This window comes from Monodon monoceros, unplaced genomic scaffold (genome assembly GCF_005190385.1).
Source record: "Monodon monoceros isolate NGI ecotype Baffin Bay Population unplaced genomic scaffold, NGI_Narwhal_1 Super_Scaffold_14, whole genome shotgun sequence".
NCBI classification, from domain to species: domain Eukaryota; kingdom Metazoa; phylum Chordata; class Mammalia; order Artiodactyla; family Monodontidae; genus Monodon; species Monodon monoceros.
In genome coordinates, this window is record NW_021703770.1 from 19,335,801 (window position 1) to 19,407,889 (window position 72,089).

At 39.0% G+C, this 72,089-nt stretch overlaps 1 protein-coding gene across 1 annotated transcript; it reads right to left on the reverse strand.

Annotated features, from left to right (window-relative positions):
* Positions 1–6,683: 6,683 nt before the first annotated feature.
* On the reverse strand, positions 6,684–28,150 carry MED30 (mediator complex subunit 30). Its single transcript, XM_029223094.1, has 4 exons — positions 27,844–28,150; positions 20,779–20,937; positions 18,741–18,845; positions 6,684–9,537 (listed from the first exon to the last, which is right to left on the reverse strand). Exons 1-4 carry the CDS (start codon positions 28,018–28,020, stop codon positions 9,442–9,444), a joined length of 537 nt encoding a protein of 178 aa, XP_029078927.1. The 5' UTR covers positions 28,021–28,150; the 3' UTR covers positions 6,684–9,441.
* Between the last annotated feature and the right edge of the window lie 43,939 nt (positions 28,151–72,089).

A 72,089-nucleotide genomic window follows, 5' to 3' on the forward strand; every position in this document is an offset into this window, starting at 1 on the left:
TTCCACAATGTTCTTCCTCAGGAAGGGAGTAATTGGAATGGGTAGAAAGATTTCTTTTGCCTAGGGACCAGAATCAAAGGGCAGTTCCCTGCCTGTCTGTGTGACTGAAAATAGGGATCATAAACAAAAGCTGACTCTGAAATCTGCTTTACTAAAGATGCCTGCAGACATGATAAATCGATTGCCTATAGAGGCCACATTGGACTTGGGAGGACCAGGGACATCCACTGTAATGAGGGGTTCTGCCTGATGTTCCTCTTTTATATGTACCACTTTAGGGTTCCTAAACAATCTTTTAAGGATTAGGGCTGGCTCTTGGGGCTAAGAAAACCAAGTTTGATAGTGAGACAATAAATCTCTCTTCCGATTGAACAAGAATAGAGTGTTTTAAGTGTTTATGGGTGTTAAGCATTGTGCTAGTGTTTTGCCTGCTTTTTTTTTTTTCCAAACCCCCCACCAATTATACAGGGAAGATATTACTGTCCTAATTCTCAAGTGAGAAATTGAGGCACAGTGATATGATTCCATGTGCTTGATGTCAAAGGGCAAGTAAGTGGTGGAGCCAGAATTTAAACCCAAATCTGTTTCTGCATTTGCTGTGTATGTTTGTCCTTTTTGCGTTTTATCTGTAAACTTTTGTGAATAAGGATTATGCCTTCTCTCTTTATTTCATCATTGAATACCCAGGTAGGATTGTGTCTGTGTGTGTCTGTTGTTTATATACACAAAAAGTCTATACACAATGCTTTGTTTCTTGGAGCTCTTGGGGACTGATAACTGTGCAAATGAAAATGTTAAATCCACATTATTTATATGCTTATATGTTCACACAGTCAGTGTGTTACAAATAATTCCAAACTATTCAATAATTATTGTATATAATTTTCAATATGCAACTGATAGAATTGGCTAATAATGTACAAGAAAATGTGTATGTGGTATGGTATGAGCACACATACAGACCACTCAAGGAGAAGTTAACAAACCCAATAGCAGGATGGAGCTGGAGAAGCTCTGTACATCGTAGTTCTGTACATCGTAGTGGGCACACGAGAGAAAGACATTTAAAAGCCTGGCAAGGTCAGATCAAGATGATGGAGGAGGAAAATCCTGAGCTCACCTCCTCCTGCAAGACACACCAAAACTACAACTACGTATAGAACAACTGTCTCTGAGAACAACCTGAAGACTAGCAGAGCAGATTTTCTATACCTAAGGATATAAAGAAAAGGCCCCATTGAGATGGGTAGGAGGGGCAGAGATGTGGTCTAATCAGAACCCACACCCCCGGTTTGGCAACCCACAAGCAGGAGGGATATCACAACCACAGAGGCCCCCACTGAGGGGCAAGGGGTCTGAGCTCCACGTCAGGCTCCCCAGCTTGGGAAACCTGCACTGGGAAGATGAACACTCAATATCTGGCTTTGAAAACCAGGGGGGCTTATGTCTGGAAGAGCTGGAGGGATGTGGGAAACTGAGACTCTGTTTTTAAGGGGGTTGCACACAAACTTACTCTCCCTGAGTCCCAGTGCAGAGGCAGCAGCTTGAAAAGCACTTGGCTCATACAAGAAGGAGAGTCATTGACTAATTTTAGGGCATGTGCTAGAGGGACAAGGGTCTATTGGAACTTTCTCTGGGTATGGAGACACTGGCAGGTCACATTTCTTTTTGCTCTCCTTCTACCTAGCTGGCCCAGTGCTGGTGGATATCATTTCTGACTGTGGCCATCTACCTTGCTAGCACCTGTCCTGTTGCTCACCTGGGGACTTGCCCCAGCTGACACTCCTCCAAAGTGTCCCCCTGCCGCATCACACCTGATGGGCAGCCTTAGACAGCACTGGTACCCCTCCAAAGCAGCTCCCACTCAAGGGGGATCAGTGCTGCTCACCAGTGCCGCCCACAGCAGCCATAGCCAGACCTCGTAGACAGCTGGGCCAGGGACCAGCCCCGCCCAGCAGAGTGTCTGCAGCAGTTGTGGCCCAACCACAATGAAAGCATTCATGCAGCCCACACAGGGGATACCCTTAGAGCCCCTGGCTCTGTTGACCAAGGGAGATTGCACTACTGGGCCCCACAGGACACCTTCTACATGAGGCCATTCCTTCAAGACTGGGTGACTTAGCTGAAATAACTGATGCATAGAAACAAACACAGAGAGTTAGGCAAAATGAGGAGACAGGAATACCCTCTAAAGAAAAAGCAAGTCAAAACCTGAGAAAAAGAACTAAACTAAATGGAGATAAGCAATACCAGATAAAGAGCTCAAAGTAATAATCATAAACATGTTCACCAAACTCGGGAGAAGAATGAATGGAACTCAGTGAAAACATCAGCAAAGAGATAGAAAATATTAAAAAAAAATGGAAGAATACAATAACAAATGAAAAATGCACTAGAGGGCATCAGCAGCAGATTAGGGGATGCAGAAGAACGGATCAGTGATCTGGAAGACAGAGTAGTAGAAATTACCCAATTGGGATAGCAAAAAAAAAATTTAAAGAGAATAATTTAAGGGACCTCTAAGACAACATCAGGCATACTAACACTCACATTATAGGGGTTCCAGAATGAGGAGAAAGAGAGAAAAGGACAGAAAGCCTATTTGAAGAAATAATGGCTGAAAACTTCCCTAACCTGGCAAAGAAAACATATCCAAGTCCAGGAAGCATAGATTTCCAAACAAGATGAACCCAAAGAGACCCAAACCAAGGCATATTATAATTAAAATGGAAAAAATTAAAGAGAGAATCTTAAAAGCACCAAGAGGAAAACGAAAATAGGTACATAAAAGGGGACTCCCGTGACTACCAGCTGATTTTTCTGCCAAGTTTGCAGCTAGGAGGCAATGGTATGCTATATTGAAGGTAATGAATGGAAAAAACTTACAGCCAAGGATATCCTACCCAGCAAGGATATCATTCAGAATTGAAGGAGACACAAGGTATTTCCCAGAGAAGCAAAAGCTAAATGAGTTCATCAACGCTAAGTTGGCCTCACAGGAAATCTTAAAAGGATCTTTTTTAAACAGAAAAGGCCGTTACTGGAAACAAGATAATTATGAATGAAAAAAAATCTCACTGGTAAAGGCAAACATATAGTAAAGGTAGTGGATCAACCAGCTATAAAGCTAGTATGAAATTTAAAAGACAAAAGTAATAAAATGATCTATATCTAAAATAATTGATACAAAAAATAAAAATACGTCAAATATGATACCCAAACCATAACACATTGGAGAGGGATTAAAATGTAATGCTTTTAGAATGTGCTTGAGTTGAAGTGACCATCAACTTAAAATAGACTGCTATATATAGGTTCTTATATATGAATCATGGTAACACAAACCAATACCTGTAACAGATGCACAAAATATAAGAAAGGAATACAAACAAAACACTTAAGAAAGTCATCAAATCACAAGGGAAGAGAACAAGAGAAGAAAAGAACAGAGAAGAACCACAAAAACAACCAGAAAACAGTTAACATAATGGCAATACGTACATACCTATCAATTACTTTAAATGTAAATGGATTAAATGTTTCAATGAAGAGATATAGGGTGACCGAGTGGATGCAAGACCCATCTATATACTGTCCACAGGTTACTTCAGATCTAAAGATGCACACAGACTGAAAGTGAAGGAATGGAGAAAGATAGTCCGTGCAAATGGAATCAGAAAGTTGGGGTAGCAATAACATATCAAATAAATAAATAAAAATTTAAAAATAATAATAAAAATAAAAGCCTGGCAAGTGCCTTGACCTAGTGAAAAGTCTGCATCAAGCCAGATGTGAGATGCCCTTCTCAGATCCCCACCCATTCTCAGACCCCAGGAGTGTGGGTTCAACTCTGGCAAGGCCTTCTCAAGCAGAGGTCTGCCTGGCTCCCTACAGACCTCAAACTCAAGGGACACTCGGGAAAGGGAGTCGGATCACGCATGCTCTGGAGAAGGAATCTCAGTTCCACAGCACCATCAGTCTTCTTGGTAGCCTTCCTTTTTTTCCTTTACGAATAGAGCACTGGTATTAAAAGTTGTGGGCTGCTCCCATCTGAGGAAGGGTTTTCCTTCCTTATGCTTCTGCATACTGTGGGATAAACGGTACATGCTTCTTGAAGCTCTATCAACCTCTAATCTTTGTAAGTGTGCAGACACTGTGTATGTTGGCCCAATTATTCTTCTTCTCTGCTTCCTTCCTGGCAAAGCCAGCATCCAATGCCAATGACTAAAATGCTATATACCCACTTGCCCAGTATCCCTTATGGCTACAGGTGGTCATGCCATTCATTCCTGCCAAATTAGATTTAAGGAGAAGTGTGTTAGGGAGTTCAGGGTAAAATTTTCTTCCCTGATGAAAAAGGGTGCTGTAGCCAAAGAAGTCCCTGCTCCCCTCTATCTTGCTTGTGGTCTGGTGGTGTAAACATGTGGTGTCTGGAGCTACAACAGCCATCACACAGCCATGAGACACGAGGCCTAAAGACTGTAAGCCAACATGTCAAAGATGGAGGAGAGGAAGGATGGATAGAGCTAGGGTCCTTGATGTCATTGTTAATTTAATGACCCAACCCTGGGACCCAGACTTCCAGACTCCTTGTTCTGGGGGATAACTTGAAGTGTTTTTGTTTAAGCCATTGCTAGGTATTCTGTTGCTTGCGGTTCAAAGCATCTTAAGTGAGACACAAGTTATGTGATCTCTCTGAACCTAAACTTTCTTATCTAAAAAGTGAGGTCAGTACCACCTAAGAGAATTGGGGGTAATTAAATAATTTGATCTACGTAGGTCACCTGACAAAATGCCATCTCACAATAGATACTCAGCACATTTTAGTTAAATGTAAAGAAAAATTGGAAGTGTGATGCAGTACTTTGGGCTGAATATGAATATTGCTACAGCTATTTTATGAACCTTCTAATGTAGAGTGAATAGTACAATGATTTTTTTTGCTTTACATTGCTTTATATTATTACTTTGTAAATATCATGTATGTGTAAATATGCATACCCACACTTACATGTTTCTTTTTTCTCCTAACATCTTTTTCACTGCTTAGTTGGGAAGCGGACTATTTCTCCCTTCTCTGGGAAGGAAGGGAGATTATCGCAGTAGAGTTCAAAGGCTCAGAAAACAGTCTGAGTACTTAACAATAGCTCTCCATTTAAGAACTCTTTCTACAGCTGGCTAGACTGGTTTAAGCCTCATCATATCAGATTTTCCTGGTAACATTTTCCAAGTTTGTATAAGCTTCAGCAGGCTACAGACTTGACCAGAACCTTGGACAGGATGCTCATCGATCTAGTATGAAAACACTGTGAAACCCATCTTCCTCCCAGATGGAGGAAATGCATTGGTTGGTAAAGCTTCCTCTCTTCTGTTTCTCATCTCTTTGTCATTTCAGAAGTGGCTGTTCTCACAGACTCTTTGGTGGTTGCTGAAATCGGCTTTATTTGTCTGCTTCTTAGAAAGCAATCAACTTGTCTATAAAAATCATCTTACATTGTCAGGCCAACAATGGCTCTTGCAGCCTGCTCTGTGTCTTCAAGTGGAATTCAAAAGGCATTGGTCTCTTCCACTTCCAAAGGGCCAGAAAGCGCCCAAGGCTCGGTTCTTGAACTGCCTGACTAACGTACCCCTGTGTCTTCCTTCCTTCTCAAGGAAGTGTACAAAATGGCCCTTCCTCACTGGAAACTTTCAAGAGTGCTGGAGTGGACAACTTCTTATATGCTCCTCTTATCTACTTTGTTGCAGTACGCTGTACTGCAAGGTGCAGAGACCCATGTCTTTGGTAAAAGTGGCTGCAGGCTCATCTGGCATAGGCTGGTGCTGAATTGGACCAGCTGCCAAGGAAGGCAGCCCTGGTCCCCATACCCACATTTACCTTGCAGGCTGAGGTCATATGGTTGTGACATCTCACCAGATTCAGAACCAAAACATTGCTCAAGATGCCCTTTTCATGAGTAGTGTGAACTGGAGGCAGATGCTCAGTACAGACGGTCCCTGACTTACGACTTTTCGACTTTATGATGGAACGTGATAGGCATTCAGGAGAAACTGTACTTTGAATTTTGATCTCTTCCCCAGGCCAGGGATATGTGGTTCGATACTCTCTTGTGATGCTGGGCAGTGGCAGCAAGCCCCAGCTCCTCGTCAACCACGCAGTCACGAGGTAAACAACTGATACACTTACAACCATTCTGTCACTTTCGGTACAGTATTCAGTAAATCACATGAGATATTCAACACTTTGCTATAAAATAGACTTTGTATTAGATGGTTTTGTCTAACTTTAGGCTAATGGAACGGTTCTGAGCAAGTTTAAGGTAGGCTGAGCTAAGCTATGATGTTCGGAAGGTTAGGTGTATTAAATGCCGTTTTGACTTACAATATTTTCAACTTTTGATGGGCTTATCTGGGACATAACCCCAACAGAAGTTGAGAAAGTTCTGTATTTACATTCCAGAACATTCTGGAACATAATCAAGCAAAGTTGCTCCTTCAAGAGTGGCAATGAAGCATGATTCTTAGGAGCATATGTTGTTTTTTTAAAAAACTAATTTATTTATTTATTTTTGGCTGCATTGGGTCTTCGTTGCTGCACGTAGGCTTTCTCTAGTTGCGGCGAGCGGGGGCTACTCTTCATTGCAGTGCACAGGCTTCTCATTGTGATGGCTTCTCTTGTTGCGGAGCATGGGCTCTAGGCACTCGGGCTTCAGTAGTTGTGGCCCGCGGGCTTAGTTGCTCCGCGGCATGTGGGAATCTTCCCAGACCAGGGCTTGAACCCATGTCCCCTGCATTGGCAGGTGGATTCTTAACCACTGCGCCACCAGGGAAGTCCCAGGAGCATATGTTTCAATCTAAGATTATCTGATTGTCTCCTGGGCAAGCTATATCACCTTAGTTTCCTCATTTGTAAAATGAGGGTTTTAATAAAACCTACCTCATAGTAGTGTCTATAAGGATTAGGTGAGGCAGTGGTTATAAACCACAGGGCACAGAAGTTAATAACTGTTGTGTATTATTTTCATAAATTCTTTATAACCTTATGAGTCATTTATTCAAGAAATATTTATTGGGTGCCTATTATGTGCCAGGAAGATTCCCTTCTTGTTGATCTTCAAAATGATACATTCACCTTGAATGACGCGTGGCCGACAAGCCCCATCACAGGTCAGTTATTCATGTCCTCTGAGATGCTGCTGTTTCTTCAGGAGTTTCCTCCAGAAAGCACTGCCCTGGCTGAAGAAGGCAATCTACTCCTCCCCCCTGGGAAGTAAACCCCCCTCTTGCCCAGCTTTTGTGCTCTGTAACCAACTGTGGCTTGTAAGAGCATTTCAGACTCTGCCAAGAGCCCTTCGAGCACAGGTCTTACTGAATTTTAGCTAACAGGCCTCACAGAGTGGAGTGCTGTGCTCAGCCAAAGTATTGCTGATTTGCTGGATGCATTTGGATTCTCCTTATGGTGAAATGCCTGGTGGCTTCTGAACAAGTATGTAACTAGAGACAAGGAAAATAGATGAAAGAAAGTGCAAAAGATATCTGGGGCAGGAAATAAAAAAGGAAGATGATGTGAACTCTGTTTTTTCAAATATTACTTTCTTTTTCCTTTCCACGACCTGCCTGTTCAAATAGTCCTTTATAACACTGCAGAAGGAGAAAATAAGGTAAAGGGTGCTGCATCTCCTTCTGTGAAAGCAAGCAAGATTCCAGTCTCATGTTCTAGGAAGTCATAGTCTTGAAGTCGTGCTGGTCCTTCCACTGCCCCTGAAGGGAAAACAGTGGTGGCCATGGCAGGAGTGCCTGACATTTACCAAGCGCTTGTATGGACCAGGCCCACGCTAAGGGCTGTACTAATATCATCTCATTTTGTGTGTGTGTGTGTGTGTCTGTGAGGGGTCACCTGATTGCTAAGAGGAGCTCAAGGTCTAGATCTTCCAGGGCCATTCAGATTTGAATACCATGCACATCTGTCTATGTTTTACCCATGTTTTTGAATCTTCTAGTCCGTGTACTGGTTAAGAATGAGGACATTGGAGCCAGACTAAGATTTGAATCCAATTCAGCTACTTTATAGCTGCGTGGCCTGGGGCAAGTGATTTATCCCTGGGCTTCCATTTCCTGATCTGTAAAGTGGGAGAATTAATAGTTACTATTTCACGAAGTTGTGAAGGTTAAATGAGTTATTACGTGTAGAACAGGGCCTGGCACACACAATCTATCATTTTGGTTGATCCTCTATGATTAATTCTCCAAGGAAAATATATTCTTTGCTTTCAGTCCTCACCTCCTTTCTAGCACCTGTAAAAAGGGAAGGATAATATCTTATTCATATGATTGTTTTAATGACTTAGTGACTTAATGTATAGGAAGTATTACCCTCTGTACTGTCTGTTCATAGATGGCACTCCATCTATGATGGAGTTTGAACTCCTCTTGATATTGTAGTATAGAAGCTTATTCTAAGACTTTTGGTTTATCTTTAATCTTATGGGTGCCAATCATTAATAATAATGCATTCATTAATGTATAAATTTAATCATTAATATGGAAATATTTTGACCTCAAAAGTATTGTTTCTTGCATCAAGAATAGTGAAAAGAAAAGAGAAATAACTGCTTAAGGTAATGTACAAAGTAAAAAGATCATTTCCTAATCAGTAGATATTTACGAACTAAAATGAATTTTGATTCTAACAAGTTTGAACACTATTAATTGAATATCTGTGATGGTTATAGCATTGTGCTGGGTGGAGGAAGAGGGAAAATTCATCTGAATCCCAGGGAGCTTTCCGTCTACCTGGGCAGACAAAGCACACACATGAAGCTGGAACATAAGAGCAGAAGGTAGGGTGTGATTGACCCAGGAGTCTGCAGAGTTCAGAGATGGTGGAAATCAGTGTGGAAAGATGTGAGGGCCAGCAGTGGGTTCACAGGAGGCTTGAAGGATTGTTAAGGATTTAACCAGACAGAAGGAAGGGAAGACAGGGCATCCAGGTTGAGGAAGAGGCAAAGCCAGTGCTGGATTTGCCGGAGTGTGACATGGAAAGGCTGGGAGCAGAGCCTTCTGAAGGGCAGCCATCAGCCACCCGGGTCTGTCTCAGGCAGGTTAGAGTTTAGAATAAAACATAGCCGGAGGGTTTCCCTGGTGGCGCAGTGGTTGAGAGTCCGCCTGCCGATGCAGGGGACATGGGTTCGTGCCCCGGTCCGGGAAGATCCCACATGCCGCGGAGCGGCTGGGCCGTGAGCCATGGCCACTGAGCCTGCGCATCCGGAGCCTGTGCTCCACAACGGGAGAGGCCACAACAGTGAAAGGCCCGCGTACCACAAAAAAAAAAAAAGAAACTTTCATTCTAGTGACTAGAATAAAATAATCTTCTTTAAAGGAAAAAAATACTTGAGGGGAAAAAAATGGTATAACATGTGTAATGCTGGAAATTTAAATATCAGTTTAGTTCCTCATTGCTAACATGGCATTTATATCCCAGATGAGATTTCGTAATTGATCCATAATTTGCTTCAGCTGTTGATTCTTCTGTTTGAGTTTCTGTGAAAACAAAAGAATTTATCAGAAACGTTTCATGAAATATATACCATGAAGGTAGAAGACTAAAATGTCGTAAGTTAGAACTCCAATGATCCAGACCCAAATTAAGCTAATTTCCTTAAGGCAGAAGGTCTCAATCCTTTTCTGGCCACAAACATTCGCTGCAAGGCATGAGGAAGTCTAATTCAGCCCCCAGAGGCCTACAGCTCCATCCCCCACCTCCCTTCACTCCTCCACTTCTACCACCAAAGAAAATAAGCTAAATATTTACTTGTTATAAAACCTAAGTACATAGGTTTTCCAAGAGACAGTGTAGTATAATGGTTAAGAACACAATCTCTAGAGCCAAACTCTCTGGGTTTATATTCAGCTCCTTCACTAACTAAATATATGATGTTGGCCAAATTACTTAAGCTCTCTGTCCCTCAGTTTCCGCAACAGAAAAATGGGGATAATAACTGAACCTACCTCATAAGAGTTTTTATGAGGATCAAAAGATTTGATTCATGTCAAGTGTCAGAACTGTGCCTGGCATACAAGTAAGCATTCAGCAAATGTTACTGGTAGCCACAGAACAGAAACCGTCAACATAGAATAGAAAGTATAATAAAAATGCAATGCCTGACGCAATTGGTCTTTCAAACATGTGGCAGAAGTCACTGTTTGCTCTCAGCATGAAGTGCGATCTAATGCTGAAAACTGAAGACAAGATGGCACAGCCCTGATATAAGCTTCTTCGTAACTGAGATTTGCTGGATGCCCTGAATGCACATGGCAGGTGTCCCTGTATCTCTAGATCTGGGTTTCTACTAGACCACAGTTTGTTAACTTCTTTTTAAGCATCCTTTCTTCAAATCCTATGTAGTAAATATCTATGTAGATAAAACAAGATAAACATAGAGAATTTCAAAGTGCTTACTAGTTATTATAATAATCATTACTATTAAGTAACCTCTTGGAAACATTACATTTGGAAGTAATATTATTTAGTTAGATAATTTTAAAGATACTATATTAAAATACCTCCAGATCAAGTAGTACATGTTCATTATAAAGAGACCTAAAAATCTTTATCTTGATTTCATTAAAGAGCAAACTAAGATTAAATAAATTGCTTATATTCTATCTAGAGTTAGAGAGGTAACAGGAGGTAAGAAGGTAAAAGGGAAGAAGAAATTCTTATTGGAAAACAGAAAAGCAATTTAAAGAGACTTCAATATTAATTAAATTTAATTCATATTTGAAAAGAGAATTAACACAACACAGTCAGATTAAAACATATGACCGTAGAGTACACAGGGTAAGCATACAGTATTCACTACCATAAAGCTCACTTTAACATAGTTTTGGGGAAAAAGATACTATTAGTACTTTAGGTATTCAGTCTCCTTGTTCAGTTTCACACGCCCGATCTTCTAAGTTCTGTTGTCATAAGTATGTGGTAGCTGCCTATTAAGTCTTTGTCATCCTAGAGACCAAGAAACTTCTGCCAGCAATCAAGGGTGGCAGCAAAACAGGAATATACGAATAAAGGTGTATATTGGGAGGTCGAAAACCTCAGTTCCAGTTCTGACTTTGCCTCTAACTTGCTATTTGATCTTAGACAAATTCCTTATCCTCAGTTTTCTTCCGCAAGAAATTGGATTATATAATCTATTAGGCCCTTGCCAGTTCTAATTTGTTTATACCCATACATAAGATGAAAATCAGTTACACAGACACATGTAATGAAAACCATTAAGCTTAGTTCAGGGAACTAATTCAAGGCTTCAAAATGATTCAGTCAGCTGCCCTTTTCCACCAAGCCATCATTCCCCTAAGCTGTGAGAGACTTCAGCTACCATGATTCCCTGCTCAATTCTCATTTTTCAGGAGGAAAGTAGGAAGAGCAACTGAATAAGAATAAAAGGAAGAGAAAGAATATGAGTTGGTTTTTAAAAAATTATTTGAATTAGTACCTTCTGACATATGAATATGGTCACTTTAAAAAAATTCAGAACTTCTCTTTGGAATGGAATTCTTAGCCTGTAACACATTTTGTTCCATAAATATTTACTGAGGGTATATTATGTGCTCGGCTCTGGGTTAGGCACTGTAAGGGAAGAAAAATGAGTAAGAAACGGTCCGTTGCCTTGAAGAAACTCCGCATGAAGTAGGAAGAAGATACTGCCCAAACGACTAGACCATAACCTGGTTAAGGCAGGTGGCAGGGGAAAAATATCAGATGCTGTGGAACCCCAACTGGTAGGGTCAGCAAACAAGGAAAATATTTTTGTTTGGGGTCTAGAAAAGTTGGTGGTGAGCAAAGAGTGGAAGGAAGGATAAATTTGGTCTTGTTAGTAGATAATGGGGATCCATTAAAATTCTTGAAGAAGAAGAAATATGATTTAAACTGCAATGAAAAAGGTTAACTGGGCAGATGTGTGCGATGGGTTCTCCTAAATAACTTCAATAGTGACAAATCTGTATCCATGGAAAAGGAGAAAGAGGAGGTATTTAAGTTTTTGAAACAGTTGAAGACCATTCAGAGGCCAAGTCTGGTGAATGAAGCTTAGTGATCACATTTTCAGTATAAATTAAGGAGTAACTAGAAGTAATAAAATTATATTCTTGAGTGGTTAGAAACAGACTTTCAAATCAATATCCAAACAGAGGTTACAGATGGCTCCCACAATGGTTACATCACTGGAATAAATGCTACTTTCAAGAATACTCATTTGGAAATATAAATTCTGATATACTCATTTAAAAAATTTAGCGTCATTAACTCTTAAAGTAAGAGAACTAAAAAATGTGGGATATTTTCAAGGTAATATTCAACTCTAGGGAATAGTAAAACTTTTTTTAAGTATGATATGTCATAAGGCATTTGGACAGTTTGTCTCAAAGAGGCCACAAAGTTTTAACTGAAAAGAATTAGCATACAAGTAAAATACCTAGAGCCAAAACACATCATGAAAATATCAACAGCAAAGCTGACAGTTATGCTTATTAGTGGTTAAACTGTAAATAAATTTTCATGACATGACACAGGATTTAATATATACAATCTTGCCACTGATTGATTTTAACAGAGGTTGACAGCTGCTGTTATCAAAATCCATCATCTGTGCCTGATTTGTTACATTAACAGGTGAATGTGTAAGTAGAGTAGATACTTAAAAAAATATGTTTATGCTAAGTCATACCATGTAATTTACTATTCATACAAAGGCTGTGACAGTTGGTCAAAACTGCTTTAACTTCTAACTGCTTGAACTCAATTATATGTCAACTCTAAAAACTACCCACATATCTCTTTCAGTTTCATTTTACCATTAACAGAATACTTTTAAGCAAAATAGAACTCATTGTGACATCCTTAAAATATAGTCTCAAACAAGTGTTCATCCTTTACTTGGGTATTAAGGCTTATGGACTCAAGCACATATGAAAAGAAAATGAAGTATTTTAAAAAGCCAAAAATTTGACTATTAAAATTAGGCCATTCTTCATCTGATGATTTATATCAAATACTGATTACAAATTTCATGCCCCAAAGTTTCATGCCACTATGGTAGACATCAGTGATATATATGTTGTTAGAAACCAGACTGACCATCAATATGTTCTGTACAATCTCAAGTACACAGTGATACTCAGCTGACCCTTAAACACTGTGGGGGACTGGTTCCAGGACCTGCCGCGGTACCAAAATCTGAGGATGCTCAAGTCCCACCGTCTGCCCTCTGTATCCGTGGTTCTGCTTCTGCAGATTCAGTCAACTGCATATTGTGTAGTACTGGAGTATTTTATTGAAAAAAATCTGCATATGAGTGGATCTGCACAGTTCAAACCTGTGTTGTTCAGGGGTCAACTGTAGTTGAAAAATTAACTCAATTAATTTAAACTACTTTTAATAGCATCTGTGTGATTATGTAATTAGGCCAACATTTTACCATCTGAAGGTGGCTATTTAAAATAAACATATTTTTCACAGAAACACTCAGGTATGTGTGCCATTAAGGCAGAAAAATATATATCAATTGATCATGAGTTTACTCAGTGTTTTAAAATTTTTCAATTATATTTTAATCTTACATTCTAGAAGGGAGGTACAAAGTTGGAAGAAGTGGGGGAAAAGAAAAAATAAAATACCTTAGTACCACTAATTATACATAAGATAACTTGGTTAACAGTCAGAATATGTATTATATTCAATTCACATTTATGATGTTTTATTTAGGGAATGAGTCAAAAATCTCTTTGGGTCAAAAAATCCACTTTGGTTTTCAGCTAACTTTATTCTCTTCTGCCTTTTTTAGGGGAATTTTCAGTTTGAGTTAACCAAATCTTAGTCCTCTCCCTCTTTTTTTTTTTTGGTTTCTGTTTACTGCTTAATTCTCTAGTACTGTCTCAAATTATAGTAACAATTCCCAGGAAGTAAGAGAGAGCCATGAGGCCAATCAAATGAATACTTCCTCTGCCATTCAAGAGAAGATAGTTTCTCTCTAAATTCTCTTAAAAAAAAAAATTCCCATGGAAATATAGGGCTAAGCTTTAAATCTGTTTAATTTAAAACATGTAATGGATTCTTTCCTCTTTGTAATAATCTTCAGTTCAATACTATGTTAACTAAAACAAGTTTTATGCCAAAGTTAGAAGTATGTACAACAGCAAATTCAACAGATTCAAATGGTTTATTCAAAATCAAAACGAGTTCTCAAACGCCTGAAGTATAAATGGGAACACAGAATTTAAAATATGGGCTTTTATTCCATAAATAGATGAACGTTCAGAAATACTACTTTGTGCATTGAAGTAAGCCTGTTGCAGATAAACACTGTGGACTAAACACACGTGTTTATCTTTTCTTTTTTCTCAAACCCTAATAAAATGGCAGGAGAGGAATGAAAAAGCTATAAATCCATGTGGAGAAAAATGATCAGAAAGGAGACAACAGTAGATGTCAGGTGGCACATGTTAAGAATGAAAAGTAGAAGGGGAGCAATAAATGACATGGGAGGAAACTACTGTACAACCCAGATGGATGCAGGAAGGATGCCAGTGAGAACGGGCTGATCCGCCACGGAGACCTGGAGACAGGTGCCATCGCAAAGTCAGCACGTGAGGCCCCGGGGACAGAAACTGGAGGGAAACAGCTACAGGGACGCGTGAGAGCCCAGGTGCTCACTCCCATTCCTCACCAACGGGGGACTGAGTACCCTCTCCCGCGTCCTGTCCCACGTTTCAGGGAGCGAGAGGTTTGTTTCCTGTGAAATTGAACCAGAACAGCTGGGGATTCAGTGCCACCAGCACAGCAGATGGCAAGAAGACATGAGACTACACTCTATTTAGGGCACTGGAAGATTCTCCTCTGAAGAAATGGAATAGCCCTAAAGAAAAAAAGCCTCAGTAAATGATAGTTGGGGCTCCCCTCAAAGAGAAGAGCCAACTTGCTTCCAAATCTCGCTATGATGAAGCCAACTCACAAAGCCTACGATAGGCTTTCCAGTGCTTCCCTCCCAAATATAAATGGCTCATGTTTAAGCATCAGATGCTCACCAGATCTTTTAGAGCCTCCATCTGCAAAGACAACAAAACATAACAGGGGTTGGCCAACTATGGCACCTGACCTGTTTTTGTAAGGCCCATGAGCTAAGGATGGTTTTTACATCAGAACAAGGACCATGGGCTTCCCTGGTGGCCCGGTGGTTAAGAATCCGCTTGCCAACGCAGGGGACACGGGTTCGAGCCCTGGTCCGGGAAGATCCCATGTGCCGCGGAGCAACTAAGCCTGTGCGCCACAACTACTGAGCCTGTGCTCTAGAGCCCATGAGCCACAACTACTGAGCCCGTGCGCCCAGAGCCCATGCTCCGCAACAAGAGAAGCCACCGCAATGAGAAGCCCGTGCACCGCAAGGAAGAGTAGCCCCCGCTAGCCGCAACTAGAGAAAACCCATGTGCAGCAATGAAGACCCAACGCAGCCAAAAATAAATACATAAAATAATTTTTAAGAAAAAGAACAAGGACCACATGTCTCACAAAGCCTAAAATATTTACTATCTGGTCCTTTAAAGTTTGCCAAACCCTGTATGAGAAGATTATGGAAGAATACCTTCTAATTTCTGAGGGAACTTGATTTACAACATAGAATTTTATATCTAGCCAAACGATCAACTGGACAGATACGTGAAGGCTAAAGTTCCTGCATTCCTCCTAAAGAAGCCACTGACGTATGTACCTTACCGAGGGAGAAATAAACCAAGAAAGAGAAAGATAGGAGATTGAGGAAATAGTGAAACCGACAGAAGAGGTGAAGGAAAGCCCCAGGGCAATAGATGAACAGCAGGCCTAGGGAGCATTCAACCAAGACCTGAAGAGATGGGAGGACTTGGGGTGGGGGTGCGGGGGAAACCTGTAAGTCGTCTGATAATTTGATTCTAACCAAAATTTTTCAAAATTACAGAACTATTAACTTTAGGAAAACAAAATAATTATTCAAGGAAATGTAATTCTAGTTTACTATGTGGCTTAGCAATAAGCAGTATTTATGTGCCATAATAATATGAACACAGAATATTTATTGAACCCCAATTATGACAACCGCATTGAAAGGACTGGGGGAAGGAAAGTATGTAGGTGGGTCCAGGACAGAGAGAGACTCTACAGAGAGCTACATCCTCGTGTGGAGAAAGAAATACTCTTATACATCACAGTCTTGGTATCAATTACATCCTTTACTTAAAATTCACAAAATTCTACGTCAATAGCTAGTGAGAGTTTTTTGATTACACACTGTCAAAGTATTACTATAGTCTGATTATATGATAGGTCTTTAAAAAAATCAAGAATAGGTTATGACTAAACCATCATATTAGGAAAAAAAGAGGAACTTAGAGAAATGGAAAGTAAAATGAAACTTACCTTTAGAAAAATTACATCTTTCTGAAGTTACACAAGCTTACCCCCGCCCTCCCCCTGACCCCCCCCACCCTGCAAGTATCATAATATCTTCTATGGTAGAGAACAAACTATATGTATGTCACATGGGGTACTCTGAAATCAAAGTTACCATCACAGTTGTGTTTTATTTATATATACATTTCATTGTATTTTATAAATAATATCCTTACTATAGAGAAAAATAATAGAACACATCCATTGTGAATTAATACATAGATTATCAACAGAAACATGTAACACTTAATAAATGAATGTCTTATATCTCTGTACTACCAAACACCACTTATTCTTCAAGACCTAAATTAAAAGTTCCCAATCCCCTTGTAATTTCCTACTGTAAATTGTTTATGCTTATTACTGTCAAATTTGCTGGAACTATTCTTCTTAATTTATATTTCACCTCTTAAAAATTGTTTTAAATGTTATTTTAGAAAAATCTATCCATCTTTTTCTTTTTTCCTGAGTTTTGATATACATTTTTCTTTTAATTTTCCAATACTTTGTTTTGCAAGTGTTATTTTCAACTCTGAAATTCATTTTGACACATGGTGTAATGTAAAAGCTAGCTTAATTTTCCCCCAAAGTGTCTCTTTTGAAAGACTAATTTTCCACACAATCCCTCTTACATCATATTAAATTCTCATATACAATAGGAAGACTTTTTCTGGCTATTATTTTACTAATCTATTCTTGTGCCGGTATTTCACACTGAATTATTGTTTTTACAATATACTTGATACGTTTTAGTTTTTGAAGCAAAGAGTTCTTTATTTTATTACTCTTATAGGAATTGTTTTATATATGTATTTTAGCATGCTCTCAAGAAAATCCAATTTGCATTTTATTTGGATTTGTTTTTTGATTGGTATTGCGGTAAAATCTTACTAGTTTTGTGCAGTTTCAAGAGAATTCATATTTGGATTTGGACTGTTACTGTTTAGAATAGTTATTGCCCATATAAGAACTTAATGTGTTCTTTCAACTATTCAATCTTTTATGTATCTTAGTAAGTTTAGTTACATATATCATGGAAATAATTCCTAACTACTTAATATTTGTTGCTGCAATTGTGAATAGGATCTCATATTCTAATTTCTTTATGGCATTATAGAAAAATGGTATCAATCTTGTATTAAGCTCTTCTTTCAAACACTTATTGACTCTCATCAATGAGCTTCTTTGAGCTTAAGCTTGAGTTAAAATGTTATGTACAAGCTTAAGGAACTTAACAGATTTGTACATATTATAACCCGTTTCCTAAAGTTTATTTCAGCTTCACTGGCTATAACTTCTAAAATAGTATTAAACACAGTGGTGTTAGGCATCCTATTTTATGCCTATATTTCATCTCAATGAAAAATGTTGGCTACTTATCTGAAATAAAAAGTTTTTTTTTAAAAAAGACTATCTTGTTAATAGTTTTAAGCATTCTTTTTTTCAATTTAATCTACTGATATTATATGTAAACTGAGTCATCCTCCTCTACCTCAGAAAACCCTCTGTGGCTGTGGTGGATTAATTAATACCCTGATGAATTCTATTAACTAGCATTAAGAATTTCAGGAGTGGGGTAGGAGGTGGGAGCATGTATTTGTAAGTGAAGGAGCGAGATTGGTAGTTTTATTTACTGTGCTATTTGTTAGGTTTTGGTAACCATGTTTCCACCACAGAATGAACTGACAACATTCCTTATTTTTCTATGTTTCTAGAGAACTATCTGAACATTATCTTCTGAACTTCTAAAAGTACTCAGCAATAAATTCAAGTTAGGAACTTTTGTGGGGTGGAGGGTGGGATGGGGTAGTGCTTTGATAACTCAATTTCTTATTCAGCTGTTGAGACATTCACCTCTCCTACTTGTAAATTTTTATCATTTGCTCCTCCAAATACGCTCTAAGCTAGAGAGCTACAATTCTGCCTAGAAAAGAAGAAAGTAAATGGGTTGTGACTGAGTGCCTATGAGGCTTTTCTAAGAGCTTTACTGCCTGAATTCTGTGGTCTCTCTTCTGACTATTCAGATGGCATTTCTGCTTACCTTTTAGTCCTGGGTTGTACTCTAAGTAGGTTAAATTTGTCACAGAAACAACTTCAGGTAATTCTATAATTCAAATTATGTTGTTGAGTTACACAGACTCCCCTGTAATTTGTATCAATAATTCGGAAACTATAATTCAAATTATGTTGTTGAGTTACACAGACTCCCCTGTAATTTGTATCAATAATTCGGAAATATAAAACATACAGACTAGCAACTCACTTTATTGACTTCAGCAATTTCTCGCCTCTCTTCACTAGCAAAACGAGGTGGGCCGGCCCGGTCATCATTCTTTGAGCCATCGTCTTCCACGTATGGAATAAGTTGCTGGGAGTGACAGACAAAAGTTAAAGAAGTCAAACATATGACACACAGTTTCCAATTATACTGGTATAGATAATGCTTCCGATTAAGATCACTTTTTATACTTTTAATAGTACAAAAATATATTTTAATTCAAATGACAGCCTAAAATAAAAGCCTTAGAAGTCTATCATTTCAGTGCACTCTACACATTAGCTTTTCAGATTTCTTTTGCAAAACAGTCCTTTTAGCAAAATTAGTTGTCACGTGTAATTAAGTAATATCCTACTCAATCAGCAAATATTTAATTGGCAGATCGTGCGTGAGGAGACACTGCAAAAATAATGACAAATGACAAATAAGTCCTACCCTTACGAAATTTATAGTTCGTTGAGATGGAACAGGCTTTCCTTCATCTATACTAAAAAGAAAGGAAGTTCATGGATGCGTATTATATAAATGTCATTTACTTACTATCTAGTATCTGTGCAGATTTCTAGATGTCTTTTAGTTGGGAGAAAGTTTTTTTGTAAGAGAAGAAAATTTATATAGCAATGAAACTTCTAGCAGGATTATAATTAAATACGTATGATTTGTGATGAAGTTTATTTGATGAAGCCTCTTGTAGATGTGACAGAGACTTCAGGAATTATCTAGTCCTTCCATCTTATATTACCAATGCAGGAACAGGACAGAGGTAAATAACTGGTACAATCAGGAGTCAATCTGCCCAAACTTCTATGAATTCTTGGGACAAATATAAACTTGCCCACATTCACAGCTACTTTCTTCCTTTCCTCTCTCCTAACGCAAGCAGAGTGGTCCTTCCTCCTGAAGATACTTTGTCTCCATTCCTGTGCCCTGATTCCTCTGCCCTCCTGTCTTCATTATTTAGTTTCCCCAACCTCACCCTACCATTTTCTTCCTTTTTTATCTAAGCATGTTCTCCCATTTGGAGGAAAAAATCCCTAACCCTCCACTCTATCCCTCCTTCCAGCTACTGTTTTCTTCTCTTGCTTTTAATCTAACCTTCTTGAAAGATGGATATCCACTTTCTGGCTTCAGTTCCTTATTTCCTTTATTTAATCTTCAGCTCACTGTGATCTGACTTCTTGTTGCTACCTTTTCACAGAAGCTCTGCTCAAATATACCAACAATTAATCTGGTGGACAGTTTTCATTCTTTATTTTCCTTGACTTCTCTGCAGCATCTGTCAATGTCAACCACATTTCCCATCTTCCACATCTCTGACCCCTTCTTTTCAGGCTGTATTGCAGTTTACTCTTTCTCTGTGCACTCTTTACATGCTGATCACTCGAAGAAAGCACTGATCACAGGAAACTGTTCCTTATATGTAATGAGAGAACACCCAAACCTTCCCAGCTACCTTTGGTGGCAGACATATAACTTGTCAACAGGAAAAGGGCACCTATAAAAATATCATATACCTAATTAACTAAAATATATCTATGATCCGAGATTAAATTTTAAAAATATTTAAAAACTAGAGTGATTCCACTAAGATAATTTAAATTAATAATGATAAAAATAGTTATAACCTTTTATCCATAAAGAACTTACATGAAAACCACTTTAAAAGGATTTTACAATACTATTAATATGCCTACTAAAACATCATGCACTGATTTAATTAAAATGAGACATTGGAAGCAATAATAAAAATTGCCACAGACAATCCTCTCCTCCCAACAACAAAAATTTACTATCAGCCTGGATGTTAAAGTCTACTAGAAATTATTAACAAGAAAAGACAGTAATAATTCTATGCATATATATATATATATATATATATCACAATTTCATCTTCTCTAGTCAAAAGCAAAACCAGTATGTTTCATAATCTGGAAATATGGTGAAAACAGAAGAGAGAAAAGAAAAAATTACAAATGTCCTGAGACTATCTTAGACTCATCCTTCCTCTACCACTAAAACTTGCCTCTACTGGAATGGGATCCATCCCTCCGCAGTTTTCATTGCATTTATCATAGACCAATCGCAGCTTCCTGAAGAGAATAGAGAGTTGGCGAAGATGATCCTGTAGCTTTGCTAACCGGTCTTGATATGTTCCAGTATGGTAAGTGACACCGTTTGGCAGCTTCTCAATAAAGAAAAAGAAGAAGAAAAGAAAAAAATTAAGATCAGAACTTCTCAGCAGAAGAAAAAGAAGAGTATGCTGCCACTGTTGCAAAAATAATCTCAAAATACCCTAAATATGATAAGATAATTAAGATACTCAAGGTGTGCATTAAAACATAAAGCTGTCACCAAAAGTTTTACTTTAAGGGCTTCCCTGGTGGCACAGTGGTTGAGAGTTCGCCTGCCGACGCAGGGGACACGGGTTCGTGCCCCGGTCCGGGAAGATCCCACATGCCGTGGAGCGGCTGGGCCCGTGAGCCATAGCCACCGAGCCTGCGTGTCCGGAGCCTGTGCTCCGCAACAGGAGAGGCCACAACAGTGAGAGGCCCGCGTACCGCAAAAAAAAAAAAAAAAAAAAAGTTTTACTTTAAAAGGAAATCAATAGCAGGAGATAGGTGCAAATCAATCTGTACTTGAATATCATTAATAAATTATTACAAGTAACTGCTATGATCATAACTCTGTGTTGGATGCTTATATATTTTTAATTCAGGAATTTTATCAAAAGAAGCCAAAAATATATATTGAAATGATAAAAATCACAGATAAATGGAAAAACTACTACCTATTTAGAACTAAATGCACCTTTTGTGCAGTGCTGAAACTCACAAACAAAATCTTCCTTTCTCTGTACATCTTTACAGTATTTTATTCCCACAATTTGATCTGTGAAATCATCCTGAAATTAGAATTAACAAAATTTGTACCATGTTTTCTAGTATACGAGGTAATTTCATTATAAGCACTCATACATACACTTACCTTGGGGAATAAAGTGACTTAAAACCAAGACCCAAACTACTGTCTAATAGCTAGAAGATCAGTCCAGTCTTTCTAAACCTCAGTTCATCCTTTTTTCTTTTCTAAACAGATGAGGTAGGAATGCAAAAAAAAAAAAAAAAAAAAAAAAAGAAGACCCGTGGAGAATGTTCAGAGAAAAAAAAAAAAAAGACAAACTATCATTACAAGTAGGTAAAACCATAAACACTAAAAAAAAAAAAGACTGTAAAGGCCTATACGTAGTTGTTAAAAGGTGTAATAGTTGATAAAAGATGTAATAGGAAGGTAGACTTAATAATTCATTTTCTTCTTTTCTCTCATTTCCAAATTTCCTGTAATGTTATGTTTATAAGTTAAGGAGATGGATCTTCTGAAATTCTTTGAAATGAGTTTTATTAGGACTTTTGGAAATTCTCAAGAATTAAAACATTCTGAGGATTATATCTCAAAGAAATGTGATAAAAGTACCAAGGACTGAATTAGTCAAAACAGTTTAAAGGAGAAAAGCATTATAAGAGTTCACCCCCCAATACAACATAGGATTTCTCATGACCTTTCAATTTATGAACTTTCACAAACATTATCAAATAAGAGAAAAGTTTCAAAGGGTCACTGCTTTCTTGTTTGGGTGATAATAAGTATAATGATTACATCTTGCATACAGAAGCAGGCTCTCTACCTTTATTATGGTACTGACTACGTTGAGTACTTTGCCCATATTTTGTACTTAATAAAGACTAGAAGCAGCTGACATTTCCTGTATTTAGTATAGTGCACACACACATAAAGTCTTGAAGTACAGTCTGGATTATTTTACTTTCATGAATTATTTTTTCCATAAATGGACACTTAAAATTCACTAAGAATTCTGTGTTATGCAAAAGAACTCTTGATAAATCCTTTCATAAAGGAAAACAAAATCCTTTGAAATACAAAGAACCACCCTCCTCAAATTCACCCTCTTAGCAAGTTTGGGTATTAGTTTTCACATAGAGCATCAGCTTCTCAAAGAAGGGAGCAATTAATTCATTCAAAAAATTTACTTTTCATGTTGTCAGGCACTGTTTTAGAAGCTGAGGTAGAGCAGTGAACATGAGAGAGATAAGTTTCCTATACCATAGAGTATATAATAGTGCCTAGGAGCTCTTGGGATAATACTATATAATGTAGATGCTTAGCTAACAAGCTCATCAGTAACCATCTCACTAACGAATACTGAATATCTGTAAATAAATGTGATCATACCGCTAGACACTAAAAAGGCGTTCAACTAAATTCAACATCCATTCTTAAAACAAATATAAAACTCTTAATAAAAATTCCCCAACACATTAAAATACATTTATCTCAGTTAAAAAGTCAGCACCATGATGAATGTGGAAATATTACAAGCATCTGCACTAAAGTCAGGAACAGAACAGGATGTCTACTAAGACCACTAATACTACCAGTGAACACTGTTCTGGAGGTATGGCCAATGCAATCAGAAAAGGAAAAAAAAGTTGAAATATTAAAAAGCTGTGGCATAATCGTCACTATTTGCAAATGATATAAAGTTCTACTATCAATAAAGGAAGTCAAGAGAGAGATGGGTACAAAATTAATACACAGAAAACCATAGCTCTGCTTTCATATATAAAAACAAAAGAAAATGAGAAAGGAAAAAGACCCCGTTTACAACAGCAACAATAAAGATAAAATATCCAGATAAAATATTTGACTTAAAAAATGTCAAGATAAATATGAAAACTTAAAATACTTCATAGAGACACAAAAAAGGATATTTTGTGTTCTCGGTTAATAAGACTCAACATCATACCAATATAAAGTCTCTCTAGGTTAAATCAACGGAATAAAAGCACTAACAGGATTTTCTCAGAACTATTAAGGTGATTCTAAAGTACATGTGGAAAGATAAGCAAGAATGGCCAAGGCGATTTTGAAAAATAAGTGTAAATACTTTATAGAGCCTCAATAAATGTAAGAAAGTTTGCCATTACTACATAAAAGAAGGCAGCTAAGTGGAATAGAGCATCCATAAATTGATTCATTTATATGAAGTAGCATCTGAAATCAATGGAGGAGGAAAACGAATTATTCAATCAACTTTTTGGAAAAAGTAAAGCTGGGGCCATGCCTTACACTTCATACTAGGATAAATTCCATACAGTTCAAAGTTTTAAATATAAAAATTGAAACAAAACTGAATTTTTCCTGATTTTGGAGTGGGGAAGGACTTCCTGACTTAGACATTGAACCTAAAAAGACTGATAAATTCAGCTACCTTAAACAAATATATGTATGGCAAAAGGTAAACAACAGACTGGGGGAAAAAATATTTGCAAGTTATATCACACAGAGCAAGTTTTTCTAATATGTAAATAGCCAAATCTTATAAGTTGGGGGAGAGGGTAAAAAAGGCCAAAAAAAAAAAAAAAAGATAGAAAAATGGGCAAATAATATGAACAAGCAGTTAACGGAAAAGGAAACAGAAATGATTCATAAAAATATGAAGAGATGCTGGAACTCATTAAGACTAGGAGAAATGTAAAGTAGATTTTCAACTATCAAATGATCAAAGATCCAGAAATATAATTTGCTGTGTTAGTCTCAGCCTGATGGTTGGTCAGGAACTGGTAGCATAAGCTGGTTCAGCTCCCATGGAGCGCAATTCATCATAATTTATCTAATTACATAAGCACAAAGCCACTTCTAAGAATTATCCTGCAGGTATACTTGAGCATTTAGGTAGGAGGGTATTCACTACAGTATAACAGTGAGAGACTAAAAGCAATCTAAATGCCCTTCATTAGAGGACTGGCTAAATAAAGCACAGTATGTCCATGCAGTGGATTACTATAGTATACACCTTAAAAGGAAAAGGAAGTATTTTCTGTATAGATATGAATAAACGCCAAAATGTACCAAATGAAAAAAGGTGCAAAATGTGTGTAATATAGCAGTATTATCTGCACAAAAAGGGAGGAAGTGAAAGGATATACATTTGCTTAAATATGCACAGACTATGTGGAAGGATATACTAGGATAGTAATAAAAATCAATAATAATCATCACCTGTGGAGAGAAGTTAGCTAGCGGATAGTGATGGGAGGGGGATGTTCACTGTAATGTCCTTTTTTATTTCTGAATTCTGAATATATTCAGAATATACGAATATATTCTATTATATATTCAAAACAATTTTTTTTAAAGATTTAAAGCATAACAAATAGAACCAAAGCAATACTTTCTTATGCAGGGAATCTTAATCTGGGATCTAGCGATCTTTAGGGAGACACCTGTTAACCCCCTGAAATTTTATTCAAAATGTTTACATGTGCATTTTTCTCAGAAGAGAGTCCATAGTTTTCATTAGATTTTCAAAAGGCTAAAGGACAACTAATAAAGAAGTATTTCTCTAAAACAAATGCTCAGAAATAACCTCAGCAGTTGATATTTATGGCACTTCATCCTTCTAGATTAATAATATAGAAGATAATTTTTAAAATTTAAATACTTAAAAGAATGCATTAATAAATAGCTTATGTGTAGTCTTGTTTGTACCACTTCTCTCAGCTTTTTATAAATGAAGGAGCACACTGTTGCTTCATTTCCAGCCAATTATGATATGGCCCACAGGGTCTTAGAGGAGTTAAATCACAGGATTCACAATATAAGAAGCACAAAGAAATAACTATTGTAGTCCCTTACAAATTGGTTTAGAATATATGTCCACATGTAATCTAGTTATTAATAATACTTTTTTGAAAGAGTTCAGATTTTTCAGTGTCAGTTATGGATGTGTATTATATTTCTGTTAATAGTACAAATTGTTTGACAGCAAATTAGTATTATAAAGAGGTTAGTAGGACAAGCTACCAGTCATGTGTGATGTTGGGTAAAGTCTTCTCTCTTTAAGCCTCAATTTCCTTAACTGTAAAATAGGGATAAAAATACTTCTTAGAACTGTTCTTGTAACAGTATACCTGACCAAGGAAAGTACTTGATAGATGTTAGCTATTAGCTCTACTAGTCCAATACAGCAGGTTGAAAATAAAGAAATATTTGCTAAATTCTGAGATCATTTAACCCATACTTTAATCATCTTATATATTAATCCATTAATTTTTAAAACAATTGCCAAAGATTTCATATCTTCTCTTGGATTCCCTTTGTATTTTATTTCACACTGGCTTTATTGACATGGTCTTAAAATATTTCCATACAACTGTATTACTTCTAGAATCAATAGGAAAAAAAAACCTCAACCATTAAAAAAAAAGGCAATAAAACATTCTTTAGTGCACCAATTGAAATAAGAGTTCTAAAGTTCTAAGAGTCTGAGGGCCTGGATTCAAATTTACCCTATACTGACTAGATCTGGACAAGTCACTTCACCTCTCAGAATCATAGAATCCTCATCCATAAAACAAGAATGATATCCACATCACATAGTAGTAAAGATAAGCATTAAAAATGGGTTAGCAAGGGCTTCCCTGGTGGCACAGTGGTTGAGAGTCCGCCTGCCGATGCAGGGGACACGGGTTCGTGCCCCGGTCTGGGAAGATCCCACATGCCGCGGAGCAGTTAGGCCCGTGAGCCATGACTACTGAGCCTGCATATCCGGAGCCTGTGCTCCGCAACGGGAGAGGCCGCAACGGGAGAGGCCACAACAGTGAGAGGCCCGTGTACCGCCAAAAAAAAAAAAAAAAGGATTAGGAAAATGGTGCTGAAATAATTGGATATCCAAATGCAAAAAAAAAAAAACAGATCCATATCTATCATTATATAAAAAAATTAACTCCATGCGTATCATAGACCTCAATGTAAAACCTAGAACTATAAAACTTCCAGAAGAAAACATAGGAAATCTTTGCCACCTTGGGTTAGACAAAGATTTCTTAGATATGGAACCAAAAGCAAAATCTGTAAAAGAACAAATCAATAAATTGGATTCCATCAAAATTTAAAATATCTGTTCTTCTAAAGGCAACATGAAGAGAATGAAAAGCCACAGACTGGGAGACAAAACAAAGACATACAATACAGAAAAAAAAAAAGAAAAGACGTACAATAACAAGTGCTGGCAAGAATGAGGAGTAACTAGAAGGCTCAAGCACTGCTGATGAAAATGTGAAATGGTGCGGCCACTTTGGAAAAGTTTCTTAAAATGTTAAGCAGACATTTCCCTACCCAGCAATTCCACTCCCAGGCATCTATCTACTTAAGAGAAACGAAACACATGTTCACACAAACATTTGTAGCTGAACACTCATAGCAGTATTATTTATAAGAGCTCCAAAGTGGATACAACCCAAATGTCCATCAACAGATGAACAGATACGCTAATTGTGTTATATTCATACGGTAGAACACTGTTCAGCAATGAAGAGGAAGGAACTACTGATATATGCTGAGTGAAAGGAGCCACACCGCCCGCCTGCACCAAAAATCATAGTGTATGTTATATGAAACTCTATAAAATGCAAACTAATTTACGGTGCCAGAAAGCAAAGCAGAGATTGGATGTGGATGGAAGGCCAGAAGTAAAGATTTAAAAGGGGCACGAGGAAACTGTGTGGGGTGATGGATGGTTTCACACGTCCACATGTGTCAAAACTTTAAATGCATTGTACTGTACGTCAATTATACCAAAATAAAGCTGTTTAACAAAATGCTTAGCAGAATCTGAATTCAACACCTTGGACCCTCAAAAAGTATTCTGTGGAAAAATATGAGATTAAAATAATCCCAAGAGCATGGCGGAATGAGACTCACCTCTACCTTGAAAGATACAAGAGTTCGCCTAGAAACCTGAGAACCCGGTCGAATCTAGAAAATGTGGCTTCAATCTTACAGAAATCCGGCCTAGAAAACATCACCTCCACATCTTGGGGACAGACACATTATTGGGGAACGCTTCTGAATGTAAATGGGGGCGACCAACATACTCGAGGTTTGGCCAGGGCAGCCGCGTCGACGCCCAGGGGCCCCACGTAACAATTAAACCAGCAGCCCCCTCCCTCGCAGAAACATCCCGCTTTCTCCACGCCCGGCCGTGACCGGAGCCCTCCTTCCTTCCCACCTGCATGTTCCTCAGGAGCTGGAAGATCTCCATGGTGCGGTACACGATGTCCTGAACCGTCTCCTGCCCGATCCGGCAGAGCGATGCGGTGTTAACCTCCCGGGCCGCCTGCTGGGCTTGGGGCCCGGCGAAGGGCCCGGGCGCCATCCCTGACGCAGCCAACGGAGGGGTGGACATGGCGTGGCAGCGGCGTCAGGTCAGCAGGGCTGCAGAGTAGGCGTCAGGGGGTCCGCCCGACCGTCGCTGGCCTCGGCGTGAGCAGAAGCTTCTAAGACCGGGCGATCTGATTTCAACACAGCTGCCGTGACTTCCGCCACCGTGACGTAACACGTCATCAAACGTCACGGGGACCGCGCCCTCGGCGGGGTCCCTGGGAACCTGTGTCAGCGCAAGGTCGGCCGGGATTGGGCTGGACGCCCGGGAGGGGCGGGACGGGCGGGTTGAGTAGCCAATCACCAGCTGTACTCTAGCCAGAGGGGGCGGTGCGCGTGGTGGAAGGCCGGTGGGCTTTCCGCCGCTTGGTTTCCCAGTCTCAGCCAATGGTTAGAATTCTTGATAGAACGCTTACTTCGTCTTAATTTCCTTGCTGATCATTTTTTTTTTATAACAAGCATACGAAGTGTGTAGTAGTATTGTTCTTTCACATGCTTAGTGACATGTTTGGTCGCATACAGCTTGCAACTGATAACCTGCGATTTGAGTTTTTGATCTTCATGCTTCACTGTGACCTGACACCAACTCCCCATTTGTTGTTGATCCCTGCTGAAAAGTCGGTTTATTCGGGAAGCTTTCCCGATCACCGGAAGAATAAAATTAACACTTCTCTCTCACATACACTATCCCCCCACCCCCATTCCCTTTCTGACTTTGGCACTATGTTGTATATAATTTTCAGTTTGTTTACATTCAGACTTCTCCTCGCCTTATTCACACACACTAGAATGCAAACTTTGTAAAAACAGAGACTATGTTTTATTCGCTTACTGTATTCTCAATGCTTAGTGATTGGCACATAGAAGGTGCTCGATAAATACATGGTATGACATTATAAATGTAAGAAAAATTAGAATAAAACCATTCTTTCTCCTACCACTTCCTGTCCATTTCCAAAGGATGGGGAAAGTCCAGAATGTGAAAACTGGTGATAGGCACTAAATTACTGTGTTTTAAATAGTATCTGAACACTCCATTGGTAAGGACTTCACAGGAAAATGTTATTAAAAACGACATAGGAGCCATTGTGGAGATTTTAAGCATAGTGATTTACAGCTGTTTAGTGAGCAATTGCCATCTGACAAATATTTACTGAGCACCTACTATGTGATGGGTGCTAGAAGTGGCGATAGAGTAGTGGACAAGTCAGACAAAAACTCTGCACTCCTGGGACAGACTACTAAGTATTGTGACGAGTGTCTAGAAGCAAAAGTTCAAGATCCTAATATCTAGGTGCTAACAATTTAGGGGATCAGGGATAATCTGAAGGGAATAAGTTGGGCCCTGATGGTGAATGGCAGAGGGTGCAGAACACTGGAGCCTATTCTGTGAGGGGATAATGGGGCAAGGGGACCTCCAGATGCTTCCAGGGTCAGAAGTTTAGCATCAGGGTGGGTCAGGAAATAAGGCTGAAGAGAGGCAAACCTCGGAGGACCTTCTAAGGCATGTCAAGCAGTTTGGACTTTATTCTGAGTGAAAGAGCAAGCCATTGAAGAGTTTCAGGAGACAGGAATAATTGCCAGAAATATTCAACTTAGAAGGTGTATTGTGGTGGCTAAATGGAGAATGGTGAGTATGTACTGTCTCCTTGTTCCCTCCCAAAGGAAGGTGATAATGATGGTGATGGTCTGTATTAGAGAAGTAGTACAGTGGGTAACTTTGAATAAGTATTTGGTAAGTAGAATCTGGAGAACTTGATGTTGGCTGGATTGGGAGTGTGAGGAGAAGAAGATGGCACATGTTTCTGCCTTGAACAAACAGCTGATGTTTATGCCATTTACCAAGATAGGGTGCACTGAAGGAAAACATGTTTCAGTGAAATTATGACTTGTATCAGTTTCCTATTGCCGCTCTAACAAATCACCACAAACATAGTGACTTAAAACAACAAGAGTCAATGCAATCCCTATCAAATTACCAATGACGGGCTTCCCTGGTGGCGCAATGGTTGAGAGTCCGCCTACCAATGCAGGGCACACGGGTTCGTGCCCTGGTCCCGGAAGATCCCACATGCCGCGGAGCGGCTGGGCCCGTGAGCCATGGCCGCTGAGCCTGCGCGTCCGGAGCCTGTGCTCCGCAACGGGAGAGGCCACAGCAGTGAGAGGCCCGCGTACCGCAAAAAAAAAAAAAAAAAAATTATCAATGACATTTTTTTACAGAACTAGAACAAAAAATCTTAAAATTTGTATGGAGTCACAAAAGACTCCGAATAGCCAAAGCAATCTTGAGGGAAAAAAAACGGAGCTGGAGGAATCAGGCTCCCAGACTTCAGACTGTACTACAGAGCTACAGTAACCAAGACAATATGGTACTGGCACAAAAACAGAAATATAGATCAATGGAACCGGATACAAAGCCCAGAGATAAACCCATGCACCTATGATCAACTAATCTATGACAAAGGAGGCAAGGATATACAATGGAGAAAAGACAGTCTCTTAAATAAGTGGTGCTGGGAAAACTGGACAGCAACATGTAAAAGAAAGAAATCAGAACGCTCCCTAACACCATACACAAAAATAATCTCAAAATGGATGAAAGACCTAAATGTAAGACTGGACACTGTAAAACTCTTAGAGGAGAACATAGCAAGAACACTCTTTGACATAAATCACAACAAGATCTTTTTTGACCCACCTGCTAGAGTAATGGAAAAAAAAAAGAACAAACAAATGGGACCTAATGAAATTTAAAGCTTTTGCACAGCAAAGGAAGCTATAAACAAGATGAAAAGACAACCCTCAGAATGGGAGAAAATATTTGCAAATGAATCAGCAGACAAAGGATTAAGCTCCAAAATATATAAACAGCTCATGCAGCTCAATATTAAAAAAACATACAACCCAATCCAAAAATGGGCAGAAGACCTAAATAGACATTTCTCCAAAGAAGACATACAGGTGGCCAAGAGGCACGTGAAAAACTGCTCAACATCACTAATAATTAGAGAAATGCAAATCAAAACTACAGTGAGGTATCACCTCACACCAGTTAGAATGGGCATCATCAGAAAATCTACAAACAACAAATGCTGGAGAGGGTGTGGAGAAAAGAGAACCCTCTTGCAGTGTTGGTGGGAATGTAAATTGATACAGCCACTATGGAGAACAGTATGGAGGTTCCTTAAAGAACTAAAAATAGACTTACCATATGACCCAGCAGTCCCACTACTGGGCATGTACCCGGAGAAAACCATAATTCAAAAAGACACATGCTACAGTTGTTCATTGTAGCACTATGTACAATAGCCAGGTCATGGAGGCAACCTAAATGCCCATCGACAGACAAATGGATAAAGAAGATGTGGTACATATATACAATGGAATATTAGCCATAAAAAAATGGAATTGAGTTATTTGTAGTGAGGTGGATGGACCTAGAGTCTGTCATACAGAGTAAGTCAGAGAGAGAAAAACAAATACTGTATGCTAACGCATATATACGGAATCTAAAAGTAAAAAAAAATGGTACTGATGAACCTAGTGGCAAGACAGGAATAAAGATGCAGACATAGAGAATGGACTTAAGGACACGGGTGTGGAGGGAAGCTGGGACAAAGTGAGAGAGTAGCACTGACATATATACACTACCAAATGTAAAATAGATAGCTAGTGGGAAGCAGCTGCTTAGCACAGGGAGATCAGCTCAGTGCTTTGTGACCACCTAGAGGGGTGGGATAGGGAGCGTGGGAGGGAGGCTCAAGAGGGAGGGGGTATGGGGGGAAAAATAAAGAAATGCATGAATTAAATCACTACTTCACACCAAAGAATGGTTCCTCCCCCAGGTTTAGAGAATTTGTATGCCCTGGTCAACTGTTTTGGGTATTTAAGCGCCTAATGTCTTTTTTCCTTAAGCGTCACAGTTATTGCCAACCAAAGTCTGCTATTCAGACACACTTAGCCAGGATCAGGAGATATTTGTAAACACCATCAATGAGAGCATGAGGCTTTAAAGACACAAACATGTTTTGGGATGAAAAGGCTCAAACTGTGTATGAATTTGCCTATTGTTTGTGGTTGATCGTCTCACAACCACATGTCCTGATGATGGTTGTTCCTTTTTTCGGGCTAGAAGCAAATATTCTACTCCTCCTTTTCAAGTTTTATGGTCATCAAAAAAACTAGTAAAAACTAACTATAAGGGCTTTGCGATCATTGATACTTCATGGTGAGTAGTACATGAGGCAGAATAAAGTGAATAATTCGCCTGCCAGAATTTCCTGTACCCTTGGCTACTACGACTTCTCTTGAAGTTTTTTTGTTTCAAACTTTTTCATAGAGTACTGGATGGAAAGCCTTCTGCATTGCTGTTCATGGTCTAAAGCATGGTCTTCAGATTTCTCAATATATTAGAAGATTGGATACTTGTTTAAAAATACCAGTGTTGACTACATTCACCCTGCCCCAAACTGCATAACATCTACTGCTTCAGTATCTAATGGGATGCCTGGAAAACTATTTAAAATTACACCTTTTTTTCCCTCTCTCTCTTACTCTTTCTTCTCTTAGCCTCTCACTTCCATTTGTATTTTGATATAATTTCTTTCCCCCACCTCCCACTGTACCCTATTGAGAACTTCTGATCTAAAAAAGAGAGCCCTTTGTCAACTGCTTTAGCGAGAATCATCTTACAACCAATTTAGTTAGGATGATGATGTAAAGTGAAAAATACCTACATTTAAAAATATTTACACACATTCTGAGGGGCAAAAAAATAAAGGTATGGCAAGTCAAGGCATTTCTCTTAGGGGGACATCATGTACAGCCTGAATTTTGAGCAGATTTTTGAGAGAGGAGTAACAGGTAATGGTGCAGCAGCAGAGGAGGGAGGCATCGCGTGTATTGACATGATGAAACAGACAAATCAGGGGTGAGAAATCACAAATCTTCAGGATAGAAATAATGTTGGAAGAAAGTACTTGCTTGTCACTGGCCAAATTTTCGGAAAGGACCAGTTACGAGAAACAGCTCCTACTTTGATTCACTGTTTCACAAGGTCAGAGAGGTGATTGTGTGATGAGACCGGGTCTGGGATCAATCAATCAGTCCCCCCCCCCCGCCCTGCCCCCTATCTTCTTTCTCTCCCTTAGGCTAACCCTCCCATAGTGCAGTGTCCTCACCTCCTCTCCCTCAGGCGCTGCCCCTACCCTGCCTGGGACTGGCAGATGTTACAAGAGAAGGGCAAAGCTAAAGCATATTCTGTAATCTAGCTTTACCAAGAATAAGGCTGATATCTTACCTTCATCCCTTTGATTGTTCTGTACGTATTTCTCATCACATCTGATCTGCTAGGTTAAAAGAAAGGCAATATTATGGCCTTTAAATCTCAACGTATGGTCTAATTGCAAAAGAAGTAGAGAATTAAGATAAACCCCCTGTCTTACTGAAACTCCTCTTCCATTGTGTTAGTCTCTGTCTATGTCCTTCATATGATTCCAGTCATCTCCATAAAAAGTCTCAGTTTCCCTGACTTCTGAAGGCCTCCCATTTTTCACTTCTGTTCTACTTGAGCAACCTTATTTCTCACTGTCTTGAGCAGATCAGTCATGGACCTTGCCATCCTCAGGGTCCTTTCTGAAGGAAACTGCTCTTCCTACTTAGGTGGCCATTTCTGTACCATATGACTCCTCGTCCATCCTGCTACTAGGGATGTGACCCAAGGGCAACCAGTTTATAAACTGGCCAATAGTGTATCGCTGGCTTGGTACAAAAAGCTCTGCCCAAACAAGGATGAAGGTAATAAAGTGGGATGATCAGAAAGTGTTTCTCAGGACTTTGAAGGGGAAAGAAGAGTGAATCAGGCAATAGTCAAAGGGAACAGGATGGTTGGGAGCTTGAGAAGTGAACCCAAAGACAAGTAGAGACTGAGAGAGGCTGGTGGTGTTGGGAGGGGTGATTGGAGGAAGCTTATGCTTCAGGACCATATAACCTCATGTACCATCTTTCTACTGTAATTTATTTGACCACAGAGGGCATGCTTGTTTTACACAACTTGCTCACAAATTTGCTCATGAAATCTGGACTCCTGGACATGGCTTTTGGGGTCCTGCATATTCTGTCCATGTTTTACCTTTTCTCAGCTCTTGCACCCATGCACAGTGCATTGTCACATTGTCCTTGAAGCTTTTCAAAGGTACCAAGTACTTTCTGTCCTCTGAGTTTTCAGACAAGTTCTTCTCTCTCTGTGGATCGCTTTACCCCATCCCAGTCACTCCCAACCCTTTTATTACCCTGCTGGCTTCCCTTCATTTAAATCCCAGGTGAAATGTCACTTTCTTGGACCCTCCCAACTGAAATATGATCCCTCTTTTATTCACAGTACCTCCCGTTCCATCCTTTCATAGCACTAACCATATTTTGCAATTATATATATATGTATATATATATTTTTAAACATCTTTATTAGAGTATGATTGCTTTACAATGGTGGGTTAGTTTCTGCTGTATAACAAAGTGAATCAGCTGTATGTATACATATATCCCCATATCCCCTTCCTCTTGCGTCTCCCTCCCACCCTCCCTATCCCACCCCTCTAGGTGGTGAGCTAGGGATCTCCCTTTGCTATGCGGCTGCTTCCCACAAGCTATCTATTTTACATTTGGTAGTATATATAAGTCCACGCCACTCTCTCACTTACCTTAAGGGTCCCAGCTTACCCTTCCCCCTCCCCATGTCTTCAAGTCCATTGTCTGCGTCTGCGTCTTTATGCAATTGTTTTTTTTATTTGCACGTTTATTTATTTGATGACTGCTCCTTCCAGTAGTCTGTAAGCAGCATATGGGGTAAGGAGTATATGCATATTTCTTCACCACTGTGTTCTTAGCATTTAGCTCAGTGCCTAGGACATTGTAGATTTTTAATAGCCAATGCATGAATGAAGGAAGGAAGGAAGGAAGGAAGGAGGAAGGAAGGAAGGAAGGAAGGAAGGAAGGAAGGAAGGAAGGAAGGAAGGAAGGAAGTATATTAAATGGTTCCCTTACTTCTCATTCCCATCTATCTTTCTCAAGTCCAGACATAAGATCCTTCACTCCTTTCTCTATCTCAGTGCTTCTTTTTTCTCCTATCTTTTAATTACATTTATAGTTTAACCACTACAAGCACATTTGACATTTATCATTATATCATCTGTTATTCCTTAATTGTTTTATGCATGCTTGGTTAATTTATCCACTGATGAAAGCAGGGACAGTGTCTCATGCCATGTATCCCCTCCTTCCACAAAGTGCCTAGCACAGTACCAGACACGTTATGAAATTTAATAAATAGTTGGCAACCTAAAACAAGTCCCTTTCAGTGAATGTACCAAAAGATGGAGATGTGGGGTGCTATGAAGTTCCAGAGACTTACTTTTAAGTCTCACACATTATGAAAAAAAGCTCTTCAGGAGAAGGAACTGTACTTTTCATCGTCATTGTCCTCAGGACTGAGAATTAAAGGCCCACAGATGCAGAGCTCTAGAGTAAGCACAGGGGAAGTTTTAAAGTCCATTTACAAACATAGTCCTAATATGTTTTTCAATTAAAACTTAAACAGACAACTGAGACCTGCTTTATGCTTGCGGTACGCGGGCCTCTCACTGTTGTGGCCTCTCCCGTTGCGGAGCACAGGCTCCGGACGCGCAGGCTCAGCGGCCATGGCTCACGGGCCCAGCCGCTCCGTGGCACGTGGGATCTTCCCGGACCAGGGCACGAACCCGTGTCCCCTGCATCGGCAGGCGGACTCTCAACCACTGCACCACCAGGGAAGCCCATATGCTTTGAATATTAATAATCGGATTCATTGGTTACCTTTGCGTGAACAAAGTCATAAATGGTGAGAAAGCCCTGCTGATTCATCTAAAAATTAGAGTTTAACATTTACTAGCATAAAATTATTTTTTTAATGTATACTGCAATTTTATTTCAGTTGCACAAAGCATGTAGGAAATTTAAATGAAACAGTACGGTAAAAGTAGCAGAGAACCAAAAAAATCTAAAAAAGGAAGTACACCTACAGCATGAGAATTCAACATTCATTAAGTATTGCTTTTCGTTCTACTTTTTGGACCTAGCTACCTTAATTAGTAAAAATTTTACTGTTTCATCTTTATCTCATCTCCATATCTAGCTTACAAAAGTCTTCGAGAGCAGGCACCATATCCTCTTTTTTTCAAGCAAGTAGTGTTTATTAATTTAGTTTCACTTATTAGTAAAATAAAACTTACATACAATAAACTGCACATATTTCAAGTGTACAATTTGATGAGTTTCGACATATGTTTACACGCCAAAACTACCCCAATCAAGGTACTGAACATTTCTAACACCTCCGAAATTTCTATGTACCCTTGTACCTCGTGTCTCACTTTATTCCTTATGTTATACAATCACTGATCTATTTCTATCGTTATAGGTAACATTTCATTTTATAGGCTTTTATAAAAATGTAAACATACAGTACATGCACTTTTCGTTGCCTGGATTCTTTTACTCAATATAATAATTTTGAAAGTCATTCCATGTGGATGCAAATTTTAGTAGGTGGTGCCTTTTGGCTGTTGAATACTATTCCATTGTATGGTCATACCATATTTTGTTTATCTGTTCACGGCTGATGGATATTTGCATTATTTCCACTTTTAGAATATTACAAATGAAGCTGCTATGATCATTTGTAAACATGTTTTCCTATGGAATTGGGTAATAGTGTAATCACTGGGTTATACGTGGTGTATGTTTAAATTTTTAAAAATCTGCTAAAATGTTTTCCAAAGCATTTGTACAATTTTACATTCCTACCAACAGTTTATGAGGCCGTATCACCCCCAACAGCTGGCATTACCTGTGTCTTTAATCCTAGCTCTTTTGAAAAGTGCTTAATTTAGGTATATCATTGTTTAATTTTTTTCTCTTGATGACAAATTATGATGAACATTTTTTTCCACGTGCTATTATGCATCTGTGTATCTTCTTTTGTGAAATGTCTGTCAAATCTTTTGCCCATTTGTAAACTGGCAAGTTGGTAGAGTTCTTTATATATTCTGGATTCAAATCCTTTGCTCGATGTAATTTTCAGATTTTAGCTTCTTGCGGTGGAATTTTAGGTCATTGAGAATGTGTTATATTTTTCTGGTTCTTTGTATTTTGAGACATTTTGGATTCTATCATGGGCATTCTGAAAGTTTTGTTGTATAGACTCTGGGTTCTATTATATTCCTCTGAGAAATTTTGTTGATGTTTCCTTTTTCACCAATCAATTAACCTGGTATGACATAAGCTATAACTCTTTTATTACTTTCTGTGGACAGTCATCTAAATTTTAGTTCAATTCTTTAAGCCATTACTGTATTGCTTTAAATCTGTCCCACATATGCATGGTAACAGGGTCAACCTTAACCTTTTAAAAAAGTTCTCATGCATAGAATTAGGGGATTTACTCCTCTGGCTTTCTCCCTCTGGGATTCTCTTCCCACTCTCCAGTGGTGGCTGTTGTCCAGGCTCTTTCCTTGGTTCTTCTGGCAAGAAAGATGGTGGGGCTTCTCTTACAGTTTTAGCTTCCTGATTTGCAATAAACTCTATTACTGCAGCCCAACTTTGGGGCAAAGCTATAGGAAAACACAAAACTCACCCCCATGCTTGTTGCTACTCCAGATTTCTGGTTCCCTCCATAATCTGACTGCTTTTGTTTACTCTTCAAAATCTTTAAGTGTTTTTTCCAGAGTCTATAATTGTTATAAGTGGGAGGACTGGTCTGTAAGGGAGTTACACCATCATACCGGAAGGGGAACTCCACCATATATTCTGTTATCTCTTTTATTCCTTGCTGCAGTCTCTTTAGAGCCAGAGCAGGAGCTTAGAGATCAGGTCACCATTTTTCTTTCTGCTTCTACGTGACTATGCATAGCCGAGACAACTGAAAGGGCATACAGGAGACAAACTGAAGTTGGGAGGTTGGGGACGTGGCTGAGGGAGAGATCAGAAGTGTCACAGTTTTCCTAAGCATCGCAAAATAGATATTTTGGATCATAGTTTAGAAGTAGTGGAGCACAAATCCTTTTCTTTCTGTTACCAAAGCCCTGTCGCTTTCTCTTCATCACCCTACTTCTCGAGCTTGAATTCTGTGCTAGTGTCTCTACCTCTCCATGTTATTTTGACATGGCATCATTTTCTTTCGTTGACTTAGGGACCTGTTGATCCCTCCCAGAGGGGTTACCATCTATGCAAGGTATGTCCAGATCTAAACAAAAATTGGGAACTGAAAGGAAATTCTGTATTTGCATTACAAAGGGAAGGCCAGTCTAATTTCCCTTCTTTTATCAAAAAGTACAGTCCAGGAATTTGCTCACACAAGCCTTCAATAAATGCTTGTTGAAATGAATTGAGTCCTTGGAAAAGCGTTTGGGGAGATTAAGTGAATCATGGAAATAACCATGCCAGTACAAAATCATATACAACTTAAGATCTATTAGCACCTTCAGCTGTGCCTTAACACATACATTGTAACAACTTGAAACTCATTAACAGCTTGTTCTCTGTCTTGTATGATCAATGGTTTGCTTTTCACTTACAAGATTTTTTTTCTTGCTCTGCTTCACGAAAGAAGAGATGAGGACTAATGGATAAACATACCAAAATCAGGGAAGTTTTATGCATTCTTAAGAAGTTTCTTAACATTTCTTAACACCTTTCAGAGTTAAAAACATAGGGGTTTATGTCCAGGAGTTCTTTTCTTTCCCTAACATTATCGTTCTGTTTGTGTCTGTGAACCTGGTTATTTCTGAAAAGGCTAGGGATTTTTCTTTCTATGACTCATTCATTGTTCATTTAACAACATTTATTGAGCGCCCAATATGTGCCAGACACTGTTCCAAGCCCTGGAGCTAAAGCAGTGAAGAAAATAGAGAAACATCCTTGCCCACACGAGCTTACCTTCTAGTGGGGGAGACAGACAATAAACTAATAAATGAATCAAATAACAAACAACAGAGGGAAATATATACTATGTCAATGGTGATAAGGGCTATGGAGAAAAACAAATCAGAGAAAGGAGATAGACAATGCTGTTTAATTAAACTAGTCAGAGAAGACATCCCATAGTAGATAATCTTTGAGTCAAGACCTGAAGGAGATGAGGAATCAGGCTCTGATGTACTGAGTAAAAACATTCCAGATGGCTTGAGAGTGACAGCTTGTCATCTCTCTTACGTGACCAATGGTTTGAGGACCCTGAGCAGGGAGGCACTGGGAAGGGAGCTGCCTGGTATGTTCAAGACCCAGCAAGTAGGCCTGTGGGGCCCGCACATTGCAACCGCAGGTGCAGAGCTGGTGGACAGAGGTTGCTGTATCATGTAAGGCACTTATTCTAGAAAGACACGGGGGTGGAGGGCTGGTTTGAGCAGAGGAGGGAGATGGTGTGACTTTGATTTTAGCAGGATTTCTCTGAATAGAATAGACTGTGGAAGACCCAGATCAGAAGGGGAAAAACAAACAAACAAACAGTGGAGGCGATTAAAATAATTCAGAGGCAGGATCCTGAAAGGCTGGACCAGGGTAGTGACAGAGGAAGAGGTGACGAGCGGTCATACACTGGACTTGTTTTGAAGGGAGAGCTGGAAGGAACTGCTGAGTGGCATGAGAGCAAAAGAGAAGTCAGGGATGCATCCAGAATTTTGGCCAGAGCTCCAGGACCAATGTCATTATCAGTAACTGAGAGGGGCCTTGAGGAGAGCGTTATGAAAAAGTGATAATACAGTTACTATATGTAAAGTGTGAAGGAAATGTCCGTTAGACAGCCAGATACTGGGCAGCTGAACACAAGAATGCAGAGTTTACGGGAGAAGTTGAACGAGAGATATAATGGTGAGAGTTTTCAGAATATAGGTGATGTTTAATACCATGAGGATGGTTAAGATTGCTGCTGATTTCTGGAGTGCTGTAAAATTAAGAGATCCAGGAGATGAGGATCGATAAGGACGATAGGCTGAGAAGGTAAGGCTAGTGAGGTAGGAGGCCAACGAGGAGAGGAGAGTGTCCTAAAGCCCAAATTAAGAGGGTATTTCAAGGAAGTGAGCAATCAGCATGTCAGATGCTACTCACGGGTCAAATAAGGTGAGGAACAGCAACGTGGAGGTCGTTGGAGATCATGATCATATTAAAACAGTTTAATTAGAGTGAAGACTGGTCGCAAAATATTTTAGAGATGATTGGAAGAGAGGAACTGTCGCTGGTGAGTATAGAGAATGCTTTCCAGGAATTTTCCTCTAAAAGAGGGGCAGAGAAATAGTGGGTAGCTGGAGGCAGCTGTAAGGTCAAGAGATTTTTTTTTTAATTTAATAAGATGAGAACAATTACAACATGGTTGTATGCTTCTAGAAATGATCCAATAAAGAGAGAGAAATGGTGGTGCAGGAGCGAGTGGGGAAAATTACTGCCAAAAGGAGCGAGAAGGGCTGGAGTCTAGTGCACAAGTGGAGGAGTTGGCCTTGGATAAGAGGATGGGCAGTTCATCCAGAGTAAAGAGGAGGGAAGACTGAGTGCCTTGGCAGAGATCCAGGTGCATTTGGATTTTTCCTTCTAATTGCCAAAATTTTAGTTGGTTAAGAGGAAGATAAAAAAATTTAAAACCATGTTGGCACATAACATAAAGGCATAGTAAATATTATTGTTTTTACTGGGAAAAATCAAAACTGGAAGGGGTCAGCTTCTCAGGTCTTTAATTTTTCAAGATGAAGAGACCAAGGCCAACATGTTAACAAGCTAGTTGTTGCTAGAAATGATTTCCTCTCATAATCCTGTGCTTAGCTCATTACATTGGTTACTTAAAAAGGTACCATCCTGGGGCTCCCCCGGTGGCGCAGTGGTTGAGAGTCCGCCTGCCGATGCAGGGGACGCGGGTTTGTGCCCCAGTCCTGGAAGATCCCACATGCCGCGGAGCGGCTGGGCTCGTGAGCCATGGCCGCTGAGCCTGCGCGTCCGGAGCCTGTGCTCCTCAATGGGAGAGGCCACAGCAGTGAGAGGCCCGCATACCGCAAAAGGTACCATCCCCATTGTTAAACATAGTATATTAAATGGAGTATCTGTCTGTGAAAAAACTTTACATCAATAAGCAATATATACACCAAGTAAGCATATAGTAGTAGGAAATCATGAACTACAGTCTTTTATGTTCTTTCACCCAAGCATCACAACAACCATGAGTTATGAATTATTGTTACCAATTTTGCAGATAAGAAAATTGGGATCTCAAAGTATTCAATAGTTAAGTAACTTGGCTAAGGTTACACAGCCATAAGTGGCAGAACCAGATCTGAAATCCAGGTTTTCTGACTCAAATCCAATATATTCTATAATATATTTTGTTATTTCTAATAATGAAATCTCAAATCATATTCCTGAGTTATCCAAAAGTTTCTATTATTTTCAATGTCTTCTATTAAGGTAGGGAAATAAATAAGTCAAATGCAATTACAATAAATGTTTCAACACTTTAGGGAGTAGTTTCAGTTGACTGAAGATAGCACTCATCCAGAACTCCCTTTTTCCCCAATGATAAATGAGATGTGGAAGCACAAGAGAGAACTGATGATTAGAAGGCAACAGAGGAAAATAAAACTTTGGGGGTGAATTCAGCTTAAAGCAAGGTAGTTTAAATGTCATTGATCCTTTGAGGTATGGGAACATTTTTAATATTTCTTAGGCCTTGAGATCATTGGTGGGAAGAAAAGCTGGTATTTGAGAGCTGTGATTTAAAAGATGGTCCTGACTCATGTTAACTTGCAACCCAATGAGCTGAAACATCCAAATATTTCAGAATCCAAGTTTTTACATTAGTACTGTGCCCGATACCCATGAACCGACTAATGTAAGCAAAAGTGATTTTGAAGCTAGTTTTCTCAGGACTGCAGAAGTAGGAAGTTGACTGGATAACACTGCCCTGCTTCCTCTCAGTTAACCTTGGGACACATGGTATTATCCCTGGGCCAGTTTATCCCAATCTGGGTGCTAGACTGTTCCTCTGGATCTCTTCGTAGACTTTTTTGTTGTCCTCTGGGTCAGTCAGTTATCTCTCTGAAACTGAGGTTTTGTCATCTCATTGGTAGGAATGCGTCTCTTATCTACTTTCTCACCTTGGATTTCCAGCAGCTTTTCGCTGTGGTGAAATGTTTTCATCAAGAAGTAATAACAGGGATTCCCTGGTGGCGCAGTGGTTGAGAGTCTGCCTGCCGATGCAGGGCACACGGGTTTGTGCCCCGGTCTGGGAAGATCCCACATGCCGCGGAGCGGCTGGGCCCGTGAGCCATGGCCGCTGAGCCTGCGCGTCTGGAGCCTGTGCTCCGCAACGGGAGAGGCCACACAATGAAAGGCCCGTGTATTGCAAAAAAAAAAAAAAAAAAAAAAAAGAAGTGATAACAGTCATGACAATTTATGGAGTATTTACCAGATGGTAGTCATTTTACAGAATACTTTAAAAAATGTGTTTTTATTCATTTTATTCTACCAATGACTTATATTCTACCAATATAAGTACTATTTTCATCCTACTTATTATACACATGAGTAATCTGAGGTTTAGAGAAGTTAAGTAAATTGCCCAGGGTCCTATAGCTGGTAAACATTTCTTATGTAACTCTGGGCATTCTTTCACAGGTAGGAGGACTTAGGGAAAGGCTTGGAACTGTCTTGTTTTTGTGAGAGAGGCCTTGGAGAGAAAGGTGGAAAGTAAAAGGTAACAAGTTGACAATACAGTGTTTCTAGTAGTTGAGAGTCTCCTTCTAGCTCAAAATCTCTATTGTCCTCAGAAAGAGAATTGTTACGGGGCCACCAATGGGGAGATGCACCAAGAAAGTTTTGTATGGCCTCATCTATAAGCTGAGAATCATGTTCTAATTGAGTGGATGCTTCAAACTCACGTTGGTATTGTAGTCAATGCTTTAATAGAAATGAAGACTAGACAGAAATCAAAAGCCAAGTGATTTGGGTTTTATTAACATGTTACATAGTTTGCTTTCCTATCTCCTGAAAGTATCTAGTTAATTCACAGTGACATGAACAGAAATATACTGTTTTTATCCCTTTTCTGTTTCAAACTGAAAACACTGGGTTGGTTTCCCTGAGTCTGCTCACTCAGAGTGGGATCCACTGAGCCTTGCCCTTGGTTCCCATTCATATGTACTGTTACTGGCCTCCTTTGTCCTTCTTTGTTCCTTAGCACTGCAAACCCATCTTAATTTGGTATCACATCTTGGAGTTTCTTCCAAGGGATCCTGATCTTTCTGGGATTTTCAGGTTGTTTTCCCTATACTGGTACATTTCAACACTTTATCACTTCATTTTGGCCTTGCCACCCAGCTGTCCAGGGCCATAGTGGGTAGCTCTAATTTCAGTATCTATTTACTCTCCCTTCCTTGACTCTCTTGTTTTGGACACAGGATCATGTTTCATTTATGAAGCCTGATCATTCATTCATTCACTCTTCATTTACTTAAATCAACAAATGCTTTTTTGAGGGCTTTCAAGATGCCAGGCCTTTTGCTGTGTTCTAGGTGTATATTAGTGAATAAAATAGACAAGTTTATTTCCAGTGTTGAGAAATTCCTTTACTGGTATTTCTTACTGAAAATCTCTGTCTACTATAGTGTTTCAATCAGGTTGAATCTAGATGAAAATATATCCTGGTGCATTTCAAGCATTAATAGAAAATCTTAAGGAATCAAAATTTGTTTGCAAGCACATTTCTATGAAAAGTCAACTAAATGGGAAAGTCAACTAAATAAGAATAAAAGGGAAAGGGAAAGCTAGTTAAATAAATGCACTTTTACGGTCTATTATATTATTTTTCAGGTCTAAATATAAAGAAATGTGCAAATTTTCATAATTGCTTTGGATAGAGTGTGAAACCGAGGGAATTGCCTGAATTCAACTTCCACCACTATCCAGTGGTTATCTCGCATTACATCATTTAAAGTATTTTCTTGTTTTAGGGGCACTTATTTTTCATATGGTTGAAAACATACCCATGTTTGCCTTTTTTTCATTTGCTGGGAAGAGAAATTATGTATATGCTGAAGACAATTTTTTAAAATTCACAGTTCCCCTTTCCTTCAGTTACCGTCATTGTTGGAACCATTGTAGGTTTGTGACAGTGTCTAACTGGACAAGCAATCAGGAGAGAGCATTAATGTGTTAGGCACTTTTTAGGAATTACACTTCTTTGGTTCAAACTGTGAAGTTAAAGTGGATAGACTACATTGAAACTGATGGAATATGCATAATTTTTTGTAAAATGTGTGATGTTTAGGATCTGGAGAAGGTAAGCAAGAGTCCTGTAGTGGTGCTTCTGAAGAGTGAGAAAAAGCTAATAGGAGAGCATTTGGGGACAGAACACACAAACCTGCCACTAAAACTAAGCAGCTGTAGCTCATTCTTTTTTTTTTTCAAGAACAGATTAATGAGGAAAAATGTCTTAAATATTGTGCTGTTAAAACATGCACGCACACACACACGCGCACACACACTAAAATCTCAGAGCCACTTTGGTAAATAATAATTTGATTTTTAAAAGACCCCCAGTCACGGCACTGTGCAATTATAATTTTAATAAGTAACTACAAATTTTAATTTCAGAATGAAACTATCCAACTTAATTCTAGTAATCAAGTTAATACATAGGAGATTCATTGAGTATTATCTTTTCCTACATTGTATTAATGGTTTGTGTAAAACTCAGCCACATAAAATGCAGAATTGCCTCAATACTTTGTGAAAGTATTTCCTTTCTCTCCACAATGGATGTGATGTTGAATGTGGCTCAGCCAACACTCACCTCATTATTTCTGATGACCCAAGGAGTGTGTCATGTGGATGTATCAAATGGATTCAGAAAGGCATTCTGAGAGACTCAGCTTTGTATTATGTGTCCTGGGCTTCCATCGGTTCACCTTTGGACACCATCACTGGGATATAGACATGAGACCCAGCCACCAATGGGCTGTAGGACCAAGGATTTGAATGGGTATAGTACTCAAAGGAAGGGTGAAACTTGGATATGAATGGCTTTGCGCATGCCACCACTTCCAACTGGTCTTGATTGTCAGGACTAGGCACAGGCTGGTTGTCCTAATATGACCTTGAGGATGGCACCTATGACCTTGAGGATGGCACCAGTGACTCACTTCTAAAGAATAAAAGTGTGGCACAAGGAATGGGATGACCTTTCCAAGATTTGGTGATACAAAACTTTGGTTTCTGTCTTGGGTTCTCAGCCTCTCTTGCTCTCTCGCTTGCTCTGAGAGAAGCCAGCTGTCAGGTTGTGAGTTGCCTTATGGAGAGGCCCATGTGACAGAGAATTGAGAACGGCCTCTGGCAAACAGTCAGTGAGAAAGTGAGGCTTTTTGGTCCAATAGTCTGTGAGGAACCGAATCCTATCATCAACCCTGTGAGGGAGCTTGGAAGAAGATATTTTCCCAGCAGTAGGAAACCAGCACACTCTCTTTGATACCAGGGCATTACTGCACCACAGTGTCCTCAGAGAAAGATTTATTTGAGGTCTCCTACCATGCGCTACCTAGGCACTGCGCTAGGCAGTAATTCAAAATTCAAAAAAGACAGGTCCTGGGACTTCCCTGATGGCGCAGTGGTTAAGAATCCGCCTGCCAATACAGGTGATACAGGTTCAATCCGTGGTCTGGGAAGATGCCACATGCCACGGAGCAACTAAGCCTGTGTGCCACAACTACGGAGCCTGCACTCTAGAGCCTGCGAGCCACAACTACTGAAGCCCACGTGCCTAGAGCCCATGCTCCACAACAAGAGAAGCCACCACAATGAGAAGCCTGCGCACCACAACAAAGAGTAGCCCCAGCTCAGCACAACCAGAGAAAGCCTGTGCGCAGCAACGAAAACCCAACACAGCCAAAAAAAAAAAAAAAAGACAGGTCCTTTCTTCTTCTCCTTCTTCTGATTGTCTTTCTCTCCAAAGCTATTTCCTGCCTGCTTATAGGCATGCTCAGTTCTTAACCCTTCCCTCAACACCCATACTTTCTTAAACTGCTATCCTCTCTCTTTTCAATGCATGATGAGTCCTTAGAACAAAAAAAACTGCCAGTGTGACTTGGACACAGTAATAAATGGAATAGTACATGAGGTGGGGTCAGAGGAGATTATTAAAATTCATATAGAGCATTATGGATCATGGTACAAAACTTGGTTTTATACCAAGTACAATGAGAAGACAGCATTGTTAGTGGTAACCAAATGGCAGTTTTATCCATTAGGCACTACAGCCTTAGTAGTAGTTGCCATAGACTAGTATATGAGCTTGTCAATAGCTTTTTTAACATCTGGAAAAAAATTCATAAAAATTCTAAAAACCTTTCAAAAAATTTTTAGAGAAGCTATAGTTAACATGTGACATGGGTGTATTTTTATATGTTTGAAATTATATGGGGTGGGAGCCTCTAAACTTTAGAAAGGTCTCATAGTAGCTGTGGACCTGTTTGCAAATATCTAAAAAGAGCATAGTGTCTCAGGGGACAAGAATGAATCAAAAGGTGAATAATATCCATGTAGCTGTAAATAATACCCTCTAGACCTCTGAGACAGTAAAAATGCATGCATACATAATAGTGGATATTAAAAATCACACATTAAATATATATTTCAGGCAGCTGTTATTTTTTAATTTCTATACAAGATGTATGGAATCAAGACTTCAGCTATAATATATACATCACTAATATATAATCCTGCCCATTGAGTAAGGATCAAGTTTATTTTCAAAGTCCTAACAAGATGTATCTAGCAGTTCTTAAAACTAGACCCCATGAATACTTACTTGATATTTTCCTTGACAAGTATCTGAGCATTTATTTCCTAGCTGACTTGCAGACTGGGTACTTTTTCCCTTTGTTAACTTTTCTATCGTGTTTATTAGATACCTACAAAAACACACACTCATGCACAAACAAGCACAAACATACATATAAAAACACAATTAGGCATCAGGCATCTCACATTGCCAAAGAAAACTGAAGTGAGATTTTTGCTTTTTCTTTATGTGCCAATATAACCTGGAACCCTGCCAGCCACGTCAGAATTGGATACATCTGTGAAATTAATTTGAAATTCACTAAGTTTAATTTGCTTGCCTCTACATCAGCCATGGCGTCCTTCCAAATTTATTTCTCCAAGTTTAGGCTTTAATTTTATTCTGAGATCCTTCTCCTGAGTATGTGTCGGTCCCTTTCACTAGAGAACTGTCCATTTTAACCATTTATATTTCCTGTTTTCCCATTATTTGAGTTAGTAGTTTGTGTCTCAGACTAAGCTTTAATATAGTTCAGAAGGAACAATGTTTTTTAGCTAAAGGAAGTAATTCCCAAGTCATTAAAAAAAACTTTAGTTGCTGGTTTTCACAAATGTTCACCCCGATTTGGAAGTTGTACGTGGCAGGGAAGATGATGACGGGTGAGAAAAAACCCAAAGCAGCCTTTTTTAGTCTTTTTACCTCAGAAGAACCTTTGAAATAATTTTCAGGTCTCAGGGAATCCCTGTATAAAATTATTATATCTACAGCTCTCAATACATGAGTGGGATCAGTGAGTTGTAGATATAGTAATCCAATAATAACCCTCAACACTCTTTTGAGTGTAGAAAGATATTTTTCTGTAGATAAGTTTATTTGACCAACTTTTGAGATATTCTTTTTGTATGGTTCTTCCTTCTCATACTCTTATACTAGTCAGTAATGAAGGTGCAGTAAACATCAGTTCTTTTGGTTTTTAAATTCTTGCTTGATTTTTTTTTTTTTTTTTGCGGTACGCGGGCCTCTCACTGTTGTGGCCTCTCCCGTGGCGGAGCACAGGCTCCGGACGTGCAGGCTCAGCGGCCATGGCTCACGGGCCCAGCCGCTCCGTGGCACGTGGGATCTTCACGGACCGGGGCACGAACCCATGTCCCCTGCATCGGCAGGCAGACTCTCAACCACTGTGCCACCAGGGAAGCCCTTGATTTTTTTTTAAACCTCATCCCAGTAGGTTTGAAAGTCTTATCACCACCCAGTTGCTGAGGAGCTATTGTATATGGTAGATGACATGTACAAGAGTAGTTTTACTCCCTACTTGAAACTGAAAATATCTTTGTAGCCAAACTTTCTTTAAAAAAGCTCTAGTAGGTAAGCTCAGCTTACCTTTTTTGAAGTTTTTTTTTTCTTTCCTTTTAACAAGTTTTTTAAAAACTCATATTCACTTGAATATTACATGCTGGCATTATTAGGTTCTTAACAATTGTGTTACCTTTACTTTTCTGGGCAGTTCATACTACCACTAAATAACTTGGCTCCTGAGCCTTTGCACTGGAAAAAATTATCTATATCTCTATATACCTATAGATGATTTCTTTAAACAAAAGCACTGGCATTTAATTGCAATGCCAAATGTCGTGTGTGTGTGTGTGTGTGTGTGTGTGTGTGTATGTTTGTTTCACTAGTGCAGTGAAATGACTCAGAAGATTATAATTCTTCATCGGTAGACCTATCAGACTTGTTTATGAACCAAAGACTAGAATCCTCTTCCATCTTATATCTGCCTTAAAAACTTACCACATTATATCATCAGATGTGTTTTTAAACACAAACATTAATAATATATAAAATATAAGGGCCTAAAAAACTAAATGAGAAAATCACCCAAAGTGTAAAAACTTCATAACAAAATTGAGTTAGCATTTACACAGTTCATATTCTGCAATATTCACAGCAATAGCAAAATGGCAGGGTGTGGCTAAGCCATGGCATGTGAAAATTCCTTCCTTAAGATAGAAATTTCTCATAAGTCAGTTGGTGACACGCAATGGGCAATTGGGCGAGGTAAGCTGACACCATCAGCCTTATGTCCTCTTTGCACTTTTGTGCAATAAAGTGTTCACCAATTATCAACGACCTCCCTTATTCCACATCAAAGACTGAAAACTGACCCAAGCAGATGAACACTATCCTACTGAGCCTCCTCATACAGGATCGGAAGACGTTTATCACGAACCTAAGAGGGCCATTCAGTCACTACTTACCTCTGCAAGCACTAACGCTGAGTGGCCCATTAAGTTGAAAAGATAATGTGTTCTTTTTCCAATCACCATCTGTTGTAGAACCCCTAACCACAAATCTGAGATCCCTAAGATACCACAAAGTCCTTCTGAGAAACACTGTCTTACAGTTAAACAGTCCCACCTCTCCCTCCCTACTTTGACTAAGAAGTCAAAGATTCTTTTGTGTATCTGCTGAAGACACAGTACAGCATTTATCTTGTGATCTAGAGCTTGGCTTATCACTCCTTAAGCATTTGTGTGAGAGGACATGAGTGTGGCGGATGTGGAGATGTGCTACACAGTTCTTTCAAGAAAGGACTCCCAGACCAGCTGCTAAGGGTGTGATTAGCTGGCAGTCTGCAGCTCTGTGCTTCTTCCTCATGCACCTCAGCCTCTGAGCCAAGGTCTTGATACTCTCAGGTCAGTCCCTGGCCAATGACCAAGCAGGGTGGTGGAATGAGAGCCTGGCCATTTCCACCTGATGCCTGGTTCCTCCAATGAGCAATCTTTGTTCCAGAGTTCTCCTTTGGGCTAGCAGAGACTTGTGAGATCTGTATCACAGTCTAATGGCTCCCCCTGTCCAATCCAGCTTCCTTCCTTTTCTTTTTATAGGATTTAATCTCTAAGAAACCGCTTACATTCCAAAGTCCATCTCAGCCTTTCCCTCCTGGAGAATCCAACATAGCACAGTTGGTACCAGGAGTGGCTGAAAAAGCAGGTGTGTAAAATGGCACTTTGGAAATGGACCACTCACTGACTGGCTGGTAATGAGGATCCTATCCCTCACAGATAGCCCCTAGTACAAGGTAGTTGCCCAGTTGTTAAAATGTTCACCCATGGGGAGCTGGGATGTTGAGATGGGAGGAGACATGTACTGTCCAGGGCAGTAGATCAGGGTTTGACATGTACAAAGAAATAATAAAGATCAAGACAATGGAATTGGATGGTTATTACTAAGTTGCACTGAATATCTTTGCCAACTTATAAAGAAGCCTTCGTCTTATGCAGAAAAAGCTGGCAGTCAAGTACAAGATTTGATAGAGTGGTTGAACTCCAAAGATGAATGAATGTTCAAATGAGGCAGACCTGCTATGTCAAGGTCAAGACAAGTTGGGAAAACCTAGGACCCTGACACATAGGTTGGGGACATTTGGCCTGAAGATTTGATTTCTCAGACTTATCTGCTCTTCCAGCCTTGAAGAAGTTACCCAACTCCTCCCCTTAAGAGCTAGCACCTGCCCCCCCAGCTCGTGCCAGACTAGAAGACTAGACAGTAAGTATTCCACTGCAGAAGCTGCTCCCACTGCTTTCCTGATTCCAGGTTCTTAACCAGGGTTAAGGAGTAGTATAACTCAGCCAGGGATGAAATGCATTACATAAGGGAAAACAGGGCTACACTCCAAAGGAGCTATAAGACCAGCCGTCGTGGACCAGCTGGGGCTGGGGTGAGTCCTTTCTTTCTTTCTTTTTTTTTTAATAAAACTAGTAACATTTTAAAAAAAGAATTACAAACTAAATTATAAATAGTGTTAATAGCAAGAACACTCAAGGACAAAAGGTGGGAGAAGAGAGACAAAATCATAAAAGGAAAAAAATACTTATTAAAATATTCACATTACAAACCACAAGGTATGCATGGCAAACACCCACTCCCACTTAAAAACTACTATAACCTGAAATATATATATAATTGTTCTTCCTTCTTTCAAAGAGATATTTTTTCCCAGTGCCCCCATTCAGTCACAGCCCTGAGTATGTGCTGGAGGCTGAGGGTCTTGAACAAAGGAGTTCAAACATAAGATTGATTATTGGAGAGTTTATTGGTTTGGGGACACTTGTTTGGGGTACAGGATTGAACCCCCTGACAAGGACCCCAGGGGATGGTGCAAACTTGTGGCTAGGATGGCTCCTACAGCCTAGATAAGGCAATGGTTTATACTGAGTGAGGTTGAAATACTTAACATTGCCTAGTAAAATAACTAGAGAAAGGAATTAAAAGGCTGAGTGAAGTAGACAAGCTGGAATAGGCATATTATGTGAGGCAAGAAGAATCAGCAGAGGATTATGTTCCATAGGTGGGTCCCCAAATCAGAGTTTCACCTAGGCAGTCAGGAATTCACTGGTGAGAAGGACATCGACATCACCATGGAGCCCAGTGTTGACTCTCTTCTGTGGACCAGAGCTGAAGGTAGAAGAGACTGTCGTTGACATTGGCTCACTAATAGCAGTGGGGATAATTGGGATCCAGTGTAATAGAGGCCAGGAAATAGATCTTAACACCAAATGCCAGGAGATCATTATTCCCCTGAGCACAGATAAGATCAGAGTGGCTCTCAAGGGAGTTTAACCCACAAAGAACTATGAAGATGGTTAATAAAACATTATGTTTTGCCATGGGAAAATAGATGGATTGCCTACACAATCAAAAGAAAACAAGAATTAATGATCAGAAGTCTGAGGTCTGATACCCAAATAAAGTCACATTCCCTTGTCCAGTTTCCAGACCTGAGCCAGTTTGCGGAGGAGGTTCCACTGATTCAAGAGGTGTGGGGTCCTCACAGGGAAGGACTCTATTATATACTGTAATGGTTCCCCTGTCCTTTCCCAAAAGAGCCAACAGACTACTTGAGTGGCTAAATATTGGAGAAGGGGTAATACTCAAACATACAGAGGCCTATTGGACATAGGATGGACACTGATATCTAGTGACCTGATGCTTCACAATGCCTCCTCCATTAGATTGGGGCATATGGGAGGTAGGTAATAAAAAGTGTCTTGGCCCCCTGAACAGCCAAAACAATCTTGAGAAAGAAGAACAAAAGTGGAGGAATCATGCTCCCTGACTTCAGACTATACTGCAAAGCTACAGTAATCAAAACATTGTGGTACTGGCATAAAAACAGACACATAGATCAGTGGAACAGAACAGAGAGCCCAGAAGTAAACCCACGCATCTATGGTCAACTATTCTATGACAAAGGAGGCAAGAATATACTACAGAGAAAAGACAGTCTCTTCAATAAGTGGTGCTGGGAAACGTGGACAGCTACATGTAAAAGAATGAAATTAGAACATTCTCTAACACTGTATACAGAAATAAACTCAAAATGGATTAAAGACCTAAGTGTAAGACTGGAAACTGTAAAACTTCCAGAAGAAAACATAGGCAGAGCACTGTTTGCAATAAATCATAGCAGTATATATTTTTGATCTGTCTCCAAAAGCAAAGGAATAAAAGCAAAAAAATGGACAGGAGAACTGAATAGACATTTTTCCAAAGAGGACATGCAAATGGCTGAGAGGCACATGCAAAAATGCTCAACATCACTAATCATCAGGGAAATGCAAATCAGGACCACAATGAGCTATCACCTCGCACCTGTCAGAATGACTATCATCGAAAAGAACACAAACAACAAATGTTGGCGAGGGTGTGGAGAAAAGGGAACCCTCCTACTCTGTTGGTGGGAATGTAAATTGGCGCAGCCACTGTGGAAAACAGTATGGAGGTTTCTCAAAAAACTAAGAATAGAACTACCATATGACACAGCAAGTCCACTCCTGGGCATATATCTGAAAAATATGAAAACACTAATTCAAAAAAATACATGTACTCCAATGTTCATAGTGGCAATATTTAAAATTGCCAGTGTATGTAAACAGCCTAAGTGTCCATCAACAGATGAAGGGATAAAGCAGATGTGATATGCATACACACACACACACACACACACACACACACACACACACACAATGGAATACTTCTCAGCCATAAAAAAGAAATTTTGCCATTTGCAACAACATGGATGGACTTGGAGGGCATTATGCTAAGTGAAATAAATCAGACAGAGAAAGATAAATACTCTATGGTATCACTTGTATGTGGAATCTAAAAAATAAAACAACTAGTGAATGTAACAAAAAAGAAACAGACTCACAGATATAGAGAACAAACTAGTGGTTACCAGTGGGGAGCAGGAAGGGGAAGGGGCAATATAGGGTAGGGGATTAAGAGGTACAACTATAGAATATTATGTATTAAATAAGCTACAGGGATATATTGTATAACATAGGGAATATAGCCACGATTTTATAATAACCAAAAAGGGAGTATAACCTTTAAAAACTGTGAATCACTATATTGTACACCTGTAACTTACACATCAACTATAATTCAATAAAAAAGGAATATTACAACAAAAAAAGAAAAAAGGGTCTTAGCCACATGCTAGCTCTGGTTGGTCTACTAGGTCTGCAGACACACTCAGTGATCATTTCCCCATTCCCTCAATGTATTTTTGGGATTGGCACACTTGGCTTTTGGAGTAACTCCCGCATTGCATACGGGTCCTGTGAGATAAGAGCTATGACAGTGGGGAAGGTCAAGTGGAAGCTTTTGAAACTGCCCCATTATACCTTGCCTTGGTCAGGACGGTCAATCAAAAACAGTATCACATCCTGAGAGCAGACATTGGAGATTAATGCTACTCTTAAAAATCTAAATGTCTCAGTGATATTTTTTGTCATATCTACGTTTTAATCCCATTTGCCCATGTAAAAACCAGATGGATCCTGGAAAATGACTATAGACAACCACAAAATAAACCAACTTGTAGTTTTGATCATAGCTGCTGTACATTATGTGGTTTTATTGCTATGACAAATTAATAAGGACTCTGGTACATAATACAGAGCCATTGATTTGGCAAATGTATTTTCTCTCGTATTTAAATCAGAAAAGAGGATCAGAAACAGTTCCCCTTCACATGGAATAAAAACTATTTCATTTACTGCTTTGCTCCAAGACAAAGCTCTCTCACTCTCTTGTCATGTTATAATCAGAACTCTGGACTCCATGGACATCCTGCAGAACATGACATTGGTCCATCACATGGATGGCATCATGTTGATCAGGCAGAATGAGCAAGAGGGGGCCAGTATGCTGGAGACCTCAGAAGGAGACACGCACTCCAGAGCGTGGGAGATACTTGCGACACCGAAGGACCGCCCATTCACTGAAGATTTTAGGGGTCCAGGGGCTAAGGGTGTCCTGGGTCATCTCCTTCCAAGTAAATTGCTGCATATCTTCTACCACGAAGGAAGCACAATGCCTAGTCGGCTACCTCAGGATCTGGGGGCAACCAAATCTGCATCTAGGAATACTGCTCTGAGCCTTCGAGTGAGTGAGAACAAAGGCTGCCTATTTTGAATGAGGCCTAGAGCAAGAAAGGACTCTGTGGCAGGTCCAGGTTGAAGCCACTTGGGTCGCAGCCCTTTGGGTGGGGCAGAGAACACATGGGGTGAGTAAGGGAGACAAGGCAGGAGAGGCAAGTGAATGGGCCAAAAGTCAGAGGTTAGAGCCTTTAGTGGTCTTCTAAAGAATATATTCATTCTGTAGTAGGCAATAGGGAGCCATTAATTTTTAGTTTTGTTTTGTAAAAGAATAACTTAGCTATAGACGTTTCTATAGGAAACTTGATAAGGTCCCATGTACACAATGGACTAAAGGATGTCGGGTGCTCTCAGGAAGATAATTTAGCCTTTTATGTTTCCTTGTTCCTCCCCATCTCACCTCAGATATGCTCATCCAAAACATTTGTCAAATTGAGGGCTTGGAAGAAGAGGAGCGAGGATAGGATTGTGTACACAACCCTTTCCATTTTGTCCCTGCTAGATTCTAATTTTTTCTAAGAGCTAATTTCTGAGAGCCAATTTTTTCTCAGTTGTTAGTTTGCCACGGAGTGGCATCCCCTGCTCCAGAAGACTGGGAAGTCATTTCTATCAATGCCTTTGTTACTACACAGATCCAATACAGTCAAATTGCAAGTCTCTGGGAAATTATTACAATGAGCTTTTACCTGTATATTTTAAGTACTACGTTGCCTGTAAAGGACTCTTGAGTTCCTTAGAGAATAACGTTAGTATTTATTTTTTGCAGCTCTTTTAGAACCTCTTAAAATTGTTTGACTTCCAACAGACTGGAAATATTTCTAACAGGAAAGTAGTGAAATTGTTTCTAGACATAAAACAATGGAACATTTGTAGTAATCAAGATAATCAAAGCAAATGAGGTCTTTTAATACAAAATTTTGCTTCCATGATCAGGATAATGGAATTAATCCAATAGTTCACTCGCAATAATAAATATTTGTGGAATTAATATATTAGTCATATAATTCATGTTAGAAAACAGTAACACAGTTTGCAAAATATGCCTTAATTGAGGCCTAGAGAGAGAGAGAAATTACACTTCGCTCTCCAAACTCTCCCTTGTCGTTTAGTGAAATCTTGTATCAAACAATATATAAATATAGGATTAGAGGTGACGTTGTAGGTTGGAGCTTCTTGCATTTTTCTTAAATGTAGGTAGAGTCAGGAATTGCCTTTCAGGTTTCAGTGTTTCTCCTGAGTAAGGTCAAGTTAGTCCTTGCATAAGAGCTCCCTCCACTGGAGTCTGAGCTTTAAATATCTTTTTGGCTACTATTTACTTTCCTTCAAGATGCTCCCCTTCCTGCACCCCACCTAGTGCTGGCAGATTGAAGCAACACAACACTGAATAATGTCCCTCAGGAAAGCTGCATGTAAGCCCATTGATCAATACAAGGAGGCTGAACTGGAGAGAAAAAGAAAACCTCATACAGCTCTTCCTGTCATTCTCGAGTCACATTGGCTGCACAGAATATGTTTGTGGAAGCCTAGAGCATAAACTGACTGTTATCACATGCCTTCAAGGTCTCAGCCCGGTTTTTCATCAAATGCACTTTTTCATGAATTATTGCTTTCAAGGAAAAGTTGGAGATTTACATCCTCAAAGCTCTACCCCAGTGTCGCTCTGCTTTCTTTAAGAAAGCTGACAAATTTGGGCTGTAGTTCTAAAAAATGAAAACTTACTATATTTAATATTATTTTATGGCATTTGGGTTAATCAAATATTCTAGTTAATCCTGAGTGACCCCTTTTGTCATACTTGGATTGCATATTTTCAATGGATTGGAATAAAATAAGACCAGGCAATTAACACAAACTATATAGGTCATGTTCAACCATTCTTACGAGGTCTAGGGTTCACCATTATGAATATTTATTACTAGCTGTGTAACCTTTATTGAGTTACGTAAGCATTTTGAAAATGTTTCTTTATCTAAAAATGGGGCTGTTAACACTTTACCTACCTCAAACGTTTGTACCAAACAATAAATGAAATAATGAGTGTGACAGTGCTTTTGTAAATCATGAAACCTATTATAGGACATAAGGCTATGAGATAGATGTTTTCAGAGTGACTGCCTGAACTTTGTAATAAAATCTGTGAATGAGTGTCATATGTGGAATTAATATCCTTTCTATAGAAACATACTACATGCCATAGAATATACAAATACTGTACTGGTTAATAGAGCTGGCTAACCAAATAATATTTGCAGTCTCCAATTGCAATAGTGAGCATTATCTTTTCACACAATAGACACACACTAATGATTTTTTTCAACTGATGTTATTTTTCTAAACTCAGTTCTTTTCCATTTGAAAAGAAAAGGAAAAAATGAAATTTCACCTTGCAGGGTTTATTGTGGTTTACTTTTTTGAGTGAGCAAATGTTTCTAATTCATCATAGTTTGATAGGGTCAGTGAAATTTGAGTATCTTTGCATAAATTACACTGTCAAAGTCAACATAAGCTAATTGATGCATACAGTCCTCCGAAAATAAATTGGATTGTGTGATTCCCAGTGCTGCATGAATGTGTGTACATACTCATTTAAATTATCTACTCCCCACCATGTTTCTCCTTTCCACATGTCACAAATCCAATCACATCAGTAGGAGCTCAATAAATCTTGGCTGTCATTATACTTACATATGATAGAAATACCAGGGTCCCTAGAAGAAGGTTGAAATTAAATATTAGAATTTTTCAAACATTGAAAAAAATCAGTCGCCTAGTATGTGGGCTACCAAAGTATACTTCAGATATTTTTTTTATAGAGTGAATACTTCTTATCAACTGGAAATCATTATATAATTTGCTGAATAAATGTTTGCTGATGACTCTGATATTGAATTTTTTCAGAATTGATTTCTTTTCTTATGACCAAAGAAGGTGAGAACCAAAAAATCTCTCCTTAAAGGTTCAAATTTCATTATATTTATGTACTTATGACAGCTGCATCTCATTACCTCCATCTTTTCTTTCTTTCCTTGTCTTTCCTGATAGAGTTAAGGGCTTCCTTCTCAGTGTTCAAATAATTCTTTGTATATTCCACAACACATGGATTTTTTTTTTTTTACTTCTTTTTCAAGGAGAGTCTGACTCCTTGAAGATACTTTTTATATTTTTAGTACCTAGCACAGTGCCCGGTATCACCACCATAAAGCATCTCAATATACTATTGTATAATGAGAGAGTAACAAAAGAAAATACTTTGATTCTCATGCTGCCTTGTTAAGGTCCTTGAGATGTGACAAGGTGGTATTCTCGAGAAAATATTCTTAAACACAGGGGCAACTGCTTGCTTGATTTAACAATTTGCCTATAAAGTCCACTAAAAAAATCTGAACTTCCCAGAGGATAAAAGTGAATATAATTTTTTGTTGTTGTTTAGGGCTGGAACATTTGAAGTGAGCAACTGGGATGAGAACCTCCTTGCACTTTGTTCATACATAAGGAAAAGTGAAAATTCTGAAAAGACATCTGTATTGTAAATCAAAATACATTGCTGAAATCAATTCTGAGTTGACATTCTGCTTGCAAATATTCTTTTGAGATTGGTTCTTGTAAATCTCTTTCCCATCTGGTTTTTATGTCTGCTCTGGGACTTGTATGCACAGAGTTGTCTAGGATCTGCTCAGAATGTTGAAATAAAGTAAGTGGTTTTTAATAAAAAGTTAGCCGGGAGGGGAAGATACCTTCTTGGTCATACCTAAACTGTGTATATATCTCTTTTTTTTTTTTTTTTTTTTTGCGGTACACGGGCCTCTCACTGTTGCGGCCTCTCCCGTTGCGGAGCACAGGCTCCGGACGCGCAGGCTCAGCGGCCATGGCCCACGGGCCCAGCCACTCCGCGGCATGTGGGATCTTCCCGGACCGGGGCACGAACCCGTGTCCCCTGCATCGGCAGGCGGACTCTCAACCACCGCGCCACCAGGGAAGCCCTAAACTGCGTATATATCTTATAGTTCTGCTTAACTTTTAGAAACTTTGGGACATGTTTTCTTAGAGAAAGAAAACTTATTTGAAGTCATGAAATAATCCTACCCTGCAACATATCTTTACAAAGAACATTTTCTGGAAGGATAATTTTTATTTTTAAACACAGGAAGAGTAAGCAGCAGAGAAGAGTTGGTGATTGTAATTTCCTCTCTTACCATAATTGCACTATTTCCATTAAATTAATGATGGAGGAGAACAATTGTTTCCAGAAAAGTTTCTTTCCTTATTGAAACTTAGCTAATTTGGGAATGTTTACTACTTCCTAAAAGACAAATTCAGTGATGACAAAGGAAAACAAATCAATCTGAGATGTGTCATGATTTTAAAAAGCCAATGATTATAATTTAACATCTAGAATTGATATTCCTCCTGGAGTTTTGTGACGGAGTGGTGTTGTGAGTGGACTCTTCCAAGTGAGAACGTGATCACCACCATCATCACATAACATTTACTCAACTCCAGTCTTCAGTTGCAAGTTGATGGTTAATCTTTATGCGGCAACGCATCTTGGATTTATACAAGGAAAAAGAGACACCATCCTACTCCTTAGAAGTATGAAGTTGTGTGTGTGTCAGGGCATCCCAGAGGCAGTTGGGAAGAAGAGAAAGCACTGAGGAAGCTCTACACAACCCTGAATATCCTCTCCAGTGGGGAAATAGCTAAACAAAGCTACCAGAGCTAGGAGCTTTCTCTTTGAGTATAAGGATAAGGCTACTGACATCAATTTGGTCATTTTGTGGTGGGGTTGAGGGGTGGTGCTTTTTCACTCAAGCAATACAAAGTAAGAAATCCTAGAAGAAATAAAGAGAATGAAACATTTCCCGTTACAGACCTTTGGGGACCATTGTTGTATCCATTGGAGGTGTAAGAGAAGGATATTAAAGTGAAACTCAGCATCTTCTTTCCAATGGAGTCCCCTCATACTTGCGTTTAATGTCCAACCCCCTCTCTGCTCAAATCTCATAGCAACAACAAATCCTGTCATGTATTAAGACTTTAGACTTAATTTTAAAACAAAATGGGATAAACCATTAGCAAAGTGAAATATTTTAAAATTCTCTACTGAGCCCTTATTTACCATTAGGGATTTCACAGTTATCTTCAAAATAGAATGACTTTCATGCCTTGACATCTAATTTTAGAGTTCTCGTCTTTCTTTAGTGTAGATCAGTCATTTTCAGACTTTGATATCAATAAGAAAGAGATTTTTCAATGGAAATTTTGTCTACATATGATTTTTTACTTGTTGCCTTAAGATGCTCATTGTAACTCTCCATGTTACACTTTCCCAGGCCTCTATATTCTAGAAGCAGGTTAATATCTGCTTCTGTGCTGGTCTTCAGGAGGGATTTTATGGCTATTATCCAATGTGAGACCGTGCTCCTGTGTAACTTTATAGTCCACTCCCATTTACTTACTACCTGTGCGTAACAAATACTAGCTTGTCCCAAGCTCAGGAGTAAGCCCAGCGTGCAGTGGACACTTCCTTCATAAGCCTAAAGACAACAGTATCACTACACACATCATATTCTTTACAATAAGGGTGCAAAAATATCAGTTACACTTAGACTCGACAAAGCATACCTGTTAGATTATAAATACGTACAATGTCCTAATTTCCAACATTACACAGTATCAAACTGAATGACAGTGTAGGGCTTTCATTGCTAATTTCTAACCACTTCATCCAGATATCGTGTGAGGTAAATATGTTTCCTTGTGGTTACTGCTGCGTTCTAATTCCCCCTTATTCATCTGTTAATCTGCCTTCCACTTCGGACTTTATTCACCTTGCCTTTCTCCTATGATTCCATCCACTATGTCACGTGGAACTTTCTTTAACTTTCTCTTGTCCATCATTAGAGCCACCTGCTCATTGCCCAATAATCTCTAAATATGGTGACACCTGCTATGAAATAGAAAAGTTTCTTGTTATTAGTCACATTACCATTATCTGATATAGTGAGAGTGCTCGTGAATTTGTGCTACAGTGGGTGAATGATTGAATGTTTGTATGTGCGTATGTGTGGTGTGAGGACACAGTATGCAGTAGTGTGCCTCTATTGGTTTAATTAATGATGTTCTAGAACAGATTCTGTGTCTGTCTCAGGAGTTGAGATGGAGTTTGTACAGACAAGTCATTTTAATGCCAGCCAATTTCTCTTTCTATTACACCGTGACATAGCCCCATTACTATGGCTGTAAAGACAATAAATGCTAACTTAATATAGATCATGTCACTTCTGAAGTGGTCCCTATCCAAGATAATTGAAACCTCTCTGGCCCATTGGGAAGAACCTTCATGTAGTATAAGTGGTGTCAATGGTTTACGACTTTTCAGAAACTGATTTATTTAAATGCATTTTATAGAACAGAAACACATCCTCAAGTAAGTTGATGTAAAGAGCTGTTTGTAAACTGGATCCTTTTTCCCTTCCTAAACACCTGAATAAATAGGGAAATATTCTGCCCTGCTGAGCCTCAAACATCTGGGTTAAATGTGTAGGTTGGTGAGAGGCACTGAAAGGTAAGCACTGGGGTGCTTCTTTTGTTCAACAGTCAGCTTCAAAGGATGAAGACTGGCATCCAGTGAGTGATCCAGCTATCACAGTATTTATTTTGAGACAAACAGAATAATGGTGTGGAAAGGAGCAAAAGGGAGAATTTACGGGTGTCTCATCAGACGTATAGACAAACACCAAGAAAAACCACATAAGTACAGGGCAACTTTTTATGCAGACTTGTTTTACCAGATGTCATTGCTTCTAACAAGATTCTATTGGTGAAGATGCAAAGGATATTTTTTCTTCCTAGATTGATCTGTATATCATGAAAAAGTAGAGCCCAGACAATCTCTGTAATGACTTCTGGAGAGACTCATTTGTCTCATGTCACAGAGCTTGGTTCCTTGTGAGAGAAACAGAGGTGAGGAAAGGAGAGGAGAAGGGAGGGGAAGAAATCCCGTGATTTTCTCCATCATCACAGCCTATCGAAGTGCTTAGGACTTTCTTTTGTGTGAAGGCTTTTAGGACATTAGTGAAATACACGTGAAAAGCTGAGGACAGACCCTCATTATATAGCAATCTGAATTCTAAGAGGTCTGCATCCAGGCTGCGATGCGTGTGCACACATGTGCTCACGTGTGTGCATATGAATGACAGTGTGTGCATATAGCTACCGTCCTATGGATTTTAGAGCGCTTAAGATGAAAGGGAAAAAGTTTTTATTTACCTGTTTCATACACAGAGACAGATATTCTTTGTAGGTTTAGTAAATTTAGTAAGTTAGATTTTTTTAGAGCTTTAAGAATCATGTTAAGAATTTTACGTCTCTTCATAAGAGACATACGGTATCTTTAAATTGTTAAGTAGGGCTGTGAAATAATCAGATATTTATTTTAATACCATACCCTGCTGAGTAGAAAATAGATTGGAAAAGGATAAAAGTCAGTGAAGAAGAAGTGTTGGGAAGTTCTTTGGTGACGGTGGTTGGCTTGATCTTAGGTGATAGGATTGGGAATTTTGAGAAGGGAGCAGTTGTGAGATGTAGTTAAGAGGTGGAATGGACGGGACTCAGAGATGGGTTGGATATGGGGCTAAGGGACAGGAAGGTGCCAAGCACAGTTCCCACATTTCTGGCATAAGTAACTGGATGAATGGTGTTGAGTAATGGAGAAAAGCATATTTGAAATTTGGGTGGGTGTTTAGGAAGAAAAGTTCTGACTGGAGCACATTCAATTTGCGCTACTGGTGAGACGGTCAAGTGGAGATTTAGAAGGAGTAGTTGGTTGCATTTGTCTAGAAGAGGTCTTGGAAGGAAACACAAAGTCTAAATGGTATTTGAAGTCGTAAGAATGGATGAGATGATAAATGAAAGTGAAGTAAGACACAAGTAAGAATTGATCATGAATGGAAGTGAAGACACAAAGAGGGCCAAGACTAAACCTTCATGAATGTCAACATTTAAAAGGTACAGTGAGTGTGAGAAGTTTCCAGAGGAGACTGAAATGGAGTGGGAAGGTAGGAGGCAAATCAAGAGGGCTTATAATTGTGGAATCCAAGGAAAGAGAATATTTCTAGCAGGAAGGAGCCGATGATAAAGGGTCTAAGATAAGGCTTGGAAAATGTACGTTGGGTTTAGCAACATGGAGGGAGGTGATTTGTGACCTAAGCAAGAGCAGGTGTAGTTGAGTGGTGGGAACAGATGCCAGAATTACCACCTGACAGGAAATATGACATGTGGACGTGAATGCTGCCTGCAAAGACATTCTTTGGATAAAAGTTATTAGAAGGAAAGAGGTGGTTCAGTAGCTTGAGAGGCATGGATGATTCAAGGAGTTGTTTTTCATTTTTTCTACTGTTGTTATGCTGTTTATTGTTTGTTTTTTTAGTGGGAGAGACTGTAACACTTCTGAGTGCCAAGGCAAGTGTCCAGGAGGTAGCAAGAATTTGATGATGTTACCAAAGTGTGGAGAAAGCACAGAAGCAGCTGGGCAGAGACACAGATGCCAGAGGCAGAACAGAAAGCTCCAAGGCAACACACACACACACACACACACGCACACACACACGATTTCTAAGAAAAGAGTATCTGGTAAGAAGTGTCCCGCAGGACACATGGTTCATAGTAATAGTTACCGACTGTGCCCGGGCCATGCTAATTTATTTGTTTACATCAGCTCAGTCCCCACACCACATTAGAATGGAAGCTCCATGGGGCCAGGATTTTTCTACACTTTGCTTTTTGTTGTGTTTCTGGTGCCTAGAACTGTGCTTGGCACATAGCACACCCTCCGTAAATATTTGTTGAATAACTGAATGAGTTAGATTTTGTTGCTCCAACTGTGTAGGTGAGAAGACTGAGCATCAGAGAGGTTAGTGGGCCCAATCACAAAGGCAGCAAGTAAGAGCATCTGGATTTGTACCTAAACAAGGGTCTTGATTAACATGCAAAGTTGCCTCCCTTTTAAAAATCATATTAGATGAAGCAGATATTTTTAAAGTTCTTGTGTTCTCACATGCTACCTCTCTCGTGCCAAGAGGTTTTCAAATATTAGAGTCAAGCTTCTCAGAGTTTTAAGAAACTATTGACATTAATGTCTGTCCAACATTAGTTGGATTACCTATGAAGAGAAGGCATTACCGAGCTATCCAGGCTCTTATTTCAAAAGCAACCAGCAAGTATAAGCCCTGCCTCTTTTCCCTTCAAATGACATACCATGCTACATTCAGGCATCCCTTTGATTGCCACATTCTCTCTTGTGCTCAGCTGTGGATGTAATTTCTTCTTTCTCCTTTCTCATCCAGGCCTTCAAGATACCTTCGTCTACCTCTGTTAACTTGTACCTGTAATAATCATTGTCTTTCTTTTTTCTTTTCTCTTTCCACCTCTCCCTCAAGTACTAAATCCCAGCCTTCATCCAGCTTTTCAAAGAAGCTAACATCTCATAAAATTGTAAGGTCCTGGGAACTCCAGAGAAGCAGATTCTGTCACACCGAGCAATAGACTTGATCATTCTACACTTAAAATATGAAATTTGAGAGGCAGAATTGAAGCCATTCTTGATAAATGCAAATAGCCATTTCAGCAGAGGACAAAATGAGAGGAAAATAGTTCAAAATACAAAGAAGAGGGTCAGTGAGCAGTGAGACGTCCTGATAAAACAAGAAGAAAAATAGTCCCTTTAGATATGCTGGGCTTATTTCTAATGAGGAATATTTGGAATTCTGGATATTATTTATAGCTTATATGATTGTATAGAGATTAATGCTACAGAAAACTATATTAGTTCTCCTTCTCAAATGCGAGTTGAATTCTCACAGTCCTTGTTCATATTGATAAAGGTGCATTAGAGATTTCTTCAGGTACTGATTGTGCCTATTGTACGTATTGTGCCTATTGTACGTATTGTGCCTTTAACAGGCTTCTCTCCAACTGACTCCTGAAGTCAAGACACTTATGGTTAGTCCAGTGGACCGTGTAAATAGTAATCCTACAAAATTCTGCATGACAAGGTCTTATTTCTACTTGGATGTACGATGGGCCTCTTTAGACTTCCGTAATCCGCTATTTCTGAGGTAGTAAAAACGGACTCTGCTTACTTCTCCCTGTTGTCTTAACTCTGCTTTTAGAACCGCTTATTATAATGGCCATACCTCCCACTCCTAGGTTTTACTATTGTGATACTCATCTAATAAAGTTTTACAATGAAAGGTCTGAAATCTTCTGGAAAGGAGAAAAAACTGCTTCCTTCCTCCCCGCTTAGCTTTATTGAAGTATAATCGACAAATAAAAGTTGTGTATTAAAACTGTATATATTTAAGGCATACAGTGTGATGATTTGATGTACGTACACATTGTGAAGTGATTACCACAATCAAGTTAATTAACACATCCATCACCTCACATAGTTAGTTTTTTTCTCCCCAGTGGTGAGAACGTTTAAGAGCTACTCTTTTAGCAAATTTTAAGTGTACAATACAGTATTATTAATTGTAGTCACCATGCTGTACATTAGATCATCAGAAATTATTCATCTTATAACTGAAAGTTGGTACCCTTTGACTGAAAAATTGCTTACTTTTAAAAAGTCTTAACTCTTCATAGTTGCCAGACTAGAACTTACAAATTTTATAGTTTTTGTGCTCCTGTGGTTCAGTCTTTGATCACCAAATTATCTGAGAGAAGATTCAATTGCATTTCTAATTCAGAGATTTCAAGATGGTTAAATGCCTAGAGCTGTATTAAATTCTATTATATGGCATCTTCTCCCTAGTTTCTGATATGATCCAATGGCATTGTGTGTGTGTGTGTGTGTATGTGTGTGTGTGTTGATTGTGAAGTAGATCATCTTCTCTAAGAGGAAGGCTACTGGTTTTTATGACATATTTGCACAAGCTGGTGTAAATCCACCCCTGGATAATTTGGCTCATGAGAGAAAAAAAAAAATAACACACTTCTTCAAGTGAACAGATGTCTATGCATAGATATATTTTTGAGGCAAGGTCATGGTCAGGCATAATATGCATACCTCTGTAGGAAATATATCTATTTCATCATGAAAACTTGGCATATGAAATCCCTTAGGACATAGGACAGAAACAGAGAAGGGAAGAAATGGGAGAAACAGAAGGGAAACAGGAGATTTGATGTTCAAGACCTTGGGGATATTAAGATTATACTTCTAAAACAGAGAATGGATTATACAATTTTCAGGAAAAGTTTTGTAATTATGACAGACCCAAATATGAAATTTGGTAGATGGGCACTGCTGACTCCTATGGGATATACGGATGTATTTGCAGAATGTTTTTTGCCTACCAGAGAAAAACTGTACCTTCATTTAAAGCCAGAAGAAGACCTAAGTTCCTACCTGACTAGACTCTAGAGAGGTCAGTTCAGATATCGAAACAACACATATTTTCCTTGCTTTCACATCTTCCCAACATAATCGGTAGCCAGACAAAATATTGGTTCATTTTTAGCCAGAGACAGTGGCATAAAAAAAAGATATGGACATTTCTGTTACAATGCTGGCATTTGTGCTATTGGAAAACCTTCCATTCCGCAAAACTGAACACTAAAAAGAACAGGGCCCATGGGGAAAATAAAGCAAGGGGAGACCACTCAAAACTGTGAAATTTGAAGAGTAGAGCACTAAAAAAAACCCCCAAAACTTACCATCAAAAAAAGAAATATATATATATACACACACACACATACATGTATAAATATATATACTGGCATCATTAACCCGCTAACGGCATTTGCACCTGCCTTCAAAGTAAGTTGGTTATTATCAGTCCTAAGTCCTGGAGCTCCTACTTGTTCCTCTGAGACGTATGTTTTCCAAAATGAACAGTTTTTCTCAAAATTAAAAATGTTATCTAATATGTAGACTTTTTCATTAATCCATAGTTTTCATACAGGGATTAATGTCTTTACAGCTTCTTCATCTGTCTTGGCGGCTTCACCAGTGAGTTTAACATAGTTGCACATGTCGAGATGTTCTTGAGGAAAGGAAAGGAAAGGGCTTTTGTAGAGTTTTAGGGGTTTTTTTCCTAAAGATCTTCATGTATTGCTGTGATTTTTCTTTAATTGTGACAAAGCTTGCTCTGGATAACTTTAAGACATTAAACTACCAGCAAACTATATAAGAACCAACCTTACTTCTGATATCTTAAGGACATCTTTCTCTATTTACCAGTCATACATGGGGTAATTTACATCAAAGAATCAGCTGTTTTACAAAAGCAAATCCTCCTAATTCATATAATGTGTAAGTTTCCAACATCATGTGGTGAATGCCAGATTAGTCAGTATAAAACTCTGTCTCATTTGCTATATTCAGAACCTGTTTCATCAGTCCATGCCAGGGTCTTACAATAATGATACAGTAAACAAGATGTTGTTTGTCAACTAGCGGTGTAGAGTTGCCATGCAGGGTGGAGGTGTGCTTTAAGGAAGAGTGAAGTGACACCTTAGGAAAGAAGAAAGAAACCCAAACCACCTCTATAAGCCTAACAAGTAGTCTAACTGTGTAGTTTTAACTGTGATGGTAGATTTGTTTGACATCAAATGACCATTGACTGCAGTGTTTCTTCTCCAGTTAGATGTTTCTTCCTTTCTTCTTTTCCTCTTTCTTTCCCTGTTTTCTCTCCTTTATTTTTTTGTTCTTTCACTGATGTTTTCTTTCATCTGTGTCTTTTTCTTCTTTATGTACTACACATTAAATATCTACCATGTGGCAGGAGCATTGCTGGGTTCTAGAGATGAAATGGCGTTTATCTCTAAACACAAAGTTTAGAGTATTGTGGGAAGATACACGTTAAACATATAATCACACAAGTAAATGTAAACTAACAGGTAATGCGTGTTACCAAGAAGAGGTGCTATACATGTATGTCAGAGTGAGAATATACCTTAGTCAGATATGTCACCTAGGCTTCCTTAAGGAAATGAACTCAAAAAAATTAGTGGGATTAACAAGGCTAAAACAGGAGAGAAGAACATTCCTGCCAGAGGGAACTCCTTGTGCAGTGACCTTGCAGCCCTAGTGGAGACACTGCTTATGAGAAACTGAAGGAGGGCCAGAGCGGTTGGATGACAGAGCAGTAGGAGCGGATCTGGGGTAGAGCCAGATCATGCAGGGCCCGGCTGGCCTGGGTTGGGATGCAGATCTGCATCTTTAACCCCAGAGAAATAGGAATCATTGAAATGTTTCAAACCATGAAATAGATGATATGATCAGATTTGCATTTTGAAAATGTGTCTCTGATTATAATATAATAAGGCCAATATATGATTTTTGTGCTCACTGCAATTTTGCATCTTCAAAATATCTCTGTAAGGAAAGAGCAACCCTGATGTTTGCATCCTTAATTCCATTTTGTAGATCGAGAGACTGAGACACAAAGAAGAAATCATTCTTTGCTTAATTAGGCCTGCATTGTTCCTTACATTTCTTCTAAGGGATATCAGTATCACATGGGGTGACATGATAGCTGCGAAACGAAGCACATAGGCATAATCATTTGACATTTCTTTGAACAGAAGTCCCTGAGTCCCTCCTACTTTCAATCCAGAATACAGCTTTTACTCCTGCCTAAGCTCTCATTTACAAGCTACTTATGTTTCCGTTTTACTGGAGGTGTTTGTAGGTTTTTCTGCCACATTAAACATACACATCTTTAGGGATCTATCACCAAAAGGGAAGTTTGAAAAGATCACTAGAATTAGCAAAAGAAAAAAAAAAAGAGGTTGGAGTTTTGGCAGTAAATTATCTATCTGAGGCCACATTGCTTCATTCCCTTGGTAACCATGCTTACTATGAACAGTTTTTATAAATAAGTCAAGCCTCCCATTTATACCCTCCATAATCCCTCTTAGGGAGGCAACAACACAGTGTGAGTCTTTATTGAAGGGTTTCTGGCTAGGAAAGTCACACTCCCGTCCCTCCACCTTTGCACAAACCATTAGGCATAGTATTAAGAGCTCCACCAATATGCTAGGTGTTGTGCAGAATCTTAGGGAAACACTGGACACTTCCCAGTAAATTTTATATCCAATTTGCCCCCTAAGTTTCTGCTCTGAGCCACCTTCAATGACACGTTTTTTCTCTTAGAAAGCAGAGTTGCTCTGAGAGGGCGCCATCTTAACAACAAACGGTTTCTGTACAAATAATGGTAACAGTCTACTTGGCAAGTTCTGGCTGGCAGCAAAACTGCTCGAGGTAAAAGTGTGAGAGGTGGGTCCTGGGCCGGAAGCAAGAAATTGAAGGAGAGGGCACAGGCTGCAAGTTTTTCACTTGTCTAATAGACTGTATTTTTAGGGTCAAGAAGCAGAGTAGCTGGTGAGGAGGAACTGCATTTTTACAAAAGTGTTTGAAACAAGAGTTCTCCTCAGTGTTTAGTCATGGTCAAATCTTCAAAACTCCCAGATAATAGATGGGCATCATATAAACTTACCTATGATTTAATCACTTTGAATCTGAAGTATGATCATAGATAGTCTGATGATGTAAAAACAAAAGCAAAAACCACAGTTTATCAGGTCAGGGCTCAGAGAGTTCTGCACTGCACACAAACACATTCCTGGCAACAATCTCCAGACATCGGAATGCTTACTAGGCAGCGAGTAATGAACTGACCTGGGTAGAGAATGAGCAGGTCCAGGAACATTTTACTACTTTGAAAAGTTATTCCTCCTCCACTGAGACACTCAGTGACTTGGGAATAGGCACAGAGACAGAAAGAAGAAAAATAGAATAGAGGAAAAGGAATTGAATGGTGAATGGGAAGAGAAATTCCAAAAACTGAGAAACGATGAGAAGGAAAGGAAACATATCAAAGGGATACTTCTTAAAGCAGGTAAGAGTGTGAGGGACTGAGACCATGGAAGACTCCAGAATAAGTTTGATTGGGGCCAACCAAGAGTGTTTATTAGTCTGAACATGCTATTTATATTTATGGTGTATTGCTTTTACAGTAAAGGTAAATAATTAAAAACATACCTAAAATGACTTATAATGTTAAACTATACCAAAAAAATAGGACAAGTAAAAATAAAAGATTCAAGAAATAAAATGAAGTGAGTAGAGGCTTGGGTGAACTTCCTATTACATAACTATATATTTAGCTTTAGATTCCTGTATTATATGGCAAAGGGAGACATGATTTAGTACTGTTGAATTAAAACAGCAAGGGCAACCACAACAACAAAAGTAAACAGCCTAAAATTTTAGCAGAACATTAATACTTTTTTTCTGGTACTGAAAAATAATTATTTATACACCAGATAAAATAAGGGCAATGTTTTCATTATGGTTTTTAAAAAATAAAGAAAAAAGAAGAGAGAAAGAAAAGAATTTTATAAAAGTATTTTATGTTTATACAGTGGCTTATAATTTATCACATACTTTAATTATTTCTCTTGATCTTCACAAATGACCCTATGACTTATGTAGGGCACTACAATGATCATTTTTACAGACAAAATTAAAAAGCTTACAAATAGAACACTCTTGGTAAAACTGATGGGCAGCGTACTAAAACTCAGGTCTTCTGACACAATCCAATTCTGTCTGAATCTTTGAAAGAGCTTTGGGTTGAAGGCAAACCATTAAATCAGTGATTCTACTTGTTGGATTGCCTCAGAATTAACTGAAATTTTTGAAAAGTAGAGCATGTTTGGACATGCCCTACACTTCCTTATATAGATTTCTGCTATTGAGGTCCAGTCATGTTCATTTATAGAAAGCTATAGGGATGATTTTCATGCACACCAAAGTTGAGATCCTTCTGAATTAAATCTTAGATCAGTAAAGACTTTGTACATGGAATTCATATCATCCAGATGAGTTCTTTGTGATTGGACTTAATACAGATGTAAAACTTGAAGATCCAATAGAAGTGTCCCTGGGACTTCCCTTGTGGTCCAGTGGTAAAGAATCTGTCTTCCAATGGAGGGACGTGGGTTTGATCCCTGGTCAGGGAACTAAGATCCCACATGCCATGGGGCAACTAAGACGGCGTGCCACAACTACTGAGCTCGTGCACCTCAATGAGAGAGCCTGCGTGCCACAAACTGCAGAACCCACACGCCACAACTAGAGAGCCCACGTGCCCTGGAGCCCATGCACCACAACTAGAGGGAGAAAACCCATATGCCACAACTAGAGAGAAGCCCACACACTGCAACGAAGAGGCTTAGCACCATGGTAGAAGATCCTGCGTGCCTCAGTGAAGATCCTGTGGGCCACAACTGAGACCCGACGCACCCAAAGAAATAAAGAAAATAAATAAATTTAAAAAAGGAGAAATGTCCCTAAATCTCTTTCTGCCCAGTCTCAGATGTCTCAAGATATCCTTTGGTAAAAATAGGAAGTAGGAGTCAGTTTATAGTTGTGTTCCTGAAATGCTGATAATGCTAAATTGAGTAATACAAATTAATATATCTGGAGTTCCTCATTTGATGTGGCCAAGCAAGCTTCTATTAAAATGATCCTTCTGCAGGTAACTATAAATTCTGTATAAAATGCCTAAAACAACTACCTGAAGACTCTAAAGAATGAATGAATGCAGGTAGGTTCTGAAGGAAAGTTGATGGTTGCAAGAAGAGATCCGTATGATTCATTTCTCATTCTAATTTTTTTTTTTAAGCCTATGGGCAGCCTGAGCAGGATGGTTAAAATACCAATAGAAAATTTACAGTTTTCCTGTTTTGAAGAACCAGAGGACAGAGTTTAAGGCAATCATGACCATTGGAAAGTAAGACAGGAAGCTCAAAAAGAGAAAACTAGGGCAGCAGGATGGGGGAGAGGCAGCTCAAATTCTCCATATAAACTGTTTCAAAATCTCTGGCTACCCATGAACAAAGTGTATGGCAGAGCAGACCACAGTCAGTCCAGCTAAGAATAAAAGAATGAAACTGAGATTTGAATTGCTGCCCAAAAGGCAGAGTTGGCATTTGAGTCTAATCAAATTAGTCACCTGCTAAAAATATCAGCACTATTTGTAGGAAAATGATGGGATCCAGAGTCTCCTCAACATAATATTCATAATGTCCAGGATACAGCTGAACATTTTGTGGTATAAAGTGAACAAGGAAAATATGGTCTATTCTTAAAAGACTATGGATGACCTAGATGTTGGAGTTAGTAGACAAGTGCTCTAAAGCAGCTATTATAACTATGCTCATACTGAATGGAAAGATTGAAATCTCAGGGGAAATATTATAAAACAAACCAAGTTCAAATTACAAAAATGAAAACTACATTATCTCACATAAAAATTCACTGGATGGCATAATGCAGAATTAAGATGACAGAGGAAAGAGTCAGTAAACAAAGAGGTCTAGATAAAAAGCCAACAGATAAATTAAAATGAAATTCTTAAAAATATTCATATAAGCCAAAATGGGCAAGTAAAGAAGAACAAAGGAAAAAAGGGGGGCAAAAAGAAAAAAAAAGATAGACAAAAGTCCAACATCATCAATAAATACATTAAATATTAACAAACTAACACTCCAATTAAAAAGGCAGAGATAATTAGAATAGATTGAAAGAGCAAGACCCAACGTTATGCTTTCTGAAAGAGAAACTCTAAATATAAAAACACAATTTAAGTTAAATGAGATCAGAGTACTTTACTAATATTAGATAAATTATACTTTAAGACCAATAATATTACCAAAGATAAAAATAGAAATATAATTATGAGTTGATTCACTAGGAAGATATAAAAATCATAAACAAAACTTCAAAAT

Bases quoted from the DNA above. Each gene is read 5' to 3' on its own strand.
- MED30 (XM_029223094.1), bottom strand. From the start codon at position 28,020: ATGTCCACCCCTCCGTTGGCTGCGTCAGGGATGGCGCCCGGGCCCTTC. The intron at 20,938-27,843 runs GTGGGAAGGAAG...TTTATTGAGAAG, and splicing joins AGCTCCTGAGGAACATGCAG to CTGCCAAACGGTGTCACTTA. The intron at 18,846-20,778 runs GCAAGTTTTAGT...TGTCACTCCCAG, and splicing joins TGGATCCCATTCCAGTAGAG to CAACTTATTCCATACGTGGA.